Source organism: Varanus komodoensis, unplaced genomic scaffold (genome assembly GCF_004798865.1).
Source record: "Varanus komodoensis strain SLA01 unplaced genomic scaffold, ASM479886v1 scaffold29_1, whole genome shotgun sequence".
NCBI classification, from domain to species: Eukaryota; Metazoa; Chordata; class Lepidosauria; order Squamata; family Varanidae; genus Varanus; species Varanus komodoensis.
The window spans coordinates 9,695,985-9,767,048 of NW_025335759.1; the positions used below are offsets into that span (position 1 = coordinate 9,695,985).

Here is a 71,064-nt window from a genome sequence, read left to right on the forward strand (position 1 = left end):
GGTATTAGAGCTGATCTTCCACAGGCAGGTGGGTCAGTGGCAAAAGCCTCTTCTAAGCTTCGGCTGCATACGCTCCCCTGTAGCGGACTTCTCCCCAGTACCAGAAATCGGTGTGGATGGAGGGGGAACTCTAAAGGAGCATGGAAGAAGCGAGTTTTAATTCCTCCCCACCCCCATTGTAAATACATCTCTTCCCCATTCCTCTTCCTCACAAGCTTCCTTTTACCATTTTCCCTGTAAATAGATTACTTTTTTTTCTTAATGAAATGTTGCAATGATTGTCCTGAACCCTGTTTCCCTCTCCAAATCACTCTAGGATTGAGGGTTCCCCCTGGGGAGCCAGGGTGCAGCCTGTGGAAAAGCCCCCCCACCCCCCCGGTATCCATCCTCATCACTGCCCTCTTCTCCCTTCCAACATTGTGTGTTAGTTTCTTTCTTAGGTTTTTTGGCTGTGTACAGACATCCGGTTCAATAAATTATTGGCATGAACGGAAAGAATGGCATGGGGCTGCTTATTTTGCATACCGGACCCGTGGGGGGAGTAGGGCTCTGGCGAACGCAGGTGAGTCCAGACTGATGCTGATAGCCGTGGCAGGGAGGTCCGGCCACTTGCAGGGGTAAGTGGGAGGGGGACCCCTACAGGATAAGGCTTTTGTGTTCCCCGCTGTGTAAGCGCTCCAGCCATGATGGTCGAATCCTTTCCTTCCTTGGATCTCAGTTGTTTCCGTTCTCTGATCTGCGCAGCCATGGTTTTAATATTCAGGCTAAAAATGTGGTTCTGAAAACAGCCGTTTATGAAATGTACTATGCTAACTTCAGCCCCCACAGGTTTGTATGGTTTTAAAGATAATATAAGTCAAAGATGGGTGATATCTCCCCCATGATGATGGACTGCAATTCCTATTATCCTCAGCCAGTAGCAAATGATGATGAATGAGGGAACATTCTGTTCCAATTCCCTATCACTGACCTAGGTTGAATTTCGTTTCTATACTTGCCCCCTCTGGCAACAAGGGACTACTTCAAGGATCATGAGTTACCTAAATATAAAGGAATTCCAGATAGGGAGAGGTGTCTGAATGGCATGTAGGCAGGAAATTTGAGAACCTAGCCATACTTGATTGGAATGTGCATGTTCTAGTGTGTGGCTTTCCGTAAGTTCTGGATAAGCAAACGTGCTTATTGGTTATGCTTGAAGTAAGCCCTTGACTTGACACACAGAAGGCCTGTCTGTGTAACCTTAACTCCAAGTCCTGTTAATATTCGTTCCCCTGGGATAAAATCAGGCCTAGCCCTCAAGTTTGCATGCTCTCCCTTCAGAGAAAAACTGTCAAATTCTGTGTTTAAATGTGGGATCTCCCCAGGCCTTGAACAGCTAAAGTCTTAAGCAAGGATATCCCCACTTCAGATGACCATGGATGACTGTTATGGAGTGATTATTTAGTTCTGTCAGGGAGGTGAGCACACAAGTCCAGGGCATCTAATCTCTTCCTCAGTGGCAGCTCAGGGTCCAGAGAAGGGAACACCCAATTTGTCCACAGAACTGTGGATTATTTGATAATTTGGTATTTTCATTTGTATACCTCACCACAAAAAATGCTGTTCTGTGGAGAAAAAATTACCCAGAATATGACTATGTGATGTGTAATAATGCGGTTGATTTGCCTTAACCTGCTGTTAAGCATTGCAGCATGAGCTGAGGCCATAATAAAAAAGGTCTCCAAGGGGTCACAACACTGTCTTTTGGATCTTTTAAAAATGTGCCCACTGTAGATGCTGCAGACTCTAGAAGATGCAACTGTACTGTCTTAGTTTCTTAGAAAGATGTGTGGAAGGAAGTATTTTAATAAATGTGATCTACCTGTTGTTGAGTGGGCCAAGTGCACATGCTACCTAATTTCCTTCTGTGTTTCTGGACACTCATGGAACATGTAATGCAATTATGCAAAAAGTATGTGTGAGGCTTATTTTTTTAAAAAACTGTTTAAAGGGTGTAGCTGGCTCCACACCTACCTATAAGTAGCAGTGGTGGATTTCCTGGATTTTCTGTATAACGTGTGTGTGTGTGCATGCGCGCACGCGTGTATAAAAAAGACCAATCTAAATTGAGGGGAAGCCTCTCCTCAAAATAGTAGTTTTTTCATATGGTAAAGCTTATTCCTGGCTGTAAAGAACCCTGCTTTAAACCAGTAGATGTCAAATTGGTAGCATAGAAAAGGTATTTGTTTCACAAACAGTAACTTAGTTTTTTATGCACAAGTGTTCATTCCATCATCTGTAGACATCTTGACTAAATGAATCCCTAACTTGGATTAATCAGGAGATTCAGATCTGAAAACCTGGCTTTTCATGTCTTTTGAATAACTACTAACCTATATCTGACATCAAACTGACTATGAATGTATGTATGTATGTATGATGCAGGTTCTTAGAAGTCAGATATTTTTAAACGTGCATCAGCTTAGGATGCAGGTACGGAAGCACAAGTGCATCACAGCGACAAGGAGAAAATGAGTGTAGGGAAGTAGGCAACTTGGTGTCTTTGACACTATGCTAGAATTTCAGATGCATTTCTGGGAGGAAGTCTCTGATGCATGTAGCCCGTAATCCTGATCTGCTATGGTTAACAGCTCAGCCATTCATGATGTTCTAACCTCCCCCCCCACCCCCACTTCCTGGTTTGGCTTTCTTAATATACTTCTAGAGGCAAACACTCAGTAAAACTTATGCCTGCTACAGCACCCACAGAAGATACATTTGGCAAGTCCGCTGTTTCATAACAGTTGTGTAAGCAACCGCTTGATGATGCAGCAAATATAACTCCTTTCATGGGTTTTCTGGCCGAACCCTGTCTAACAATGCCTGCAGGAGTCACTGTTTGCTTTTCCTTTCTTTTGAAGGAAAAAGATTAAAAAGTTAAAAATTGATTAAAATATCACTTTAGGTGTGTGGAGTTCTCTTCATCACAAAGAAAAGATCTGGACTTGTCAGTCACATCCTAAAAGCAAAATCTGGGCATTATACTTCTACATGTTGCATTACAAAGGCAGATGTAACATACACAGCCTGTTCTGATAAGCTGTAGGAGCTGAAACAGGTTGCCTCTTTCAAAAACGCTTCCTTCTGTAAAATGATCAGAGACAGAGATATACAAAGGTCAGGCAACATGGCACCATCATGAAAGGAAAATGCTTTGCTTTCATTTTTCTATGATTAACAAGAAAAATGCCATCTATTTCCTGGGGAAAGGATGATAATTTAATAGACAAGTGAATGGGAGGAGGGAATGTTTAAGTATTGCGTGAGCTCCTGGACCTTACTAGTAGAGGCAGAACTGAAATAACAACTTAAAGAGAATAAAAGGATTGTTTGTTTTTTGTTTTTTTAATTTGCAGTAAGAGTGTGGTCATGGCAAAGATGGATGACCAAGCCCTATTCTGCAGCACCAACCCCTGCACAAAAGAGGCATTGTTATGAGAAACTCTCCAGATGAAGCACATGAGTTGGAGCGAGGCCCCAAAAACCCGAACAGGTTGAATCTGAGCACTGCATGATTAGTATACAGGCTCTGCCGCCAGCGCACGGAAAAATGGAGGCTGCGCTCCATCGGCATGGCGCACGTGGGCAAAGAGCACCTCAGGGCTGCTCAGGGCCTATACGAAGGCGTTAACCTGGATGTTGCCATCGAGTGCAGCTTGGTAGATCTCTATCGTCTCCACCAAAGGGAGAGGTTCGGCACTCTCGATTATAGCAATAGTCTCCCCCAGCTCAGTGCACATGATCATCTGAGTGGACTGGCCAGTGGCCACAAGAAAGCCAGGAGACGGCAGGGCATCCTGGCCACCGGCCGGCTCTGCATGTGTCTTGCGATGGCTGCGCAGGTTGGAGAGCGTCTTGAAGGTTTTGGGGCAGAGGGGACAGGGGTGGGGGCGCTCCCCCGTGTGGATGCGCCGGTGCTCCGCAAGATGCATGGACTGCACAAAGGCCTTGCCACAGTCTGGGCAGCGGTAGGGGCGCTCCCCAGTGTGCAGGCGCCTGTGCTCCCGCAGATGGGTAGCCTGGCGGAAGGCCTTGCCGCAGTCCAGGCAGGGGAAGGGGCGTTCGCCCGTGTGGATGCGCTGATGCAGCTGCAGTCCGGATGCTGCCACAAACGTCTTGGCGCAAAGAGAGCACTTGTGAGGACGCAGGCCAGCGTGGCGTTGCTGGTGCCGGCTCAGCCCACTGGAGCTGGTGAAGGCTTTCCCACAGAGTGGGCACGGGTAAGGACACTGGCCGGAATGTACCAGCTGGTGCAGTGCCAGCTTGGCCAGGGAGCCCATGTACTTGCCACAAGCCAGGCAGGGGTAAGACTGTGCCGTCAGCTGCTCACGACGCTTGGCACAGCGATGCTCCTGCAACTTGGAAGCCATCGCAAACAGCGCGCCACAGTCGGGGCAGCGGTGGGGTTCGTGCCCAGAATGGCTAAGCTGGTGCAATTCTAGGAGCCGGCGGCGCGGGAAGGATTTGTCGCAGTCTGGGCATGGGAAGGGCAAGCACCCTGTGTGCACAGTCCGGTGGAGGGCCAGCTGGTGGGCTCGGGAAAACGTCGCACCACAGTCTTTGCAAGAGTGGGGCCCTTCCCCGTTGGGTGCCATGTGCAAGAGGCGGTGCTGACGGAGGTTGGAAGACTGAGTGAAGCGCTTGTTACAAACCTGGCACTGGTAGGGACGTTCTCCTGTGTGTGTCACGTGGTGCCGTGCCAGATTAGCCTGGGAGACAAAGGTCTTGCCACACTCTGAGCACTGAAAAGGCCTTTCCCCAGTGTGTGTCCGCAGGTGGTTCCGCACATGCACGAGCTTCTTGAACTTTTTACCACAGGTGGGGCACTTGTGTTTGCGCTCCAGAACGTGAACTACCCGCTTGTGCCGCACCATCCGGATGTACGTGGAGAATGCCTTCCCACACTGAGGGCACAAGAACCCAGCACTGTGCACATCTCCCGAGGTCCCTGGTGAAGAAAAGGAGGGGACTGAGCCATTGACTACGGGTTCCCCGTTGTTGGGGGCCGGCTCGGGAGGCTGGCTGGCGGCAGGGTCCCCTGCTCCACGGGAAGGCGGAATCCCACTTTTGCCGGCATGTGTGCGTCGGTGGTAAAGGAACTTGGTCATATTGCTGAAAGTCTTGCCACAGTGGCAGCGGTGCAGAGGGTTTGCAGTATGGCTCTTGCGGTGCATGATCAAGGTCATCTCAGTGGAGAAGCCGAGCCCACAGTCCACACAGAGATAGAGGGCTTCACCTTTGTGGATGCGCATGTGCTGCTCGAGAGAGGCTGCCTTCTTAAAGATCTTATTGCAGTTCGGGCATTCATATGTGCCGTCCACGTGAACCCGCTGATGAGCCAACAACCGCTTGGCAGTGGTGAACCCACGCTGGCACTCGCCACAGAGGAACTCTTCACTGCTCGCCATGTGCTCCTGCTGATGCTGTTGCCGTGCCTCCAGTGTACCAAAATCCTGTTTACACTCACTACAAGAAAAGGACTGAGCAGGTGGGGCCGCTGCTGGGGCTTCTTCAAGGCACGACAGTGGGGATACGCGGGGACTGCAAGTCTCCTGGGTTGCTATCTCAGATGGCTCCCCACTCTCTTTCTCAATCTCAGTAAAATGTTCACCCTGGTGTTCCAGCAGTTCCTCAGGGGTTAGGAAGAGGCGGACACACTCTGAACACTCATAGGGATGCATAGGTGGAACTGGATGAGGCGATGATGCACGTAATGACTCCACTGGTGGTGAGGAGGTTGCCAGGGGCGCTTGTGGAACGGATGACTGGGATGGAAGCAATGGTGTTGGCTGTGGAGGTGGTGGACTGGACAGGTGGGAATCAGCTGATGCCTCTTTTTTCTGATGTGTCTGGCGGTGTGCCAACCATAGGCTAGTAGAAGGAAAGAGTTCATTACACTCGTTGCATTGGTAGCGGATCTGTCCAGTGGTAGTCGGTGGAGGTTGTGGTCGAGTTGGCACCTCCCTTGGATGCACTTCCTGGTGAGCTAACAGTTCATCAGGGGATGAAAGGACACATCCACACTCCAAGCACTGGTAGCGGTTGTCCTGCTGGTGTCCTGTGTCCACAGCTGCAGTAGCAGCTGTAGGCTCATAAGGTTCCCCTAGATGGCTCTGCTGATGGATCAGCACCCCTTCTAAAGTGTTGTAGAGAAGCCCACACTCTGAGCACATGAACTGATGCTGGAAGAACAAAGACGGAGCCAGGTCCTCTGCCATGATATCTGCAAGTTCACAACTGCAAGGGGAAAGATAGCAGATTACTTGATTGAAAGGACAGAATATGACAGAAAATGAAGGGCAGCAGAACATGGACCAACAGAATTAACAATTTGAGCCACATATTTATGGCATGTTTATATGAAAGGAATCACAGGCTTTTCGGAATATGCCAACATGTGATATGAAAATATGACAGGACAAGAAGAGAGGTTCTCTGTATTATAAGAAGGAAAAAAATGGGTATTTTTATTATGGTAATGAACCTAACCTCCTTGGAAGGATTGCTTCGAAGATACTGGGGAAAAGTCTTCATGAAATCCTAATAAAGAAGAGGTCTGCTATGCTTGACAGGACATCAAATAAGAACGATTCTATGGGGCGAAATCGGCTGTTGCCAACCCCAAAGCACCCTTCCTTGGCTTGCACGGCTGCTGCCAGCCTTGTTCCTCCCGCCCCCACACTGACACCCTTCCTCCTCCATGCACTTCCAGCACCACTGCTCTCCTAGAACGAACGGGGCAAGGGGCGTTCTTCTGCGCCGGGGAGGAGGGGTCTGCCGCCGGTCTGAGGCTGGGGGCTCCAACTCCCGCAGCTGCAGAAGCCCTCCACGGGGCTGCTGGCCCAGGGGAGCAGGGAGGGAGGCGTGCCTGCCGCTCCGAGGGGTGGGGGCAGAGAAGCGGAGAAGGACGAGGCCAGTGGCGGAAGGGGCCTCGGGCGGTGGGAGGAGCGCCACGCTTACCCGGCCCGCGGGCCCGGCCCGCTCCTGCTACCGCCGCTTTCTCTCCTCCTGCCTCGGCTCTCCTCATACGGGCCCGGCTCGGCCTAGGCTGCACCGCGCCCTCTCATTGGCTCCCCGCCGCCGCGGGGGAGCCAACCAGCGGCCTCGATACTGGGGGGCGGTTCGGCGCGAGCCGCCCGTGACGTCACGGCGGACCAGCCCCCGGGCGGGAGGGGCAGCAACAGCGGGCGAGCTGCGGCCACTCAGAGCCGGGCCTCGGGGAAGGGTGATTGGCGGGCTGCTCGCCCCGCCCAGCGGCGAGCAGAGATATGTGCCCGCCCCCGCTCGTCCGCCCCTGCTTACGCAATCAGCGCAGTCTCCTTGGTTCCTCCCGTCCGGTTTGCGTAAGCGCTGTAACCCTTTGTCTCCTCGATTCGAGTGAGAAGCAGCGGCGCTGCTCGGGGCTCACCCCGTAATTCGCATTTCGCGCGCGGATTTGGCGCCACGGCAGTACCGGCTGCGAACGGAATGGTCCGGGAAGTATCTGCATTTTTAGAGGGGCCAGGGAAACCTTTCCCCGCTTCTCCAATTTCCCCAACGGCCATGGCACCTGGTTTTCTTGTGGGATTTTTTTTTAATCCCCAGGAAGCTGCTGCCCCAGTTTCGTTGCGTCTTACAGGGACGCTTGCAAGAATATCCTCTGGGAAGGGTGACACGCTTCAGTGAGTCACGGGCACGTTCTATATAATTGCTTACTGTGTGTACACTCATAGAGCACTTAATGCAACGACGCAAAAGAGGGGTGTGCGGGTTTTGTTGTTGAACGGCTAAAAGCTTGCAGTTGCTTCCACACCCAGGTATGAGTAGCACTGCTGACTTCCCTGGATTGTGTGTGTAACTTTTTTAATATTAACACCAGGCTGAAATATTATGACATTAAGGGGGAAAAACCCAGCTGGCTTCAGTCATTACATTTTTTTTCATATGATAAAGCTAGTTTCCAGTTGTATCTTATCCTGTGTGGGTACTGTAAACGAACTGTTCCTTCAAACAGCAGGTATCAAGATAAGTAAAGGTAAAGGTTTCCCCTTGACATTAAGTCCAGTCATGCCTGACTCTAGGGGGCGCTGCTCATCTCCGTTTCCTGGCCGAGGGAGCCGGCAGACAGTCTCCGTGGTCATGTGGCCGGCAGGACTAAACACCGAAGTGCACGGAACACTGTTACCTGACCACTAAGTGGTACCTTTTTATCTACTCGCATTTGCATGCTTTCGAACTGCAAGGTTGGCAGGAGCTGGGATGGAGCAACGGAACTCGCTCTGTTGTGCAGATTCGAACCGGTGACCTTTCAATCTACCAGCCCAGCAGCACAGCGGATTAAACCACTGCACCACCTGCATCCCAAAGGTATCAAGATAGTAGCACAGAAAAGTCCTTTAATCTATCAGCATCATGAGGTGTAATTTAGTTAAATCCACCTGAAGCAACCAAGATGTTTGTCTATAACTGAAATCATTCATCATGATTGGCTGTGCTGACTAGGGCTGAGAAATGTAGGCCAAAACATCCGGGCGGGGGGGGGGGAGACAGGCATGCCCACCCCTGCTCTAGATGTTCCCTTGCACTATAATTTCTCTTCCTGCCCAGCTCAGTATCCTGATAGCAAAGGTCTAGCATGCCCACTATGTATATCAGCAAACAACTGATTTTTCTCCAAGTGTATTTAAAGTAGGGGACCAAATCCAATACCAACTCCTTACTAGGAATTCTATATAGCATAAATCAGGTTTCTAGGAGTCAGGTAAACATGCATGTTGGCTTAGGATGCAGGTGCAAGAGCACAAGTGCAACGCAGCACTGCAGCAAGGAGAAAATGAGTGTCGAGCAAATGTAGGCAAATACGGCCCGTGGAAATGGTGTGGACTTTCAGAAAATGGCCTGTTCACAGCCATAAAATTGCTGCCGCAAGTGGACACGGCTCGCTACACGAGTCTCATTTGTCAGAAAGTAAAATTGAAGGAGCCAGCAGTTTTTGCTTTACTTTTGAGGAATCCTAGTTGCTGGTAAGAAATGTGTCCCTGACAAGGAGGAGGGTGTTTGAGGCCAGTGCTTGCTCCTGGTGCAGGGACTACTAAGTTCAGGACCAGAAAAAACAGAGCAGTGCACCAAAACGTAGGCTGGAATTGTGTTCTGGCCTGCAGTAAAATAGTACCTTGGAAAGGATAGCTATATATTGTGTATATTTGTGATAACATGTTTATAGATCATGAACTAAAGCTTTATTCGCTCAGTAAGTTTATTGCCTTTCCCCTTTGTCTGGATAAACTGCAGCTACTAGAAAAGTTTTAAAGTTTCATCCTTTGGCTCCAAACTGAAATTAAATCTGACCTTCTTTGTACAGTAATGTAAACCCCTAGCATGATCAAAAGGGGAGCAAAGTGGAGTAGTAAGCTGGTGTACCAGGATTAGTTTTCCACTGGCATGCTTGGTTCTCCCAGCCATGTATCAGAATTCTAGGTCAGTTTCTAGAAGGAAGTCTCCTATGCATGTATCCAACATGACTTGTCTGCTAAATTTAACAAGCGAGTCTTTCATGCTATCCTAAAATAACCCTTTAGGCAGTCTTAATTTATCCCTAGAAATAACAACTCAATAAAACCACTGTCTACAGGCCCATTAGGAGATCCACATCTGCTGTTTCGTAACAGCTTTGGAAGCAGCCATTTGATGATGGAGTAAATATAACAACCTTGACACAAATTGGTTTTGTAGCTGAAGTTCATGTCTTCAGAAGTAACAGCTGCCTTTCCTCACCATGCTAATCTTTTCACTGGAAAATCCCTGAAAGATCTGGGCTTCTCTTTCTTGCCTATTGAAGGCATAAGGCAAATAGAAATTGATCAAAGTATCTCAGCACCTAAAATAGATGTGCGGGTTTCCTTCCACTACTAAAAAAAGCTAGGCTGGGCCTTCAGCTAGTCACATGCTAAAAACAAAATGGCAATTCAGCACTTTGCATCTTGCACTGAAAGATATGTAATGAACGTAGCCAGTTCGGATTATGCTACAGGGAGTGAAATAGGCTCGTTCCAGCACTACTTCTGTAAAGTTTTCAAAGACAGAGATAGGCCTATCATACCTAGACCATGACCCCAACAAGAAAAAAAAGGCTTTGCTTTCATGATTAACAGAAAAAAGACATAATTCTCCTGGGAATAAAAGAATAATTTAATAGACAAATCAATGACAGGAAGGAATGTTGAACCTAGGTTGAACTCAAGGAATCAAGCATGCCAGTGGAAAACTAATCCTGGTACACCAGCTTACTACACTACCAAGAGAGGCTGAACTGAAAGAACAGAACAATTTTTTAAAAATGCACTAAAGGTATGGTCATAGCAGTGATGGCAGTTTTAACTCCATTGCACAGCACCAACCCCTGCACAAAAATGGCATTGTTCTGAGAATGCATCTAGAGAACATGGATGCATTGAAGGTTGGCCCCAGTTGAAAAACTAAACAGACTGAATTCAGCTATGTACAATTGGTACACTGGCTTTGTTGGCATGAGAAAAGTGCTGGATTGATCCACAGAAGAAAGCTGCAGTTTGCCTCTGTTAACATGCCCTGAGCTCTTGGGAAAACAAGAGCTAAAGGTAGCTTGAATCCTATACAAAGCGAGCAACCCAGATGGCATAATCAAGAGAATCCTGGTAGATCTCTATCAATTCCACCAAGTTGGGAGGTGTAGCACTTGCAACAGTAGTAATAGTCTTTCCCAACTCAGTGCACCTCCTAATTTGGGTGGGCTGGCCAGTAGCCACAAGAAAGCCAGGTGGATGTAGCAACCCAACTATCAGCCTGTTCTGTATGAGTCTTGCTGTGGCTTTACAAGTCAGTGTCTTGGATGTTTTGGGAGAGAGGGAGGGGTGCTTCCAAGTATGCACAGTGAGCGAAGGGCCAATGGGTGGGCTGGGGAAATACCACACCACCGTCTTAGCAAGGTGACACCCCTTTCTATTAGGTGCCACATGCATGAAGCCATGTTAGGGATGGCTGGCAGAAAAGGCAAAGCACTTGTTAAAAATGGGCAGTCGCAGGGGCACTCCCTTGTGTGTTTCACAGGGTGACGGGGCAGATTAGCCTAGGACACAAACATCTCGCGACATTCTGACACTCTTTCATCACGCTGCATTTGCAGGTGTATTCGACCTGTTTTTTGAACTTTATGCTAAAGTTGGAATACTTGTACTTGCAAGCCAGAACGTGAACTTGCACCACACCATCCAGATGTAGGACGCCTTTCCATACTGAAGTGGAGGTGGAACCCAACACTGGGCATGTCTCCTAATGTCAATGGTTCAATCCCCTCCCTTTCTTAATTGCCATGGATAACAGGCTTCTCATCACTGAATGTTGGCACAGGAGGTTGGCTGGATGCATGGTCCCCATTCCATGAGAAGGAGGAATCCCATTTTCACCAGCTTGCGTGTGTCAGTGGTAAAGGAAATTGGTCATGTTCCTGGATGGCTTACCACAGTGGCAGCAATGCAGAAGGTTGGCAGTATGGCCCTTCCATGCATGATCAGGGTCATTTCAGTAGAGCAGCCAAGTCCACAGTCCATGCTTGATAGTGCTTCACCTTTGTACTTTGCACACTTGTATTTACCATCTGTGGGAACCTACTGGTGAGTCAAAAACCGTTTTGACTGTTGTGAAGCCATACTGGCATTTACCACGCAAAAACTCCTCACTGTTTCCCATGTGCTCCTGCTGATGTTGCTGCCATGTCTCCACTGTACCAAAAGTGTGCTAACCCACACTGCGACATAACAAGTGGGGCTACTGCTAGGGCTTCTTCAAGGCATGATTGCAGGGATACATAGGGAATGCAAGCCCCTTGGATTGCCATCTCAGTTCCCTACTCTCAATCTCAGTTAAGTGTTCACCCTGGTGTTCTAGCAATTCATCTGGGGTTAAGAGGAAACAGGCACACCCTCAGCACTCACAGGGATGCATAGGTGGAGCAGGTGGAAGAGATCATTGCGACAGAAGCAAGGCTGTTTAGGAAAATGGTGGGAATCAGCAGACCCCTCTAGTTTCTGGTGTGCTCGGCAGTCTGCCAACCATAGACGATTACATTAGTCCATTACACGCATTGCATTAGTGGCAAATCTGCACAATGGTAGCCGGTGCAGGATGCTGTCAATTACGTCCCTGGGATGCACTTCCTGGTGAGCTGACAGTTCATCAGGGGATGAAAGGACACATCCACACCCCAAGCACTGACAGCGGTTGTCCTGCTGGTGTCCCGGGTCCACAGCTGCGGTCCACAGCTCATAGAGTTCCCCCACATGGCTTTGCTGATGGATCAGCACCCCCTCTGAAGTGCTGTGGAGAAGCTCACCCTTCGAGCACATGCACTGCTGATGAAAGAACAAGGATGGAACCAGCTGCTCTGCCATGGTATCCGCAAGCTCACACCTGCAAGGAGATCACCAACTGACGTGGCAGGGAAAGGGGGGGGTGACATGATCCCAAGGGGGGAAACGGAGGCACGCAATTAATACACACAGAAGAGGAGGCCAGTGGCGGAAGGGGCCTCGGGCGGTGGGAGGAGCGCCACGCTTACCCGGCCTGCGGGCCCGGCCCGCTCCTGCTACCGCCGCTTTCTCTCCTCCTGCCTCGGCTCTCCTCCTACGGGACCGGCTCGGCCTAGGCTGCACCGCGCCCTCTCATTGGCTCCCCGCCGCCGCGGGGGAGCCAACCAGCGGCCTCGATACTGGGGGGCAGTTCGGCACGAGCCGCCCGTGACGTCACGGCGGACCAGCCCCCGGGCGGGAGGGGCAGCAACAGCGGGCGAGCTGCGGCCACTCAGAGCAGGGCCTCGGAGAAGGGTGATTGGCGGGCTGCTCGCCCCGCCCAGCGGCGAGCAGAGATCTGCGCCTGCCCCCCGCCCGCCCCTGCTTACGTAATCAGCACGTTCCCTCTGGTTTCTCCCGTACTATTTACATAAGCATTGTAACTGTTCGCGTCTTTAATAGGCAGGAGCCGGAAGGAAACTCTGCATTCATAGCGTAACGTGTCGTAACTTAGGACATGTTTAGCTCGCGAAATGTGTCAGAGAAGCACCGAGTCCCCGCGGAACGGAGTCCCCGCGGGATGTTGTTTTTCTCCGAAGAAGGCCGGGCGTAGAGCAGCCCCGCCCACACACGTGGGTCACGAGGACACCAGCCGGCCGTCCGCGTGAGCCGGGGAAGGGCGGCGCACGCGCCGTCGGCGGTTATTGCGTCACGGAGCTGGGCGGCGCATGCGCGGGAGGCTGTCTTGCGTCGCCGGGTGGGAGCAAAGAAGAAAATAAACAGCCCCGGACGCATGCGCAGTGGGGGAAGGGCGCGAGGTGGGGTTAAGTTGAGCGGCGACGCAGACGTGTCGAAGGTACCAGAAAGATCGAAACGGCGGTGCGGGCAGGTTGCTGTGACGGAGGGTCGGTAAGTGCTCTTGTTGAGGCCCGGTAAGAAAGGAGGCTGGCTTCCGGCTGGGGTAGAAAGAAGCAGCCCGTTCCGTGGTGGGCTTTGAGGGGAGGGGCGGCCAGGGAGCCGCTCCCCCTGAAGTGGCCGGTGGGGGAGGCTCCGCGCGAGGGGGCGGGGAGGGTCGCCGCTGAGCCCGGAGTGGAAATGTACGAGGAGGCGTCAAGGATCTACGAAGAGCGGGGGGGGGGCTTGTTTTCGCAGAGGAAATGCGATCCCGAACGCCGAAGGGTTGAGCTGGCGAAATACACGACGTGGGAGGGGGGCGAGAGCGACGTGGTGGGGAGGAAGAATGGGGGGAACGTCGGTTGCGCGAGGCGAAGAGGGATCTGCCCCCCCTCCCCTCCCCCCCCGCCGCGCGGGGTGGGAGGATCTGCAGGGGCGGGGCCGGCCTGACTGCCCTGGCGGAGGCTCTGGGAACGGGGAGGGGGGAGGGCTCTGCGCCGGGCTGGCCCGAGCCTCCGCACGGGGCTCGTCCGCCGCTCCGCTGGGGTGCGCCTGCCCTTGTGACAGGCGCCGGGCGGCGGGGGGGGGGGGCTGGGCTCCTGTGCGCGGGGGCCGAGCTGCTGCCCTCTCGCGGTGCCTTGGTGCCTTGCGCCTTGGGAGGAGGCGGCCGCTCGGCCATGAAACAGCATTTTGCCGTGCGAAGCGCAGCTCGCTGGAGGGAGCCTCTCCCTGCGGCTCTGCCGCCCCCACTTTGCTCTCGCTTCCCTGGCAAACAGCGGCAGGACAGGGTGTGACGCCCGAGGTTGGTCAGATGTTTGGTTGGTTAAGATACCTTAAGCATATCGTGCCATGCGGTGCGAAGAAGGGCAGCAGCTCGAGTTGTTGCTACGGTCTTAATGGTTGCCATTTTGTCTTTACAGATACCTGTGCAGCAGAGTTGCGCAATCTCTCGAAAAGGATTCTTCCTCTCAGCTGCTAAGCAATTTCTGTAGTTTTAATTCTTACAACTTGCACCACCTGCTGAGACATCTTTTTTGTCCCTCAGTATTCACAGTCCCTCAGATTTGTTCACACTCCCTAGTATATAACTGCTTCAGCCTTTTTAGGATCAGTGTATCTATATGGCTGAGATGAGGAGGCCACTATTTGCCCACATCTGGGAGGAGGAAGAATGCCTAGAGTACTATGGGATGATTTCCTTGCATCGAATGTTTGAGGTGATTGGCTCCCAGCTCACAGAGAATGATATGGAAGTGCTTTCTTTCCTTCTGGATGAGACACAGCCCTGGACCCACCCACTGGATCCTGCCCTTTGGGCTGTGGCAGCAACAGAGGAGGATGGTTCTGAGACCACCTCACCTGTCTTAGAGAGCTGGAAGAGGAAAAATCAGCACCGATGTAATTTGGCCAAAACTGATGGTAGTCTTGAGGTTGCTGCAGATAGGCAGCGGCCCAAGAATGGTGTCCAGCTGCTTCTGGAGCTAGAAAGGAGGGGGAAATGTGATGAAACCAACTTCGTGCAGTTGCTGCAGCTCCTGAGAGTGCTAACAAGGCATGATCTACTGCCATATGTCACCCTGAAAAGGCAGCGTACAGGTACTGATTATAGCAGCAAGTAAAGTATAATTAATTTTCTTTTTGACTTGATTTAGTAAAATTGAAAAAATCATCTTTAGTATTACTTAATCTTAACTTACATTTGAGCTCTTTCAGGCTTGTTCATTCAGGATTGTTAGCAATATGGGATAGGAGAACTGGGCTTAGATGTTGTTTAGCTTAAAACATTTACGTAAGTACTTTTGTAGACCTGATACCTGCTCCACTTTGACAGAGTGGTATTGTCCTCTTGTAGAATTATTCCAGGTTAATGCAGTACTTTATTTGACTTTAAACATTTTTAATTTTAGTTTCTCCTGAGAGATACACTTATGGACCATCTGTCCTGTCATCAGACCAACAAGTGGACAATTGTCTCAATTCAGCCTCTGCAGAACCTCATCACGATCAATGGGAGACAGGTGTGTGAGCTGTGTTGCTTAGAGATATGATTTAATCCCTTTTTCTTTACTTCATATAAATACATGCTTCACAGTATAGTTAAGAATGTTATACTGTGCTGCTAGTTTTCATGCCGCTTTTATATACTTGGCTATGTCTTGTCTTTCATATTAACAGATAACATTTTTATTTTTTTTTTTCAGGCAAAAGGTGGTAATAGTTTGTAAACAACTATGTATTCAAAATAATGAAATTAAGGGTTAAGAGCAGCATACCTTTTAATTACCAGGCTTCTATTGCACCAGATAATCATTTAGGTTTCTGCTTCCTCAGGCTCCAATTCCAGCAAAAGAAAGCGAGTAAGCAGAGGCCGAGCAAAGTCTACTGTTCCCCGCAGGCGCCGGGGAGCCAAAGCAGCTTCTGCTCCAAAGCAGGAGATCCAAACTCCCACCAAAGTGACCTGTGGTAGGTGTTTGCCATTCATGTGCTGTGTTCCTGGGGCTCCCTTGAGTTGAACCAATTTTTAAATAATGCCCATGAAACCACTCTAAACTGCTCATTAGCAACTTTGGTTTCTGGTAAAGGTCTGATCAGTCGTACATCCTCTCTTTGGCTGGAGCCAAAGGGGGCGAATAGGTTTGGTTGGGGGTAAAAAAGTACCACATGTCTAAGTGTAATGTAGGCTGGCCTGTTCTACTTGAGTGAACTTCTGTTTTGGCTTGCAATATAAAATGTAGTTTAAATCTGGTGGTAGGACTTGGTTGCAGTGCAGTGGGAGAGTGGGAATTTTGGCCCCCTCTCAGGGTGGGGAAGCTCTAATCTGTTCCTTGTTGTGTTGCCTTCAGTTCCCTGTGTGATCTGGTTGGTACCTATTTTCACTATTCTCCAAATGGACATGGCTTATTAATCAATAAATTTTATACTCTACTATGCATTAAAAAATTCACAGAACCTCTTACATAAAATAAAAGCTTTATGAATGAAGAAAAGAATGCCTTCAGATTACTAACCCCTAAGTGCTAATTGACAGGAGTATATGGTGGCTGTTATTTCTGTGCACCAATGTACTTGATATGCTGGTTTTGGAGAGAGACTGTCTTAGCTGCCCTGACATTTCCTGTGGTGAGTTGGAGAAGCATCAAGGCAGATAAATCTGACCTAGTTCTGTTCATCTTATCTGCCTTTTTCTTCTTTAGTAATTTCGCATTCAAAATAAGTTCAGTTCATGTTGAAACAATATGACCATTCATGATTACAATAAAAAGGAAAGAATTCTGTATTCATAATGACAAGATCTGAACATTTTTGCCATGCTATAGATAATACTTTGTGCGACAAAGTTAATTATGAAAGAGTAAAGGCTTATTTTAGGCTTCAGTGTATCTTTAGAAAGAACAATTCTTGGGCAGTCTGTGAGAAATATGCATGTGCTATGGTTGTTGTATTGAATAGTACTGTGGTGGTGAAGCTTGTGAATGATTGGTCCATACCTTAAGTTGTGGCCAAAATTGTATGTGCTCACCTGCTTACATGGCTGGAATATCTCATGGAAAGCCTTCTGGCCATCTTCCCATTGAAAGCATCAAGCCATTAGCAGCACTGTTGATATAGCTTGGTTTTATCTCTGACTTTCTAAATTAGTTCATTTTCCTGTCTTGGTCAGTCTTACCTGGATTGACCTGGATTTTGCCTAAATCTGTGGCTGCTCTCTGGATTGTGATTATCACTCATCTGAATAAATTACTTTCAGATTTCTGACTTGATTTCCAGCTCAATACTGAGTGTCTGTCTCTAAGACCAGCATATATCTCCTTCCTGTAACTCAGGGCTTCTTCAGATATTCATTTTCTATATGGAGGGAGGTTCTGTATGTGGAAACTGTGAAATCTGCATGTAGACTTGTCCCATGTGACAAACCACTCACAGTTTTTACAGTTTTCTTATCTGGAAGTGCTTTATCTTGCACATGTGTAAGATTTAAAGAGGACCCTACTCAGCAGGTGGGTGTCAAGGGCTGGTGTAGGATCCCTGCAAATGTGCTATTGTCTTTGTCAGTGCAATGCAAATGAAACAAAAGCGAATGCACAAAAACGCTTGTCTTACCATCTGACCAATTTACAGGCAATGGGTTCTAACGAAGAAGGTTCAAAAATAAAACAATGAGTGTCAAAACTGCAACTTCCAGGGTGCAGCTAAGGCTTCTGCCGGGTAGGTGCAAGGATCGAACTGTAAGCTCCATTCAACACTAGTTTGTTGCCTGTATACTTTGTATATTACCTTGCTTCACTGGGGCAGAACTTAAGGTTCGTGTAATCCAGGCAGCTGCTTCTGAAACAAGCTCTGCTTTTTATAACACTTCCAAACTGCACACCTAAACTTGGGAATCTGACACCCATCTCCCTTTCCTGTGTGCAACGTCCTGGGCTATATCAGCCTCCAAGAACTAAGCCTTAGTTACTGAAAAAGCATACAAACTCCCAATGATCTTTTTTTGTTGCTGCTTGATGTCTGCCAATTCTTTCTCAATCCACCATTTAAATTCCAGGTTACTAAGCAAAAGTTGATGATAAAGAGACTCTGTCTCTCTTGTGCACTCTTCTCACAGAATGGTCTCGCAAAGGTAAATGAATCCATGCACCCAAATTTCCAGCAGTTTTTTGTGAAAGCAAAACCGTGTTTAAATGTGTGCTGAGTTACCTATTTCTGGAGGAACAATGGGCAGCCTTTACCCTGCATGCGAGCCCCTCAAACCGCCAGTTTTTAAAGACCCATTGGCTAGTCTGATGCTCAGTGGGGATAGGGCTGCACCAGCAGCTCCTGGGATTGCGGAAGTGTGTGGAGCCACTCCAGACTGGCACCGCGGGGGGCTTGTACGGCGAACCTCCAGCAGGGTCTGATGAAAACAGGCCGGGGTGTTCCCCTTGTGGGACTGCTGTCAGGTGATGTCTTAAGTGCCAGTCTGCGGAAGGCATTGCTTAGCTAGCTAGGCAGGGAGCCAACAGCTCCCATATCAGGTGATCCCCTTGTGGATAAAGCTACTGCTGCAGATATCAGGCCACCCTAAGCTGCTATGGAATCCATCTTGGGCTCCTTTTAATCTTTTCCACTTGGGGCAGAAACTTGCCCTTAATTTCTTCACATGTCTTTCAGATATTTCCATCAGTTTTCTTTGGCAGTTTTTTCCTGACCAGTCAACATTTATCAGTGGTGGATGAGCTGCTAAGAGTTAATAGCCCCAAGATCATTCACTGTTTTCATCTCAAAATCTATTTGATATTGTTTCACTACTCCTCATCTAGTAAACTGTCAGTATGATGAATGTGACCCAGCATTGATCTGTCTGCCACTTGGTGGTCCTCAAGAATAAAGAAGAATATACATCTTGAGTCCTTGCAGTGTGAATTCCCAAGTGATATCTGGTATCTGCAGCAGTCTGTCAAGTTAACCTGGGTCCTTCACGCCATTTTGTGTTCTTTTGCCATATTGAATCTCAGAATGATTTCTTGATGTTACCATGTGCTAAAAGTCTTGAACCATGTTTCTCTCGGTCCACAGTTGAAATCCATCCCTGGAAAAGCATAAGTATTGGCCCAGGCAAGCGGGCCAAGTACCAGACACTGGTAAAAATACCCAAACTAAAAAGCAAAAACTTAAGTGTGGCCCTCATGGTTATTTCAGCTGCCTCTTCAATGCTTCTCCTATGTTAGAAGCGATCCTGCATCTGGACCCTGCAGCGCTCTTGTTAAACAAGTTGTGAGGGACAAAGCCTTGGACTCTGGGACTTGTTGCCTTCCGCACAGTGGAGGCATTTTTCCGCGGATAAATTGTCTGTAATGGGTTTTGCTGGCCTGTAAACATTAATTTGTGTGTCAAAGTGGGGATAGAGGACAGAATGTAGAAGATGGTGCAGAACTGAATCAGGGCAATATGCAGGTCCCAACTTTTTTATGAGAAGCTGGTAATTTAATTCTTGTTGGGTCCTCCGATTTTGGCTTGTAATCACTTAATTATGCTGGACACATGCTAAGGGGGTTGCATGGTTGACGAGGTGACAGGCCTCATTCTCTGAAACCATCCTACTTGAGTGGTCGTGGACTTGGGGGTTTCACCTTCAGTCTTATTATTGTGATTTAAACTTGGGAAACAATATTGGCTAAAGCCTCTGCAGTGTGGGGCTCCGTCATGCATATTGAAGTTGCCTGTACTTTCAAACAGCAACCACAGTGGGATAATTTCACAGGAACTGGGGCCTGAAGGTTGAGGTTTGGGTGGGTTGCGGTGTTGTTTGTGCTGCCTCAGCTAGTGCCACTTTGCCCATTTAGGTTAAGTGTCTCATTTAATGCAGCTGCTCAGGGCTTGCATTACTGCTGGCTTGGTAAAGTCATGGAATCAATTTCCACTCTCTACAAACCTGTTGTGCAGAAATCCTTTCCCCTCTATCTTTGCAGTTGACATGCTTCCTGCCAGTTTTGATACAAAACTGTTTATTCCCTGTAGCCTATACTTGAAGGCTTTTATCCTGTCCTGGGGGAGTAAGCACTTCCAGTCACTTTCCTGTAATGTAACTGTTGCACAAGGGATGCCAATGCGTTAATGCCAACTCATGACAGCTGCTATCATTAAGTATTCCAGAACACTGTTGATGTTGGAAAGCAGATAAGCTATTCTGTTCTGATGAAACCATGTGTCAAACCACGGATGCAAAAAGTCTGTATGTTAAGCTATGTACAGGACTAATAAAATGGAACCTATCAGCCACTGTGCGTATAGCCAGCTGTTGAGCGGGAGGCTGTGGTTGGGATATGGTAACAGTTTCCAGTGGGCCCAGCAGCTGAACTCCTTTAACATCTTGCCCCATCAAGGCAAGCAGGTGTTGGTGTCCGGAGTAATGGTGGGTGTCATGAAGGCTTCCAATATATCGAGCATTGACTTGTATGCAGATAGCACTGCTTCTAATAGAAACTCCTAGTTTTCTTACATGGACTGAAATAATGCCGTTTACTGGCTAATTTTCTGTGGAATTAAAAAAAAAACCCTTCAATAACAAATACCATGCAATTAGCTGCACAGCTCTGCTGTTGCCCATCTGGAAAGAAGTGTTCTATGTGTGCTGCTGATTGAGGGTTAGAGTAGCAGTTGGCTACCAAAAATCTGCCTTAGAACTACCTACCATGGGTGGGTGTGGGCTCCAGGCCGTGCAAAGTTGCTGGTAAAGGGCTGTGACTGCACTTTGAGTTAATGCTTCTACAGGTGATGACCACAAGACACAGAGAAATTAAAGCTGACGGCCTTGTTGAGCGTATGTAATATACCACCTGCCTCATTTTTTTTAACGTATCCTACTTTGTATATGTTCCATTTCTCCCTCCCTCTTGAACCTTTTAAACTTTCAGCTGCAGAGCTGATATTTTGGGCAATTGAACAAAATGAATCTGTCCTTCCACTTCCACTGTCCACAGTTACAGCTGAACTTCACTAATTTCTTGGGGCATCTTTAGCATGGTCGTAATCCTGTCTTGCAGCGACTCGGTCGTAAGATGGCTAGAACCTAATGCTGTTAAAGCTTGAGCTCTTAGGCAGACGGGTCCAACTGGTCGTCGGTGGTTAGCTTTAATTTAAGATCTCCTGCCTTCTCTCTCCAGACCATGACCCTTGATAAACCAAGGGTCCAAGTTGGTAAAGCCTTCATTCCTATTACTCACACAGCAATAACAGTTTAAATAAACTTGGAGACATTAATTCCAGCATTATGGATTGAAAGCAATTTGAAGACTTTTGAAGAATTTGCCATTGGCACAAACCATCAGGACTTGAGGAGATGGCTCTAAAAGTAGGCACAGAATAAGGGGGTGGGGAGGGTGCTAGGCACATAAGTTTCTTCTGATCCTTTGGGTGGGATTTGAAGCAGGATATACATGTTTGCCACTGAAGAGATGTTACATAGTGCAGTTAGTTGTGGAATATGGAGCTGGCTAGATGGGTATTAGCGAAGTTCAGCTGTAACTTCATGTCAAAGGTATATTTGAAAAATAAGAGTGTGAACACCCCTTGCTGGGACTGACCATCTCAAGGCACCTGATCATTTTGGGCAACCTGAGTGGCCTGGATCTTCAGCTTGGCTGGTCTTTTAAGTTCAGCACCTGTTCAGGGCTGTTGGACAGTCCAGCCCTGGAATATTGCTGCATGACTGTGTGTGTGTCTCCATGCTCTGTTTGTTACCCGCAGCTCTAATGCCGCTCTTTCTCTTTATCCCCCCTCCCTTTCTCTCTCTCTCTCTCTCTCTCTCTCTCTCTCCCCTCTGTGTGCCCTGATCAGACATCCGGCTCCGTGTTCGTGCAGAATACTGTGAGCATGAGCCTGTCTTACGTCAGAATGTGATGTCAAACAAGCAGAACCGACTGGAACGTCAGTTTGATGTATTTGGACAGTCCAACACCATCCTCAAATCCCGTGATCTGGGCTCAATCATCTGTGACATCAAGTTTTCAGAGTTGTCCTACCTTGATGCCTTCTGGAGTGATTATATGAATGGCTCACTGCTAGAGGCACTGAAGGGAGTCTTCATTACTGACTCTCTCAAAGAAGCTGTGGGTCAGGAGGCGATCCGGCTACTAGTCAACGTGGATGAGGATGACTATGAGGAGGGTCGACGTCTGTTGCTTGAGAGTGTTATTCCTCAAGTCTGGTAACTCCAGCCTTTAGGAAAGTTAAGGTACATTTCCTCTAGATTGACTCCTCATTTCTTAACAATCTCTCCTGTTTATCAGCTGCTGTCTTGTCCCAAAACCTTAGCAGAAGAGAAATGTGCAGGTATCACAAAAGACTTGGTTTGTGTTCTTCCTATCGGGTAACATGACCACTTTAAAAATTGCCGGACATTTTTCCATAAGGTGACTAGAACTGTTTTCACAGCTAATGCTAGATCATAGTGCTTTGACCGGCTTTTGTCCTAATGTGGCTTGTCCTGTTTCTCAGAAAATGCTTACTGCAGATCTTCCATTTATAGCCTAGGGATGGTTTATGTAGGGCCTGAAATTCACTCATGTTATCAATTTCAGCAAGGACGAATCCTTCAGTGGAATATTTTACTGAAATATTTTAATCTTAACTATATTTTATACAAATTAAAGCAGTATCATAAGGGAAACATAAAAAATGGAGTTCAAAATAGAGCTATAACAAAAAAGATCGCAGCTTTGCAGGTTGCAGCAGTTAAGCCTAATGACCTTCTGGAAAAGAACAGCCTTACCTGGTGCCAGAATGCAGACAGAGATGGTTATAGCTTAATACCTTGTTTAACACCATCTGTTTTCTCACAGGGCACTTCCATTTGTACTCCCTGATTACCACGGGGCTTATCCGCATTGGATGTATACTTCAGAAAAAAAGAGACTTTTGGAAAAGGAATCTTCTTCCTGTTGTGGGCTGGGCTGGATCTCAGCAACAAGGGGGCTTCGGGGAATCACAGTTGTGCTGCAGCTTGTCCTCGTGGTGGTCGAAGCATTGAAAGAGCAGCAGGGAACGGTCTTAATGGACACTCAGATGTAGCAGGGATTGGACGGAGGCACCATCTCGGTGTGGAGGCCTCTCATTCTGAAAAGAAAGGGACATCTTTTGGGAAGATAACTTTGTCCCACTGATGAAGTTTGAAGCCCTCCTGGCACAAGTTGGTGTATACATCGTGTGCACCAACTATTTGTGTTAATTTTTTCACCTCCTTTTTTGCAGAGGTGGGAGTTGACTCATTCTGCAGAGTTGCAGGCACCCTTTGAAATCTGGCAGTGCAGCATCTTGTGTTAATTATTCTTTTTTCTAAAAGAAAAGCCCGTAATTCCCCTCATATCTGATGCTGAGGGCAGATTTCTTCCCTTTAATTTAAGAATACAACCAAGCCCCATGCTGGGGAACTGATGACTATACAAGAGAACACTTGAGTCATTTTTCTAAGGACACTTTTCATTTCTGTGGCTATTTGTATATAGTGTAACTAATAGGGTTTAAAAAAAAAGGGGGTGAAGAAGCAGTTCAGGCAGCATCTCTGGATAGAGAAAACTGCTTAGCTGCAGTGGGGAGGGCCAGAGGCCAGAAACATGTAATTTAAAAAGTTGTATTTTTTTTACAAAAATGAGACTTTTTGACAAAATTCTTAATGTATTGTATTTGCAAATGACAATGACAATAAAGAAAAGAATTTGCAACTGCCTGGCTTCATGTTTAATTCTCAACATGATCAGAGCTGTAATACTAGCACAGGGTCCTTCCTCCCGCCCCCTGCTTCTGTTTGCATCCATTCAGGAAAGGCAGCTAAGCATGTGTCTCTCAAAAGGTAGAGCTGAATATCTTCTGATAGGCAGGTCCTGACCCTTCCCTGGCAGGTCCTTTGCAACCTGTTCTTCCTTCCTATTGGAGGCCTCATCTTGCTTATAATGCTGCTTCACAATTTGTGGGTGAGCATTTCACCCTATTCCCCACACCCAGTTGTATGTTTTGGAAAGGGACTAAAAACAACAGTAGAAGGGGCCATGAAGAGTATACTGGCACGTAGGTGAGCGCTGGAAGATTCCAGCATGCAAGGTTAGCTTGCCCCAGTGCTTTAGGAACTTGAGGTTCCCATCCAGGAACCAGCACATGGATGTTCTGCTCATTTCCTCTTGATTTATGGCAAATCACCTGAAGTCCCTGACATTTCCTGTATGTCCCTATTTCTTGCACACCAAACTGAGAAGAGATAAAAGGACCAACCTCAGCAGAGGATGCAGTTGTAGCTTAAGACCATTTTAGCAAAAGCCTACAAGTAGTTACACAAAGCTCCCCTCTTAAGGATGTCTAAGATGCTCTTGGTGCAACAGTGCCAGCTTTCCTTGCAGAGCTGTAGGTCCTGAGGGGTCAGACAGCCGGCAAAGGAGGGACGGAGTGCCGAGTCCGTGATCCACTAACCTTGAAATCATCTGTGGAGGACGGATCATCCATGGAGAAGGAAGCCTTGGGCTTGTGCTGGCTGGGGCGGAAGGTGAGCAAGGGGTGCCGCCCCATTTTTCTTTCGCCTTTCCCTGTCCACTACTAAGTTGGTTCCAATGGAAGGAACCATGGTGTAGTTTATCCCTTGTTTCAGTTGCTCGTCCAGGGAAGGCGCCAGTGTTTGATCTGGCGGGTCCAAAATGTGCACTTGGTACCTGCAGCCCTTTGAATAGCAGCTGCAGTAGCAGAAACCTTTGCTGCTGTGCCTGGGGAACTTTGCCCATGAGGCAGGAGGTCTGCAGATCGACTGTCTCGGGAAACCACAGTAGCCTGTCCCCGGGGCAGCAGGATGTGAGGAAAGCTGCTAAAAACGTATAAAAGATGATGAAGCTGGGAAGGAGTCCATGAGACCAGCATTTCTACCGTGGTGCACATGGGACCAATCTGCCCGTGGAGGCCTCTCTCGGCACCCTGCTTGATGATAATTTTGTTAAGAATTTTTTAAAGTGCTTGCTAATGCTTTTAATGGGGAGGTGACCATGCTACCAGTGAGATGCTGTCAACTCTGTCATCTTTTCTTGCTTTGTGCTTTGGAGGTCGCCCTGCCCCCTGTCTACCTTGTACCTGGATCCCAGGACAAGTTGCTTTGCTGTTTTCCTGCTGGGAAATGGAACATTTTGGTACTGGCCACCAAGGCAGAAATTTTATGAATTGGCAATGTGTACCCAGGGCAGCCATTTTGTGATAGCGCCTATGGCACCATCAAATTCTATGTGTACCCCACAGTCACAAAGAAGTTGGGAGAAGGCCAAGAGAGTGGCAGCCAAACATTGTTCTTGAGGAATGCATCCCATAGTTTGGGGGTCACACACAAGAAAGCCTTCCATGCTTGACTGGTTCTTCAGCAAATTGTATGGTCACAAGAAGGCTTCTGCAATTTTAATACCTGGACATGTTTGGAGCTGGAGTGGTGGTCCCTTAGCAGGGCAAGCAGGGCACAGTCCTATATATGTTTAGGCAGTAGACAGTCCTACAATTTCTAACGTTTCCTAACTAATATGGCTAGGTGGGAAATGCTGGGAGTTTCTTAGGGCTTTGGAGGTTGAAGCCAACACCTTGAATCGGGTCTGCAACGCAAGTGGCAACCATTGCAGGCCCTTCAGGATAGATAGATGTTTATTTATGTATTTTTATTTATTTAAAACATTTCTATGCCACCCCCATCGCAACAAAGCCTTGGGGCGGCTCACAAAGGATGGTCCCAATCCTACACGTTCTGCACCACCTGAAGCTTCCAGGGGTAAATCCCACGCCCAGCACATTCCAAAGGTCTAAACTTGATGTAGCCAAGTCAGCAAAACTGTTGCTAACTCAGACCAGTTCAGGAGCGTCATAATGAACACACCAAACTTGGTTGTGCAAACACATTCCTTGCTGTTGCCTCCTAAAGATCCAAAGATGGTGTAGGCTCAAGGAACCCTTCCAAACTATAGACCTGATCCCTCCAGAAGAGGCTGACTTATGGTCCCTACATCAGCCTTTCCGCTGTCTGACAATCTCTCCAGCTCATCTGGGTTTGACTTCATCTTGTTCATCCTCTTCAAGTCCGCTATTTAGCCCAAGCAGCTTTCGAGGGGTTCATTGGCTTCCTTGGAGATACCTGACAAAGAGCACCAAAGCTGGGTGTCTTCAGCATAGCAGTGGCACCTTGCACCAAAAGATCTCCGCAGGGCAAACATTAAACAGCGTGGAGGAGGGCAATATGGAGCCCTGTGAGATACTCCGGGCCAGTGGCCCTGAACAGTCATCCCTGTGTCCTCTTCTGGCCAGAGCACCCCACGGCCCAGTCCTGCTGTGTGGTCTGGAAGAAACACAATGACTGAAAGCCACGGAGTGTCAGGCTGTGGATCGTGGGGGAGATGCGTAAAGGCAGGGTTTGATATCTAAATGATGCAGCAAGATTTAAGTGTTGGCCTTCACAAAGGGGACAGAGAGAGAGAGAGATGTATTTATTTATTTGTAGTAGCTTTTTAGTTCAGTTTGCCAGCCCAAAAAGCTCCCAGAGTGGTTTGAGTTGATGAATTTCATTTCAGTCCAGTCCAAACGGCAGTCTTACTCTCAGGCTCACAAGTTAAAAAAACATGACACAAAAAAGGGAGAAGGGAAAGGAAGGGAGGGGAAGGAAACCAACCATGGCAGCATATTGCAAAGTGCAAGCTTTAGCATAACCATCAGCTGGGGAGAAGACAGTTCACATACCCTGATGGAATGGGTGCTGCTAGGTGACTGTTGAGAGGCGGCCAGAGGCTGCTGGTGTCTCTACGCAGCTTCTCCTCTCTCCCTCTGTTCTCCTGCCTCGCACCTGCAACCTTAGACCTCTTGCACTAACCCGTGGGCCCTCCAGGACACTTGTTGGTGCCTCTCACAAGGCCAAAGGTGATGGGTTTTGAACCAGTGGCTCCAGAAGGTGATCTGGGGACAATTTCCATCACTCAGCACCATTTCCCCCATAACATCATCCTGTCCTCCTCCTACCCAATTCTGGCAAAGTGTCTGCTCCCTCTGAAGCAGGTGTTAGTCAAGAGGAAGCCTGTCAACCGTGTGTTGCTGTTTGCCAGAGTGGCCACCAGGTGGCTCCACTAATCTATATGTTGACCCATTTCCTCAGGTCCTGAAATGAACGGTATTTTCCCAATCATGAATCAATAATGTGCAGCTGAGAAATAATGTGTAGGGGGGCGACTCCTCAGCATTCCCTGGATTGAGGAATATCTCCCTCCCCAGCACATTCCCTTATTCTATTGCAGTCCGATTTCAGAACTGCTCCTAAGTCGATGGAAAAGAGAGTTGGGCTCAAATTCGGTTCAAATTACTCAAAAGCAGGGGGCTAATGAATTTTGGAGGTTGCCAGAAGAAAAGCTGGCACTTTTCACTTCGTAAGCGTACTGGCATGGAACAAGGACTTGAAACAGGGGCTCTAATCCAGGGTGCCTAGCACTAATCACCTGTAAGGCAACTTGAATACAAGCAGTCCCAAAGTTACAAATGAGTTCCATTCTTGAGAAAATGGAACTTTAAGTCAATATAAGTAAGTTGGCTTATGCACAGTCAGCCCTCCACCTTTGTGGAGGTTAGGGGCACAGGACCTCCATGAAAGTGGAGAAACCACTGGACCAGGTTGGATGAAGCTTTGTCCCAAACCTCTTTGGCTGTTTGGTCCTCTCTTTCCCCAATTGAATGTTGATCATATGAACTGCAATGCTTCTGCAGAAAGCCTCAGCAATGTGAGGACCAGAAGGAAGCAACCTTCAGCACCTGGGAGAATATTTCCATCCTTGAGACATTGTCCTGGATGAAACCCTCAGGGTTTGCCATGGCTATTCACAAAAAGCAGAAGCATTAATGGGAAATTTGAAAGGAAACAGTTAGAGGTTCCCACTTTTCTTCAAAGCTATCTCTGATGGCTGTCAAAAAATTATAAAAATAGTTTTGAAATTAAGTTGGGGAGATCTCTACTGTCTTGACAGGGAGCAAGGGGGCACCCTTCGCTTAGGAGCATAGTCCTAAACTTATATTAAGAACAAGGCACCTCCAAGAAACATGATCAGTGATCACTGACAGATCTTAATGCAGAAGGCTCCGAGTCCTTCTGATGGCTCTGAGTCCACAGAACTGCATACCTGATCTAGTGCATAGAGGATCTCTTGTGTGGTTTGTCTTTCGGTTATTTCGCAGATGCGTATTTGCAAAAAGCCATGGGCCTCCGGGAGTTCCAAGGCAGCTCTCCCTTTACAGAGACACTTGCAGAGGGGTTAATATCTTGCGTGGATTGGCAAATCTTACATGGTGGCTTGCGCAGGACATGGTTTCTTGGAAGTAAGTTCTGTTGAATTTCAGTCGTGTTTATTTCTAAGTAAACATGGATGAGGATTGCGGAGGAAACTGCCGTTCCTTCTGCGAAGCGAAGCTCTTTCGAACAACATACTGATCTTTTTTGCCTTAATGTTAACCTTCTGATTAAGTGTTTTAATGACTGTTGCGGACTCAAGATCAGACACTGCATGACTTTTCTTTTTGGGTAAAAGCACCAGTACCTTCCTTTTCTCCTGATTTGGATCATGTTCGTGGCAAAGGGATTTTATTGAGGCAGAGTAACTGGCTGGCCCTGGGGACTACCAGCCTTGGCTTGTGAGGGCTGGGGCGTCATTTGCCGCTGAACCTCATGGAGCAAACTGTCTTGGGCCAACCCTGCAGGCCATGGCACCTCCTCTCTGTTTAGTTGCTGCTAAAAGGTTGCATTTTATCAGCATGCTTTATATTTATTATTATTACTACTACTACTACTACTATTATTATTTTGCATTTATATACCACCCTAGTAGCCCAGAGGGATCTCTGGGTGGTTTACAAACATTAAAACGACCAATCCTAAACAAATAAATAAATTGGCTATACCACGACAGTATAAAATACATAGTTAAAATGAGTTAATTAAATAAATAAATATAGCATTAAAATTAACTAACTTTAAAATATTGGTTAAATAAAAAGGTCTTGACCTGGCACCAAAAAGCGTATAATGACAGCACCAGGCAGACCTCTCTAGAACCTCTCTTATATATTCCTCATTGATTCTGCAGGAAGAATCTTATATGTTTAATATAAATACAATAGAATGTAGTTTATGGTGAAGTTGCAGCTTGAAACACATTCCGCAATATTTACTGTCCGGATCTGAACCCTAGCCTTCCCCAGCCTGTGTGAAACTACAAGTCCCATCATCTCTGCCAGCTATGCTTGTTGGGGATGATGGGTGTCATAGTTCCACTCATCTGGAGGGCACATAATCGGGCAAGGTGATATAAGTGGTTAGTGAGCGAGAAGAGGATGGAAGGAACATTAATGTTTCTATAACAAAAGGGTGTACAGACACCCACACCATTTTTAGGAAAAAGAATGATTCTCCCCCCCCCCCCCCCACACACACACACTCTGCACAATCTCTATCAAAACGTATGTGCACACAAGTCCCTCTCCCAACATCCTTCCTGGTGAACAGGGAGCAGCTGTATTGCACTGCTGGGCAGATGAAAAACACCTAGAACTCCGTGTCATGTGATTCACCTGGAAATCGCGCAGTGCGAGTGCGTGCACAGGTGTTGTAGCTGTGCCCCTTCCAGGGAGAGCCCCAGTGGGGCGGAGGGCAAGATGCGTCCCCACGACACACGTTCCACATCCAGGCACTGAGCTAGCCTGGCCGCTGCTGCTTATTTCAGCCCTCGCAACTGGGCAATGCCCCCCTGAAGGCAGCCGCTTGCTTAGGGGGTGCAGGGCAGGCCATGCCTCCCCCCACCATTCCTGTGCTCCAAGCCCCAGAGTTGCTCCTCACCCCAGCGGCATTTGCCCCCCGAGAGAGCCACTTCATGCTGCCTAACATCAGGGCCAGTTCTGCCTCTCTCCCCTCTGTTCTGGAACCCCCTTAGGGTGCAGTCTGTGTGTTCAGAGGCAGAACGGACCTGAAAGCTCCCAGCACCCCCCCCCCCCCCCCCCCACCAGCCATGTGGGCAGCTGCAGGGCTTTTTTCTGCCTAAGCAAACTGGCAGGGTCTGGAGCACACTGCCCTAGTCAGCGCAGGACTAGGGCCCTGACTGCCGGCAGCCCTCTGGCTCAACGAGCACCAGCTGGGAGACCGGGCTGAAGAGCTGCATAAGGGCAGGCGATTCTGCTTCAGCAATGTTCTCACTGGCTTGCTGCGGGGATCCCTGCTGCCTGCATTCCTGCTGGTGGACCAGCGTTGCCTCCTGACTTGCCGATCCTGGATCCTTCCTTGCTCTCAGGTACCAGTTCTGGCCTGTTCTGACTATGATCTTGCTCCCCAGCCAGCCTCTGCTCTGACTTCCTGGACTAGTCACTGGACTGGGGATTCGACTGGACTTATAACATGTTGCTTGGGTCCTGCTACTCTGTCCTTTCTCCACCTGCCAAGGCCCCAGAGCCGAATCCATGCATACGGTTGCACCTTTCCTCTCCTTTAGGGCTTCTGGGGTGATTGTTCCTCTGTTCCCCTTTGTGGCTTCAGCATATTTATTAGATTTTTATCCCGCCTTTTTTCTTTTTAAAGAACTCAGAGCAGCTCGCATCTTCCTCCTGCTCTCAGAGGATAGGCTGTTGGATGCCTAGGTGTTCACCTTTTATGGTTCTGCTCAACCCAAATTCTTCACATACCTGTTCACGTTGTGTGAATGCACATTCTGTGAAGGGTGCGAGAGCCAGATTCTGGGGGATGAGGAACCTGAGCTTAGCCATGGCTTGTAAAGCGGAGCCTTTACAGGAAGCTGTGGGCTTCTGTGGAAGATGGGAATCCTCTTTGGAAGAACTGAGAGTTCGTGGGAATCTCAGCTGCTGTTCTGTGGGGGCCTGTAGAGCTTTTTTGTGTGTGGGGGGGCACTTGGCATGCCTGGAAATTATCAGATGGCTTGTAGTGGAACATGGATCTTTCCTCCAAAAAGATAATGTAGCTGCATGCGTTTGGCAGGCAGTCTTCACATTCTCCACCAGCTACTTAGGGATGGTTGCAAAAACACGGGCCAGCTCCAGGTTTTGGAGAGCCCTTGGGCAAGGTGGCCCCCAGGGCCCCCTCCTGCAGCAAGTCCGCCTTCTAACCGCCACAGGCACCAGCTGCTCTCGCTCCTTCACTCTTCCTCACCGTTGCAACCACTTGCTTCATGGGAAGGCCGAGCAGCGTCCAGAAGCAGAAAGGGGCAGCACCTGCTCCTCTTCCTCAGAACCGCCCTGGTCTGCATCAGACCGAGAGGCAGGCAGTGAAGAGGAGGGCGGCTCGGGGGAGTTGTCTCGCCACCGGCCCCTCTGTGCTGTGCATTCTGGGCAGGTGTCCGACCAGGTGGTGCTTGATGCCAGACGTGGCGAGTGACGAGCGCTAGATGGATTCTCCATGGAGAGGTCATTTTCAAAAGTGCCAGTTGCCTCCCCTAAAAAGGACACACAAGCCAGCTTGGGGTCACCAATCTTGAGGTTTCTGCATGCACAGGCTTTGGGTAATGTCGGGCGTCTCCCCGGGATTTTATCTGAGCGTCGCAACCCTTTGCGGAGATTCTAAACCTGAGATTAGGGCCCGCCTGGCTCGCTTTGACGCAGATGCCTCTGCTCACTTTTGTGGAGTCTGTGGACAAGTGTGATGCTGCGTGACTGGAGGGGATGCTTCTGCGTCGGCCACTGCCGCTACAGGCCTGTCACAGTGGTAGGGGAGCTCTGCTCATTGCGCTGGGAACTCAGCTCTTCCTGGGCTCAGGTTAATGGTCTTCAGATGCTTTGGCCTACAACTCCCATCGCCCTGTACTATTGGCTATGCTGGCGAGGACTGATACCAACTCCTTAGCCCTGCCCTGTGGTTGCTGCACGCTATGCCCCCTTGCTGTCGCTTTATTGCTTCCCTTTCGGCTGACATGGCACAACAACGCACCTCATGCATCACAGTGGTAAGAGGCACCCTCTGACTCTTCCCCGCTTCCTTTTTCTGTGTGATACTGGGGCTTACCTGGATCATGTCCTGCTTTACCTGTCCAGGATGGGAATTTAATCTGGCCTAACTTCTTTCCAAACCATTCGTTTGCTTGTTAGTAATTTACACTTTGGAACCCTCGAGTGTGCAATGATGTACAATGTACACCAGCAAAATGTTCTTATGTGTCTCCCAGATTGCAGGGGGATTAAAAATGTTGAAGTTGACATTCTCAAGTCCTTTGGTAGGGGGCGCCACTGGACTTCATTGAAGTAGCTTGTTCACTCATTCTAAGACCACCTTGATTGTAATACACGGTGTTCTGCTTTCTGCTCTGCGAAATGGTGGCAGTGGAGGATATATGTAAAAACAGGCTGGAGTTCACAGCAACTGGTGGCCCTTGAGACAAAACCGGCTCCCTAAAGCCCAACTGGTTGCTCCCACACTCTTGTCTCTTTGTAGGCAATCGGCAGCTCTTGCTCTGGGTTTTCTTTGAAGGCCATTTTGTGTGGAGGGACTTTCCATTACCCTAAGCCAACGCTAATCTCAAAGCAGCCATTCAGCAGTAGTTGCTGAGCAGGGAGTGTCTGTGGTATTTGAAGGGCATCAGGGCTACTAGCTTCTATTCATTTCTGGGATGCAAGAGGGAAGTAGCTGGTTGTGGCTGAATGCCAGAATTAAAGATTGCTGAGTTGTCCCCTTTGTTCAGACAGGGGAAAGCCTCTAGGTTTAGACATGGGAGCAGAATAATTCCATGACGAGACTATTCCGCTTGTGCATTAACATAATTTTAACATCAATGGTATTCATCTGCAACATTTTTGCGCATTAGAAGCCAGCCCTTCCAGGCTCGCTGAATTTTCCCAGCAGATTCCCAGCATACAGGTTTTGAGTCCTGTGGCCTCTGCTTCGACTTGAGACACAGCATTGAGTTCAAGGAAACCATGGATTTAATATAAACAAACCACTCTCTTTTGTTACAAAGAATTGCAAACCAATCGCAGTCAATCTTTTTGCAACTCAGAATTCCTTTTTCCAGGTTGATGGGGCTGGTTTTCCATTAGGTCTCCCCCCCCCCCCCCGCATTTGCTGTTTGGCCAGTGGAAAGATGCACTTTTGGCTATTTCGCTCACCCCACCATGGTTCATGAGACGTGAGGCTGTCAGTGGTATGCTACAGAAGGCATAATCTGACACACCAACATACGAGGTTTTTGCTGGAATATATACATTAAAGAAAGAGAGGGAAAAGGAGTGGGCTGGTTTCTTAGAAGCACTAATTTTTTTTAGAACCACTTAAATGTTTTGAGGCCTTCCTTGTGTGACAAAATGGAAGGCAGAATGTTTGTGCAAAGTTAAATGAAAAGCAAAGTGAGAAACTGTTTCCGATGACATTGCTGCATGCTAGGCTGGTTGTGTACGAAAGAGCTGTCGGCCCTTGCCTTCTGCGGAAGCATGAATTGAAGCTTTATGGGTACATACAAAGGAGCAGCCCTTTCACCTGTGGGTTGGGAGGACCAGCACAGCAGACAGTGTGGTTGAATTCACACACACCCGTGTGCCCACACACACACACACACACACACACACACACACACACACACACACACACACACAGCACACATTTGTAAGCTATGGCTCTCAAATTAACTGAATAGTTAATTCATCCTGCTTTCCTAGTTTAAGATGATTGGAGGAGAGGTTTGCAATTTTGGGGGTTTTATGTTGCAGTAAAATGGTGCATTTCTTGGCTATGTTTCCAGGCTGTGATCCTGACTTGTGGCATAGAACATGCTTCTTGTCTCCCCCCACCCCCGGCTGCTGCCCGGAAACTAATAGAATCGGTATTTTTCCACTGAACAAAAATTCTGTGTGTTGTCCTTCAGTGGCTAGCATACCATGTAACACTAGAATAAAACACATTCTCTGAAATATCCGGAATCCTCCGTATGTATAACTTACAGAGCTTTTAATTGCTGTTTACATAACCTGTGAGTATAAAACAAACATGATTCTTCAGATATCTAAGGCAACAATTACCATTCCAGTTTCCTATTAGATACGTGCGACAGTTCCTAATTTTTCCTTTTTTGCTTCCTGAAATGCTTCCTCTGAGCACCTTGTTTCTCAATGAAATTTTCATGTGTGATTCCTTCAGTTCTCAAGATTAGTTTTTTGACAACTTTAATTTTTGCTTAGGCTGCTTCCAATTTTCATTTTGTATAGAACACTAAATTAATGAATGAAAATAAGGGCTGCCTGGAATAACTATTTTTTTAGTTTCAGTATGTACCAAAATCACATGTGGTGTGGATTCTATAAAATTATCGTTACAAGATTTTGGAAATATTATGTACACCTAATGTCTATTGTTCATAAAGAATCCAAAATTAGAACATTGTATTATGTTAGACTACTGATCTTAGCAACTTGAATAAGCAAGCAGTGATGTGTTCTTTAAAATGTTTAATTGTAAAATACTGACTACACACATAATGACAGCACTGTGGTGAATATTTTGTATATTATTCACTTTAACTATTTTGCAAATGAGAATTAATTCCTAGTTTTTCGGAGAACTTAATAGAAATGAACATGGCAATATATGTTGTGCAATGGAGCTGACCATCATTTACCTGATGCCTAAAAATTTCAATGCACAGGCAAAGTATCACAATCTAAAGCTACATACTACCTGCTTAGGTCTAATTCTTAATTTCCGTTGGTCACAAAAGCTTCAGAATGGTCATAAGCTTTAAAGAGTGAAATTATAGTTATAACTAAATTGTAACTACTTCTCCTATTTCTTAATTTTACATTGTAAATATATTTCACATAAAAAGGAATTTCATTGCACATTTTAAAAAAGTTAATTTAAAGTTAGATGGCTTACAATACATTTCAGCTGTATTTATGTACATTTATATACCTAAATGAATTTGGTAATTCATCTTAGCTATCCAGTGTTATAAAAATGCGGCCTTCATGTATGCAGATCATTTTGCATTTCAAGGATCAGTTTAAAATTTTCTTTCTTATTCTATTTTATGTAATACTCTATGTGATTTCTGTATGAATGCATATGAAAAATACTATGTATTTCGACTAGGCATTTAAAAACTGCTGAGTTTAAACCCATTCTATCTGATCTATAGCACAATGTTCTTAAATCTTTTACATATAATACTGAAAATTAATCAAACAACTTTAAATGTAACATAGAAACTTCTAAATTTTATACTGTTATATGTATAAAACCTGTCTTTAAATTATTAAGCACAATCTCTATTTTTCATTATGCAATTTGGTCACTCATTTTCTGCAAAAATACATTCACTTATGCAAAATATTTAACTAGTTTTACATATGATTTAAATATGTAGCAACATGGAGTATCTTATAGAATTTACTTTACAGATCAGTGCTTAACAATCTATAGCATTTGGTTCCTTTGCATATCATGTTATTTTTAATAACTTTTACATGGAACATTTTTGCATATTGAGCACAACATCCTTTATATTAAAGAAAATCGCAAAATTATCTGCCATTCAATATGAACGAATTATTTATTATATAGAGTCATTTTCCCTATGAGTGATATTCACTTTTTACTGACAGTATCTAAAGGTATTTAGTGTCGCTATTTTTGCAACTGGAATAATTAAGTCTTTTGTTGCATTTGAGAGAGAGCATTTTTACTCAGAATTTTAGTATTTGTAAGATATTAAACTGCTCAGATTATCCATAGTTATGACACATTCTTATTTTCTACATAATTTAAATTCTAAGTGCCATGCAAGAACTTAAAATTCAAGGGCATTATACTTCAGATGTGATTCATGTATTATGAAAGCTTTTAATATTACTACCAAAATTCCTAATGATTTTCAAGTGGTACTATGAATTACAAATATTCATTTTATATAATTAACTGTTTTGCATATTATAGTTTAGTGTATATGACTATCTTGTCTAGAATTTTGGTACATAAGCCTTTCACTTCTAAAATGTCCAATATTTAATAAACTGAAATTTACATATTTTATTATTTGTGCTCGCTATTCCTTTATTATTCCATTAATTGCTTTTAATTCTAAACATCCTCTTCACACAGCCTTTTATCATAATTTTACATTTCTTCTTCAGTATCTGTTGCATATATCTGTAGTCGATCATGCTAAGTGGAGTTTACTAAAGTGAAATCACCTTTTATTATAACTTTGCATATAATTTAAAAGAATACCTATTTTTTTAAAGTCTCACTTTCCAACTGTTGCCTTCACTTCCTCAAAATATTAATCAGATACATTCCACCTCCCAAGCTGTACAGTATATTTGCCCAGAAGGACCAATGTTCAATTCTGAATATGTATTATATAAAAGTGTTTCCATCACTTTACAGTGCCATTGTCCTGACTACCAGAACATGTCCCCTTTGTGAAAGACCAGATAGACCTGGTTAATGGAAATGGAAAATATTCTAAGTAGATGAAAGCAATGGATGCAGGGGAAACTTGCACATAGTTTCAGAGCATTAACACTCTTATACATAATCAGTAAAAGTATGAACTAGCAAGAGAATTTACAAAGACTGATTTTAGTGCAAACAAAGGTGTTTACACACACTTCACTGTGACACATGAATTGCATACTACTCACTCTCTCACATGAACACTCACAAAACCTTGTTACCCCAGAATCCTAAGTATGAAAATACAATCTTGCCCTCCTGTCTTGTTCTTTTAGTACCCCTTGTTTTCCTTCCATTCTTAAACCCCGGGGGGACCCACATCTTGTTTCTAGTATTCCTGGAACTTTCCCTGTAATCCCACCCCATGTTTTTTCACCCACCCCAAATCTTAGCTAATACTCTCTTGTATCCTAAAGTTTGCTAATACCTCTCTTATGCCTCAAGCTTTGATTCTTCCCTTCCCCACACTTTAAAGACATCAAATCCTAAGTCTCCCCCCTTTTCCCTATTGCCCCTTCCCCCATACTTTCCCCTCCACAGCCCAGTGAAGTCGTCTCTAGGCATTTTGTCCCCAATTCCCCTTCCAAACGCCCTCTCTTCCTTCCCTTTCCTCAGTAGTTTAATTTTGAAACTGCCTCCGCTTCCTAAAATTCGGGGGCTCCTCTTATTTCTGCCCTCTCCTCTGCTCCCCCCCTCCAATCAGGGCTCCCGTTCACGCGCGCCCCATCTCCATCCCCATCTGCTGTTGCTGCCCTGAGCATCTTTCATCCTGGTGCTGATGCTGATGCATCTTTCTCGTTGCCTGGGCAACCGTCGCCAGGAATGGGGAGGGGGGAATGATGGAGAGAATCCAGCGCGCGCTCTGGCTCGCGCTCTGACTGCTGCCGCCGCCGCCGCCGCCGCTTCTGCTGCTGCTGCTGCTTCCCCCTCAGCCCTTGTGTATCTGGGCTGCACCCATGCGCGCATGGAGGAGTCAGCTTGCGCCCACCGATGGAAGCAGAGGTAGGTGCAGTCTCTATGCAATCCCCCCCACCCCGCCTCCTCCTCCCTGTCTCCTTCCCTCTCTCTCCCATTTAAAAATCTTTAAAACTTTGCATATTAATATCTGCGCTTTGCATAAATCTCACCCGCTCTTTATTGATTGCAAAATGCTTAATGCAGCAGCTGCTCTATTGCACACACACAGACACACGCACACGCACAAGGCAGTCTATTCCTTTCTCTCTCTTCGTCTCTCAACACAGCAGCTGCAATTGTTCCTTCCAAGAGCTTTCTTTTTTCTCTCTCTGGCATTTTTTTTCGGTGGTGTCTGTGGCTCAACCTTTAAGGAAAGGGACAAAAAATTGCAAAGAGGGAAAAAATAACGGAGATATGCATATATAAAAATGCAATTTTAAAAACTAAATAAAACGCAAAAAAATACAGACGTGCTTTTAAAAGGCATTTTTATTCTTTGCAAAGAGGAGGTGTTTTTGCAATGGTAAAAATGGTATTTGCTGGCTGATCTTTTGCAAATGGCTTTGTGCATTGAGCGAAGGTGTTTTCTTTTTCTTAAAAATTGTTGCATGGACAAAACATAACATCAGAAGACGGGGAAAAGCTGTAGAGGATTTTCTATAATTGTCTCTCTGCTTTTGGTGGCGGTGGCTCGGCTTTTGATGCGCTGGCGATGGAAGAAAGAAGGGAGGGGAGAAAAGGAGGAATAGATAGAAGGAACCGGAGATGGGGTGGTAGTGTCTCCGGCATTTATGATTTTGCCAAGCGGGCATTTATGGCTCGTTAAATGGGTTTGCAATATTTGGATTCTCCCCCACCCTGAAGAGCGGGTCAGCAACTATGCATTATTGGGGGCTGCTCTAAATCCCCAGGACTGGCTGTTTTTATTGGGTTATGAGTGTGTATGTGGATTTCCTCTCTTAATAAACACAAGTTGCTTAATGGGGAAAAGAAGATGAAATTGTTTGGATTGTCCGGAGAGCCGGTGGGGAGGGAGCTGGGGGGAAGGTGCAATGGCCGAGGCAAGGAAGGGAGCTCGAGGCAACGAGAACTGGACTCTTCTTTTGTCCATGGAGGGGGTGGGGGTGGAGAAGAGCAGAAGGGAGGAAAGGATGTTATTAATAATTATTAGCAGCCCATGGCAGCTATTGTTGGGAGGGGAAGATATTACCGGGGTCTGGAAAGGCGCAGGGGAGCTGTGGGGCAGTGTGGGTGGGTGAAGAGGTCATGTACTGACCGGGCTGCGTTTGGGGGGGGGGGGGGGAAGGGGACCATATTAAGAGAAGGTGCGAAGAGGTTGAGAACGGGGTTTGAGGCAGGGGAGGAGAGGCAGGTAATGAAAGAGAAAGGGTAGCAAGAGGCAGGGGGGCTGGTACCCATTCGGTGGGGCAGTGAGATACGGGGGTAGTTAGGAGCAGCTGAATTGAGAGAGGCAGAATCTGGGGGGGGGGGGTGGTTCTGGGCTCGAAGGGGGGGGGGGGGGGAGAGCAGCCTACATCCCTCTAAGCATAGGAGGAAAAAGATACGGGGTGTGGCTTTACCTCCAGCCTTCCTGAACCCCAAATTCAGGCTCTCCTCCAAGCCAAACTGTCTGCTCTCTACATCTCCGCATACTCTGGTGCTATTCTTACCGCTTGAGTATTTGCATTAGAGAGTGCGAGATAAACAGAGTCAGTGAGTTGGGGAATGTGTGCTTCTGTTTTCCTATGCATGTGTCTCAGATCCTAGCTTCGCCTTGTTAAGTCTTTGTTGGTACTGGAATCTCCTGTTACTTGGAGTTCTTCAGGAGTCAAAGAAAGTACTAGCTGGACCTTGCTGAGGGGGGGAATACTGAGGGGTGTGTCTGTCATGGGTTGGCCATGATGGGATGTTACTATGGGGAAGTTGGGACCACTGTGTATATGCTGCAAAGGCCCCCTACTGAGCTGGTCCTGGCAGGTGGGCACCTGCGGTAGTAAAAGTTCCTACTGCTTGAGTATTTAGCACTGAACTTCCCTGGTTCGTGGTTAGTATGTTAATTTCAGAAAGTATAGTTTTAGCTGTATGTTGCTACATCACAACATTAGTATTGCATTTTTCTTACGGTGGCTGCAAGTCTACCTATAAGCATCGGGTGTAAATAATTCACCAGAAGTCTTTATCATAGATACTTTTGTGACTCAGGGACAAGTGGAAATTACTCTGGAGTAAACTCAGCACACCCTGGTTTGTGCAGAAGCCCCGAAGAAGGCTTAACCACCTGTTCCCTTAACTATTGTTGGGTGACAACAACCTTTCTCGTTAGATATCCAGGTCTTTGTGCAATTTGAGATTGTGTGTATGTGTCCCTGCAGATAGAGAAATTTCCCCCATGGGTATGTATGAATTCATCTGTTTGTCACCCAGGAGAGCAGACATTTTCCTGTAAGCAAACATTTCTCCCCCTGTTCCGTAAGAGCACATGTCTCTGTGTTGCCACGACAGTTGTGTGGGCCAGCGTAATTCCTGGAGTGCATTCAGAAGACTATGTGGTTTGAGTCCAGGTTGATTGATCTGGGAACATTTCCCTCTCCCTGGTTTGATCTTTACAAACAGGTCAGAGCTGTCTCTAGGTATACAAAGATTAAGTCAAATTCTGGTGGGGAAAATAGCTACCCTTTTAGCCCTCTTTTGCTGCTCTAATGTCATGTACAGAAATTCAAACACTTGTACTCCATATTAATCTGGAAGCACTAACGCTCCTTGGTTCACTAATATGGATTAGAATTCTCACTTCATCTATAATCATGGATTGAAAGGGTGGGAAAAACCCCATCCCTTTATCACTCTCATTGTGAGCAGAACAGTGTGATTAAAGGGCACTAAGGGGTAATTAATCTGCATTAAGTGATCTTGGGTATGTGCCCTGAGTGTGTACAAAAGGGTGCTTAAAGTGTATTAAGGGGTAGAAGTAATACATTATCTAGCCCACTTGTTGTACATGGCCTTGCACACGTTGATATCATTGGTTAGACCCCTCCTGTAACAAGGCCTTTAGCCACAAGGCGCTCCCAGATGCTGGTCCTCATTCCTGCCTAGACAGACTTTCCCCTACCTTCTAGGAACTGATCTTCCCTTCTGGTTGTAGGAGAAACATAATAGGAAATACTCCTTTTACCAGTCCTATAGATCGGCAAAGATGACTTCTTCAGCCTGGCACTGAGACGGGTAGAGAGGTTGGACTCCATGCTAGTTTACCAGGCTCTGCATGGTGGACTTCCCCCAAATAGCTCCAACTCATTTGCGGGTGGTAGATTTTCAGTTTGATGGCCATTTCTGCAAGGGGAACAGGAGATGCATAGTTCCAGTTTGGTGAGCTGGAATCAGACTGGTGGTTAGGACAGGAGTGCCTGGAAACCACATAGAAAAGAGCACAGTTTCATGTTGCCTGCATGTTAGTTGCTCCGGTGCAGAGTCTTACAGTCACTAATCTGGATTAGAATTCAAACTTTAAGCACTCATTGAAAAGGTGAGTGGGGAGGGGAGAATGATAGTATTTTCCAGTCATCCTCATGGTAAGTTTGACACGACGCTTGACAGATACTAGCAGGTGATAAATATTCTGTGTGGCGAGAACCTGAGCATAGAAGAGCGGCACGGAATTGGTGCACTTTTAAAAGCGTTCACATCGGAAGTGTTTTGTGTGCGTCCACCTCCTTGTGATTTCTTGTGACTTAGTGTGGCTCGTCCTTTTTTAATCGGTGCGCACTGCATGTAGGGTGGATGGGGCCTTGTATAGGGAAGTGCTCTGCTGTCGTTGCGTGTTCGGTGTGTGTGTGGGGCTTTCTGATGGGTGTGCATCTGCTGTTGTCAAGTGAGACCTCATTTCTCTGCAGTGACCTTTTTTATTGCTGCTTGCCGTGTGTGCATTTGTATGTGTGTGTCTCAGTAACCCTTTCAGTACTACTGGATGGAAGTCGTTTCCTCTATAGCTCACCCTGCTGGATAGGTCCAGTGTGGATGCTCTCGCAGGATCTGTGATTTCCCCAAAAGTCACGCTTGACACTTTGCTTCAGGGTTGTTTTCTCTTGGCCCCTTTCCCTGCCTGTCACAGGTGTACTTTCAGCCCCTCCGGCCTGCACAGAATACCGATCTGTCTCAGCTTGCCAGGATTTTGACCCTTGTACTGTTGCTCCCCTGCCCAACAATGAGACTTTTAATTATATATGCATATACTTAGGCTCCCTGTCTCTGACCGTACTTTTAAACATCCTTAAACGCTCTTCAGCCTCTTCCTTTGCTGCATTTAATGCATTGTCTTTTATTCCAAGTTCCTTTACTGTACTTTTCACCTTCAGTTTATTTCCCTTTTAAATGTATTTCTACCTTCGCCCTAATGTTTATTGGATTCCTTTTTCATCTTTTCTGTCCTCTATCACACATTTCCCCTTTGCCCACTTCAGCTCTTCCCTTCTCCTCTTCCCACACTCTGATAAAATCCCTCCAAATTCCATTTCCACTATTCCAATCCACTAGTTCCCTTTGTCCAAACAACCTTTTGCCCTTAAGCCTCCTACTTAAAATCATATTTCAATTGGAAAGGGAAGGTACCTCATTTTTCTTTTTCCTAAAATCCAGAATGTGAGATGTCATCGCACACTGATCCTTTTAAAAAAAGGGGAAAATGGTCTCCTTTTATTAAATCAGAAGCCAGCCTCTAATTTAGCTTTGGGGGTACCGTGCACCCTACTCCAAGTCATAAGGAGAATGACGCATTCGTGGGGAATACTGATCCACGGCCCTCCAGTGCTACGTGAGAGCAGCCATTTCCTGGTCAAGAAACTGACCGCCAGCTCCATCTCACCCGACAAAGCATCCAGGTCATTATTCCATGAATGTCACCTGGGGAGGGGAGGAAAGGGGTGGGGGGAGTAAGCAGCCATACCCTTCAGCCATCAAACACTGCATCCCCCCCTTTGCCCCACTTTGGTGTCAGTTTCAGTGGGAATTAGATGCTTCCCACCCCACCCCCAAACACCACCTTTACCATATTTTTCTCTGGGGGAGGCTGGTCAGAAGGCCAGTGATGTGGCTGGTATGAAGATCTATGGTGGAGGCAGAAAGGGAAAGCGTATTTGGAATCGGGGATCTCTGCTTTATCACAAGCAAAACAGCTCCACACTCCCAGCCCAAGAAGAATAGAAGGACCCGGGAAAGGAAGAAATCAGAGAAACAGGCGAATAAAAGAATTTGTTCCTTCGTTCACCTTGAGCCTCCTGAACAGTTCCTTTTTTAAAAGAAGGAATCAAAATTGCAGAATCTTTATAAATAGAAATGTAGAAGGAAAAGGATACAAAAGCAGCCACACAAGCGAAGAGCAGGCCCCAATAACAATTAGTTGAAATTCATGGTCATTCTTGTTACTGGTGTACAATTTGCCTATTGTTCTGTCTTTGTAATTGTGTGACTAAAGGTTCCATTTACAAATCAATGCATGTTAAATGGAGGCAATCAATTTAATTATCAGTCTTTTAAAAACATGATCTTCCCATTGAAGATTTATTTTCAGGTCTATACCTCCAACTGTAAATGTAATGATCTCTTTGCAAAGCTATAGGGATAGTTATAAATTACTCCTGTTAGAAAGTTTTTGAAATTTAGCTAGAAAAATATTGATTTGCTGTAAATATAGAGATACAGTAATCCATAAACGGCAGATTGATTTTAATTAGCAATATCAAGAACCTATAGTGCTGCACAATTTTGACCAGAACCTTTTGAAACTCTTGTTCTTTCTCTCTCTTCTCCTCTCCTATATATAAAACAATGAAAGATTTGTATTCCCTTATTTTGTCTAGCCTTATCAATGTTGTTTTTTAGATTTAAGCAAATCTATACACCTGTCCTAAATAACAGGTACCATGCCTGAGATCAACACATCTATATAAAAGATCAATGCTTCAATAATTATTTTTAAAAACCCTTAGCTGTACATATAATTCTACATTTTAAAGTGTCTTTTGTTTTGAGCGTCTGTAAATGGATCTATCAATAACAGAATCAGTCACTAAATACATTCATCCGTATCAATAATATCCGGTATCTATCTCTAGAATACTGTTCAATAAATATAAAGAGATCGATTTACAAACCTATAAATAATATACATCACTACGCTGTGTCCTTCATCTTCCATTACACCAAGAGCTCTTCAAAGCACTTATGTAGTGTAAAAGGACTATTGTGAAGCAGCCGATCGGGCCCACTGGCTGCATTTTTTAAAAGAAGCCCTAACCGGAATGAAGCACTAGGCCATAAATAATAGTTCTATTTCTAAATATGTTTGCATAGATTTGCATAGACTTTTTTAGATGCAAACAAATCACATAATTAAGAAAGTATTTCAGTTGGCTGTTGAATTGTGATATCACATGAATAATTTTGTAATTCCTTTCACTTTCCCTTTCATTGAATGTTCTGTCTATTGTCATCTGTTACATAAAGTACAGCCTATAATCAGTTATCCTTATTCCAGATAATACTTTCAGATACAATAAAGACAGGATATGGGGGTGGGGTTGGAGGTGTCTTAAATTTGATCAGCTAAATCAGCCCTTATCATTCCTGTTTGGCATATATATATATATATATATATATATAATTGTAATGGCTGGATATGTTTGTAAATATACAAATAAAGTAGAAGAATTGTTAAAATAGATAAAAAAGCTGTATACCATACAGTTTTTAAGAGAACTCTATGTCCTTTAAGGTATAATTTTCCCTTTCAATAGAATGTACTGCAATTTTTTTTCTTTTTTTGGGAGGCTGATACTACCAGTTTCTATCTCCATACTGGCATGAGTCTGATTTATTTGGAAATATGGGCACCTGCTAAATACCAGCTGTGCAAGGAGATCGAATTTTCTATAAAGAGGTCCAGGATCACTGTATATGTATACTTTAGCCCTCACATAGAATTTCAATTAAAAATGGCTTCAGCAGGTATAAATTATTAGTTTACTCTTCACTTAAAATCATAATAATCTTATCTGATCTGAATCTTAAAAGTTGGAATCACTCTCATTCCTATCTGATAAGGTGGGATAAAGGTACTAATTCTTGTACAGATTTGAACCATCAAGGTGGGAGGAAAATTTCTGATGGTTTTCAAGGTGGATTTGTACACCGCAGAGCCGGAGGGGACATTGGGGTGATCAGAAGATGGAAAGGGAGGTGGCATTAATCATCAGATTAATGATTGCAAGAGTCAGCGTTCCAGTTTAGTGGAAGAGTGACTGATTAGAAACTGGATCCCTGAGAGCCTTGTTTTAATTTTAATTATTTAGATAAATTTAAGGGACCCATACTTTTGGAGACTGGAATCTGCGGTGTCTGGAGGGAGATGCTGCAGGGCAACCCCACAACCGGTTCCTTTAGAGAGAGACCTGTCATTTGGGTCTTCATGATGGGCAGGCATCTAGTATGTTAAATTTCTCCACAGCTAGGAAGCCAGCCACATCCAGCTCCTTTCGCAGGGAGGAAACAACCTTCATGATTCCATTAATGCTCAGCATTGTTCAGAACTAGTGCAGGAATCAAACGGAATCGTTGCACCCTTACGCTGAGAAAAAATACTATGCTACAAGGTGTACATGTGTGTAATTGTTTTGGCAAAGACCCTATGCAGAATTCTCTCCTTAATTTGGACCTGTAAAACACTCTTCCCTTCAGCCTTTCTTTTTGACTGCAAAATCTTAAGACCAGAGGTGATTTTTTTGTTTTGTTTTACAATTCTGAGGCCTAACAACCATCAAATTGACATCTTGTGTGCAGTGAAGGCTGATCACTACTTTTGCCTAAATTGTGGTTCACTCACAGTGAATGTAGTCATGTGAATACTCCTCTGTGGGCCCTGATCACAGCTGGACACAACACTGTGCAACACATTTTTGTAAGATTTGCGGTGACGTGACCCATTCATCTTCCCACTACAATCCCGGCCAGACATAAAAATGGCCAGTTACACAATTCTTGGGTTGGGCAACTTGATCCACTGACTTGGCTGTGTTCCTGATGGTCTTGTTGACAAGTTGGAGTAAAAATACCTTGCATCAAAACCCATTTAAAATCTACCCACATAAGCAGGCCAGGTAAAGCAGAATTGTGGCAGTTTAGTTGCATTGTGGTTAATAGACTAGCTCAGCCTAAATCCAAGCACTTCAATTTAATTGGGTTCCTGAGTCATGCTAAAAAGACCCTGCTTTGCTTTGTTCGCACAGCAGCCTGTTGTATATCTACCTAGATCAGTGGGATTTTCTTTTTTTTGCACAATCTAGATTTAATGTTGCATTCCAAATCTGATTGCATAGATCACTTGGTGAACAGCAGTGAATTATATCCCAATGTAAAATCTAATCTCCCTGTAATTTTCTCCATATTCACTCTTCTTAATATGGACCAAATAACCTTATTTTATAATGATTTCAAAATGTATGCATGATCTTGGAAAGAAAAAAGCTTAATTTCACCTCTGAAAAAATTAATAGGTGTGCATGCACTTTATTCGGCATAGCATAGGAATGCCAGGCGAAAAATGGCTACAGTGTGGTGAATTAAAATATTTTGACCTATAACAAAATGAAACAATCTCTTTTTTAAATGCTTGTTCAGTTTTGCTTGTTGCAAAATGTTTTCTTGAAAAACAAATATGTACTATTATCACTGATAATATTTTCCATATTCCCACTTGCAAAATATTTTCCAATCATAAATATTGTATATGCATAATTAAAAAGGGTATAGCGGTTGATATTTTGGTTTAGGACTTGACTCTTTTTTCCTTTTCTGTCTCCCATTTTCTCTTAAAAGATTTCTTCCTTTTTGTTCAGTTGGGAAAAGAGAAGATGGATAATTAAGACTAGAAAGGAGAGGGGAGGGTGCTTTTAATTTTGAAAAAAAGAAGAAACTGCAAAGAACCAACTAAAACTCATCAGGCTCCTGCAACCTAAGCTTAATATCTTCTGAAACCCCCTCAGTTTTTTTAAAGCTACCTCTCTTTCTTATAAGGTATTTCTATGTGGTGGGACAGTGGTCTTGTATACTTGTTTCAACCTTTATTCTCCAGGTTAATTATGCCAATACTCTGCACAGAATAGTTATCAGCACTGTGTTTTTCTAATCTTTGCCATGGATTAGAGCCCACAAAGCTGTGTTTAGAGGGTCAAAAAAATTCTCTTTCACCACTGTTTAGCTATGCTAATTCTGGGTATGGCTCTGGTGAAAAGATTTTAGCAGTAGTTAGTGTTAAGTGGCCTTGAGTATATACCAATTTTAGCTGATGGCTTTCTGATTAAAGCTCATAATAATAATGATGTTGACTATTTAGGTGATGGTTTTCCAAAGTGCTTTGAAGCAAGAGGAGAGCGGATCTATTCTCAGGGAAGAGCTGGGAAGGGTGGCCAGAGCATCAGTGGGAAAACAAATGCCTAGCTCACTCAGTTTAGTGCAATTTTGTTGGTACATTTATGTCATTTATTCTGCTGAAAGTCAGGATGCCAAACCATAAAAAGAAGAATTTTCCCCACCCTTTGGGGTACCTGCTTAGGAGAAAGAATTGAAGACTGTAACCTGTCTTGCAGATTTTGAATGTAGAAATAAGTGGCAGTTACTCCAGGCTTCCTAATTGGATACTATCTTCTGTATACATTTCATTAGAACCAGCACAATTTGGAATTACTATTCTTTTGTAAAGATAATAGTTCCATATTACATTTTACTGTGTTGTTGTATTTTATAGATTTAGCTGTGTCCTGTAAGCTGCCCAGGCAGCGTTGGCTAATGCAATAAATAAATGAATATTTTAGGATCCATTTTTGGTTACATTAATTAAATGACTTTTCCTTTTTCTGGAATGTTACAGCTTAATTGTCTATAATGGATGGCCCTTGTTTCCGAAAATTACCCCTCTGAAGAGCAAAGATGAAGAGGAGTGGGTGAGACAGAATGGGCGAAAGACAAGCTCTTCTAAATCCAATGGCAGACTAAGATGCCACCAATCGGAATGTGTCTGGGATATGGGAAAGAGGGTTATAGGTAAAGGAATGTAGGCTTCAGTAAGGCATACAGGAGAAAAACGGTTTGTAGCAGTGGCATTCGGTGTTTATGTGAAGGAGAGTCTCTGGAAGATGGGGTGTGGGAGTCTGTGGTGATTACCCATTAACACATACATTAAGGATGTTCTGATTGTAGTGCCATTCTAGCCTTTATGTTCTGAGGGTGCACCAGGCTCCATTTAAAATCCTCGGTAGTCCCTTTATCACATGACAGGGAAACAGCAACCAGGTTTAGGGTTGCTACCTTTGTTTCTTTACAGAGGCAATGTGTCTTTAAAAGCTCCAGAGAGGCCGAAATTCACCTGGGGCAGGATCTGTTTCTGCATTATCATGTCAGAAAAAGATGTTTTTCTTGAATTTCTGCATGTTGCATTGCTGTTAGAGCTACTCAGAGGGAATAAAGACGGATGTTCCTAATTAAGAGGAAATTAAAAATAGGCTGGTAGACTGCACAGACCAAAAAAAGAAGAAAAAAAACCAAATCCTAAATGTTGTGTGTTTATATGGGATTGCTGTGTTAGATTATTAGGGCCTGGTGGTTAGTGTATTTCAGTAGGTTATCTGAGACTGCAAGCACAGAAAACTGTGTGTGGCAACACCATATGAAAGGTGTGTCGGGAAAGAACTCTGCTTTTGTTGTTAACCTAGACTTCCAAAACTTGTCCAGCCATGCGATGTAAGAGAGTCTCCCTTTCTTCCTCTGACTGAAGGTGCCTGCAGACATCCTTGTGTACTAACTGTGATGCTCATGCATCTTAGAACATTTTGCAGCTGAAAATTGGCATGTCTCTATGCTCCCCCCCAAAGGATCAGGTGCACATGAGTGTCTCTGCATTTGGATAAGGATGAGCGGGGCCAAGCTGTCATCCTCCTCCTCCGATGTGGCCGTGAAGAGTTCAGAAGCGTTCGCTTCCGGTTTTGGTTAATGGTAGTTCAGTGCTGGTCTCCACCACGGTTCCCACAAACACCGGTGCATTTTTAGTCACTGCTTGGTGTTTTCAAGAGGGGTTTTTTGTAATTAAAAAAACAGAAATAGCTGGGTTCTTTCTCTGAAATGATGTGCTGTCCTCCAATGTCATATATATTTGGGTCCAAAAGAGTGGTTTTGTATTTTGGAGCGCAGACCTCGCACCGCCCTTATTGTTTGGTTCTTGAGCAAGTTACTGTTCTTTCTGTCTCACCAGTTTGCCTTCTGGTAAATGGCTGTTTCGTGACTGGCCGTGCTAAGCACAGGGTGTCATAAGTCAGACGACTTGATGGCACATAACAAGGATTCTAAGCATGGCAGCCATTTTAGAAATGAACTTGTCCCTTCCTAGCAGCCATTTTGTGAGGGCACCCACGATATACCCCCAGAATTCCAAAGGTGCCCCCCCAGCCCCGAAGGGTTAAGGACCTCTGGTTTAATGCATTGTTTAAAGCTTAAAGTATGGCTAATGTTAATTTTGATTTGCTTAAACGAGTCAAATTCATGACCTCTGACTTGAAGATGGCTGTTTAAGGGATTGTCAGATTTGGACAACATCATAAACTGTGGTCAGTCTAAACTGGAAGTGAATGAATTTGGGCTACTTCCAGCTGTGCAAGAAAGGGAAGGGGCATGCTGATGTGTGCAGCTTCCTGTGACAAGCTCTTACAGTGGGTAGCTTAGGAACTTACTCTTTCTGAACTATGAGTTAGTATGATGCCCAGTTGCGTCCCTTGCAAAAGACTCTCTTCTAACAACTCCATACTGTATTTATCTGCTCTGCAATAGCTTCTCTTGCAGTGGTTCCCGAAGCAGGTACAGGGAAGTGGCTATAACAATCTCCTTTTTATAAAACTGATCAGTGGGATGCATGTTCTTGAAACAGATGTAGTTGAAGTTCTTACCAAGTAGTCACAGTTCAACATTTAAACATTTTAACTGTCTGCATAAGTAATGCCCAGGGAGTGGAATATGTGTGTACATGACCAACAATTGCTTAAAGGCATCCGTATAATCTTTCCCAAAATGAGGCCAATCTCTCATAAATAGGGTCTGTCTCCAATCGATGGATAGCTCATGTGGACTCTGTAGCATCCAGTTACAGAGAGAAAAATTGGTCCTCTTGGTTTCGGGGTGGAAGTGGATGTGTACCTGAACACTACACATACTACTAAGGATTCATACAAACTGTAGTGGGTTGTAACCACAGGTGAATGTGGTTTTCTGGGGAAAAATACTGTTGAACTGGTTTAAGTCTGCTTTGTATGTAATAAAAGTGAGGAAAACAGTATGAACTTCACTTAAAAAATGAACACCTCTGTTCCCAGATAATTTGCAGATATACCTGTTGCTAGAATATACTTCCCAGGATGGTCCTGTCCGTGGCAGATCGGAGGATAAAATTTTACTGAATTTCAGCTGCTGGGTTTGGTGCATTTTTTAAAGAGTACAGGGAACGCTTCTCCCATGTGGAGTTTTGCTTCAGGTATGACACTATCTCTGTGGACCCCTGAATTATAATTGTCTTGCTGAAGGTATACTAGCCTGCCCTAGCCTCATGCCCTTGAGATATGCTGGACTTCGAATTCCATCATCCCCTTCCAGCTGCCTGAGACAAGCAGAGTTGCAGTTAGTTTATTAGATTAATATTCTGCCTTTTTTCTTTTAAAGACCTCAAAGCGGCTTACAGCCTTCTCCTCCTCATACTCTCAGTCTTCTCCCCACAACAACAACCTTGTGAGGTAGGCTGGGCTGAGGGTCTGTGGCTGGCCCAAAATCACCCAGTTGACTCCAGGGCTGAGTGGGGACTAGAACTCACATGGTCTGAGTCCTGGTCCCCTGCTCTGGTGCTCTGGAGGGTTTAGCATCTCTGGAGGACCCTGTTGGGGAAGTCGGATATTTAACAGAAGGGTGTGGTTTTGGGAGGCAGTGCTCAGGGGAGGGTAGCCAGTCACTGACCTCTGTACATTTTGAACATGTCTGCTAAGGGCCTTCCACCCCTTTACCAGGAGCCTGGCTCCATGAGTTACCTGTTTAAAGATCTACGGAAACCCCTTGCTACATGAGCAGATAGATTAACACGTGTCAGGGACACCTTCTGGCTCGCATGTTTTAAAAACCACGCTGTACATTAACCTGCCATGTCAACGCATCCTAAGGGACTTGCCCAAGGTCACGCATGAAGCTTGTAGCGGAGAAAGGGAGCCAACCCAGTAGCCTGCTCTGTATTATCTTCGTTCTGTGTACCCCTTCAGGAAAGCCAAAGGGTCTTGAGGCTTGACCCTACAAACTTTTCAGGTGTGGGTTTCCCCTCATGCCAAAGCTGCCATGGACGTACAGCACACGGCTATACTTGCCTACTTAGAAGTAAGTCCCACTGAATTCACTGGGGCTTACGCACAGGTAAATGGGTACAAGATTGCCACTTCAGAGTACAGGAGAGGTGGGGGAATTCAGTCCAAATTTGGATTTTTTAAAGCAGTAATATATTCATATAGTTACTGTATTTCATCTCACCATTTGAGGTGGGGATACAGAACAACCTTCTGACGTAGCTTCTGATAAGAGATGTTGGCTGGTTCAGAGCCACCGATGAAGTTGTAGCTGAGCAGGGACCAGAACTTATCTTTTTCTGGTCCAGTGGTCCTGTAATAATGACTCTGCACCAGTATGTAAAGGATTGCTACATGGAACATAAACTTACGGTTTAGAAGCACCATGCTTTTCAGGTCTTCGGGAACTCCTTTGCACCCCAACTCCTCTGTAGTACAGATGTACCACAAAATCCTAGAACATGCCAAAGGGTTCTGGGTCATATTTCATGGCACAGTTTACATAGGCTGTTGGCTAGGCCTTTTCGAGACCTCACAGCCGTGTCACCCGGACTGATGGAATGACCTAGAACATACCCAGTGCTGTTCTGCAGCTGCATGCATCATGGGACCGTAGGGATGGGTGAACAATGTGCTTTTCAGCAATGCTTGTCTGCCGTTATTAATCTTTGCAGGAAGGGAACCCCTTAGAAGCCCTTGAGGAATCTCAGTGCTCTCTGCCTGGAAAACGTTTTCAAAACGCAGGTAATTTTGGTGAGCCTTCCCCAGTCTGGTGTGTCCTGCAGATGTGTTGGACTGCAACTCCTTCCTCAGCCAGCGGGAATTGTGGTCCAGAATCTGGAGGACGTCAGCTTGGGGGAGGTTGATGCAGCCAGTTGAAAAAAGCTCTCAGGTATTCAAAGTTTTGTTCATAGCTACCTCTCCATGCATCAGTCTCATATTAACATCAGCTGCATTCATGCAATTTTGCCTTGCTCTCATGTTGATCAGTTCATACAACTTCCTGTCTGTGGCATCAAGTTAAGGAGATTTTAAAATTACAGGTTTTTAAAACGGGCCATTCTAAAATTCAAAATCTGCCCAGGAGGACAAAGATAGTGATAAGATATGACTTAATATAATTTTAGTTATGTTTCTGTATACAGACAGGATTTCTCCCTCCATATTTTCAGTGTATGCCTATATGCTGAGTAACAATTCTAAACTGTACTAAAAATGGTAAGTATTGAACTGGGGGCTGAATGTGATTCTGGAATAATTATTTGAGAATTAAACAGTGCTAAGAGCAGTTGAGCGCATTGTACTCTAAAAGGCAAAGCAGGAATGATGAATAGTAATATTGATCTTTTTGTATGCCCCCTAGGAGGGTGTTATCAGGTCTTCTCGCTATTAAAAGCAAAAAACTTTTGTCCCTATATAGGTGGTAAATAAAGCCATAGCCACAAAGGGAAACCTTAATTTTCTGTGCTGCCCTGCATCTTGAGGAAGGGCTAGCTCAAAATCTGCCATATCACTAGCTCTGCTGAAAAAGCACACTGTGATTTTCAGACTTTATACCTTCAGGGACATCTGCCAAAAACCTTGCTGGGACATCTTGCGTGTTAAAGAAGATTGTGGGATGTTCATCCAGGGCCTGTTGGGCCCCAACTGTGCCCCGCATCAGCTGAGACTGTGTTAGAGGGCTTAGTATTCTTCTGCAAGGGTGGATCTAAATGGAAGATCAGTTGGGGCAGCTCTTGCATTCCATCAGTACCGGCTCTTTTACCGAGGAACCCCTGGTAAACTTCCAAAGAATGCCACCGTCTGCAAACCGCTGAATTAGGAGATCACTACAGTGTGGATGGTCCCTTTGAAAGTGAGTCACGCCTCTCCCTCTGCATCTGGCCTGCCACCAAAGCTAATTGTCACGTTTCCGGGGTCTCCCAACTGTCTTTTGTCTCTGGGTTGGCAACCAGACGTGCCCCCTTGTCATTTTATTTGGCTGCCACTCTGACCCCAGGTAAGGTTAGGATGATGTTGAGCCAGGTGATGCCAAGATGTGTCAGAGAGGTTTCTGTTTCAAGCACCAAGAAAGTGAAACTAATTCACAGAATTGGTTTGTCTAACATCTTTAGTCAAAAGGGTTTGTCTAGGATCCTTATTGGAGTTATTCTTCATATCTGTTGCAAGAAGCTCCACGTTCACCTTGCTTAGAACCGCATTATCACAGGCGTTTCCCTGGTATAGGTGTCGGCTTTCCTGGCTACAGCCGTTGATGTTGAGGTCGTTTCTACGATTGCATTTGTTCTCTTGGACAGAGAGCACAGTGGAGACTTTTTCCTTGCTTGTTTGCCTGCCTCTTGTTCGAACTTCCTCAAAGATGGCCATGGGAAGGAGGAGCTGTAGGTACCACTTCTACTTGTTCCTTCGCTCGCTGCCCCTCGAACAAGCAAGTGGCAGAAGGGACGGAGGAATGCCTTTCCCAAGGGCCCTCCAAAGACTGGAGCCAGCCTTGCTTTGGAGTAAACACAGCTGTTTTCACAGCTTGCAAAAGATTTCTATGCTGCAGAGATGTAAAGGTCACCAGCATTTTAACTTTTTAACCAGCACAGTTGCTGCGTTTATAGCAGTAGCCTGATGTGAAGACAAACAGGTGAACGAGCATCTTCTCTTGCATGCTGGAGTTCTGGGGTTCGAGTCCTCACCTCTCCAGGTAGGGCTAGGAAACCATCTGGCCCGAAAGCCGGTAGAGCGACTGCCAATCCGTGTGCGCAGAACTGGGCTCACAGATCAGTGGCTCAGCAAGCGGTGGCTAAAAGCATCCAGCTAGAATCCACTGGGGAAACTCAGACGCAAGACAGAAGACCAAGCAGTGGCTGCATCAGAGGGTCGTCGCGCTGGGGATGGAGCCCAGAAACACTCAGAGGCCTGAGTCATTGGGTGGCCATCTGCCCCCGCAGGTCCTGAGCACTTGCTGAAATAGAAGTATGGAGCCCTGAAGATTTTGGTGCATCTGATCTCCTTCGATTCACTGGGTTTTGGCCCACATGTGCTTCACCTCCTGTTCCCCTGAATATTTCAGCTTGAGGTTTTTTTCAGAAATCAGATGCTCTTTAGAGTTTTAGGAGGCTAAAGACTCTCTCTCTCTGTGCATATGCAGAGGGGTTTTTTTTTGGTCCTGTGGGCCTTAGTCCTTGCTCTTCTTGTACTTCCTCCCGTTAGTCCTCAGCATCTGGTACTTAGAGGCAAACTGCCTTGGCATATTGAGGTGATGCCATCAACGGATGCGTCCTCTGTGAATTTGTGCTCTTTAAAAGCGGTCTCTCTCAGTGGCCATCGCCGTATCTTGTGGCACTGAATCATGTGAGTTAAATATGCCCAGTGCAGGGAAGTATCTCTTTTGGCTTTCATTAATATGCCTTGCTAAATATCTGTGTATGTTTTCACTTTAAAATATATAAGAAAAGCCAGTGGAAAAGTTTGGCGACCTGACAAATATTCTCCATTCAGGGTCTGAAATCTGTATTTGAATCTTTTCTCATCTTTTTGGCTTTGGGTGTTGCAAAGCTGCTGTAAGCGATGTTGGGAAATTCTCACTGCTGGTGTACGCATGCGAGGACCGAAAGCCTGGTGAAATGAACAATTTGAACCTCTTGGGTCTGTATACCTTAGCAGTGGCCCGGTTTAGTCTGCACCACTCAGCGGCACTGCCAAAAATCCAGTGGGGGGATGGTTTGTGCCCTCACGGGGTGTGGCATGAAAGACATCTGTCACATCCTATGGAAGGAGAAAGCTGATTATACTGTCTGGGATTGGGATGCTTTGGATTAAGGCATGAGCCATGAATGGGAAGAACATAATGAAGAACTGGCCAATTTCTGGTGGGCCACCTATTTATTTATTTATTATACCTATAGCTGGAGAGGTAAGAAAGCTGCTCTGTGCTTCTCTCAGGCACACTTTAGAAATAACCAGAGGTACTTGCAGAAAAAGTGAGGAATAACTTCTTCCATCTCCAGAGTCAGTCCATGGCTCCAAAATAGCATTCTCTTTGCACGTCCTTTTTTGATGCTTTGCAGAACTGACTGCTAGAAAACCGGAATGTGGGGAGGGAACCCCAGCCATGGGGTGGGGTAAGGAGCTAGTGGTCCCACAAGCGGGGTAAGCCATGGAAGTTTGTGGGGTAGGTATGACTAACTGAACTATGGCTTTCAGACAATCTTGCACGGTGTTTTTTCTGAAACTGTTAAGCAAGGCCAGCCCAGACAGAATAGCACAGAAGCATTGCTTTCCTAGCTCCCTCCCACCCACCCCCCACTTAATGTCAGCTACCTTGCACTTTTGAAAGGCAGCATATAAATGTTTTAAATAAATAAGGATAAGGTGATGAAAAAAGAAAAGAAGAACATGGATGCGTACAGCAGCTTGGAATAAGGATCAACCTCCAACCAAATTGACTGGTAATAGAACTCGAGTGTTCAGAGCCTGCGGTGTTAAGTCAGAGAAGAACGGTGGGTTTTTTTTGGTGGTGGTGGTGGTGGTTGTGGTCTGCCTGAACAATGGAGATACAGGGGGAGGAATAAAGCCTTTCAGGACCAGGGCCTCATCCGTGCGCGTGAATCGGGATAGGTAGGAGCTCGGGCTATCCTGGCGACAATAGCCATCCGTCCTGATCAATAATACATAATGAACACCGCATCATTAAATAATTCATCGGCAGCAAATAATTTCTGTGCCCTGAGGAAGGGAAGAAAAGCCATCTCTTTAGTGCCCCACTGGGCCAGCCTTGTGGTTTGCAGTGATTAATTAGTTTTATTTCATAATTAGCCCCCATCCTACTGCCCCCAATAGAAGATTCCCTTGCAGAAACGCTAGCTTTGAAACCCTCAGGGGTTTGGCAGGAAGGAAAATAGAGCAATGCTTGCAGGATTGGGTCTGATGCGAACATTTTCTTTCTTTTTCATGCTTAATCCTTTTTTCTTTTTTCCCCCTTCTGTGTTCCCTGTTGTACATCTCTCTTGCTTGCCTGCCTTTTCTTAGCTTGCTTTAAAAATGCATACTTTTCCAGATTTCTCTTTCTTTTCGTATGGCCAGACAGCTTTTACTTAAAACAAGCCATGGATTTTGTCTGGGACATAGCACTGCATATGTTCCCGTCAAAACAGAAACAAACCCATTGACGAATCAGAACCTCTTTTTTAAAAGGACTCAAAGTTTTGACAGCTAGCTATCAAAACTGCTTTTCTGTGTAAGAAGGAGGCTGATACACTTTGACCCAAGCACCTAGAGGCTCCAGCAAAGGTTGTGGACTAATTGGGAGAAGAGGATGATGAGGATGTTGGCACAGGGTGGGACAAATCCCGGACACACCCTGTTCTTAGGCAAAGATCCCTTTTACCTTCAGATCCCCTTGACGGCTTTCCTTTTGATGGCTAGCAAGAGAAGCAGGAGCTGGTGGTGGGGGACTCATTTGTTCCCTTTCTGGACAATGTCCAGAAAGGATAACCTACGGCATGTTGGCAGTGCGGATGCCCTAGACGTCGTCCCAACGGAAGCATCAAATCCTGCACTTGAACCATTGCAACTAAAACCTGCTCCAACATAAAAGCACTTTTTGTGCAAATCATTTTGTGCAAAAAATGAAACGGGTTCTGTGAGCCAGTGACAGCCCTTCCGAGGTGCTATCTGGGCACTTTGAAGGGCTGTCAGTAGCTGTCAAAACGGGGATGGCGAGACCTGGTTGTGCAGCTCCTTTTGCAATCCCTGAAAAGAAGGGGGAAAGGAGGAAAAAGCTGAGGTGAGCTTGAAACTGGCTTGCAGTTGCGGCAGGTGGACGACTGGTTTCCTCATTCGTCCTCTGACATACCCACAGGTGTACCAAGAGAGGAAGAGGAGGGAGGAGGAAGAGGTGGTGGGGCTGAGAAGCCCATGGTAGACCAATCGTCTCTTCTTGTTTTGTCAGAAACCGCCATGTGTTAGCATAGCATGTATGCATGCACCGAGGGAAGTAATCATGAGCTCACTCAGCAATGCTTCCTTCCACCCAAAAGCCGAACAGAGAATCTTCCTTTGAACATTCCTCATGTGAGACAAATGAACAGACCAGAGTACCATGTTTTCTCTGGTGTAGCTTATTGCCTTTTATTTTTAAAACCTTGGAGGAGAATTCCTTGCCTGTTACAAAATAATGGAAAACTTTGTGGCCATACTGCATGTGTTTTTCGTTTCTCTTTTGTGTGTTATTGGTGACCAAATGCATTAGTCTGAAGAATGGCAAAAATCTTGTCTAGACAGATTTCATCCCAAGGACAGTGAGAATAATTGTGAAAAAGTTGTCAGACAACTCGCTGGATGGGAATTCATAAGAGGCCTTTTCTAAGGTATTTCCATCTTATCTCCTTTCCAAAAAGGCCTTCAATATTAGATCAGAGAGACCTGCGATAGTCAAGACTCACAAACCCTTCTCCCTGCTCTAACCACTCTTCTTGCTGCCTCTGCTCTTTCCCGGGGAGCAGAATCCTCTTGCTTTCATTCCACTTCTGCCCCCTCCGACACACACACACCAAGCCCAACCCTCTTACTCTCCTGATGCAGTTGGGCTGTAACTGGATTCTGCTAACTGGATTTCGGAAGCAAATTTTCACAGGTTCAGCAATTCTCGACTGGAAGTGGTGGGCTGCACAATTCTTCAGTCCCCCACCAGCCCCATGTGGATCCAGCAGCTTGCCAGTAATGGAAGGATGAGGGTGAAGGGTGATTCCTCTTTCTTCCCTTAAGGATATCTGGGGGCTTGATTGTGGGACTATTGCCCCCTTCCCGACCTTTTTGTCAATTCCTGATATTTAACTAAGAGTTGGGCCAGGGCTGGATGGTGCTAGGTATGGATAGAGCCCGGGCTCAAGGGGACAGAACCAACTCCCAGCATTTGCACATGCTGATTTACATATATTCTAAAACCTGCACTGTAAAAGTCCCTGTCTTTTAAATACATCCCTGTTTGTAAAAGGGGCATATATATATGGGCAAGTGAATGGAGGACACTTAATCTTGGGGAAAATGACAGGCAGAAAGATTCAAGGGGGTGGGGGAAGCAACGGGAGTTGAAGCACAGCTGATGGGGGGACTGTTCAGATGCAGCAAGCTGTCCCTGAACCGTGTTTTGCAGCAAGTGCCCAGGGAGAGCACCTTCTGGAGATTTGGGCTCCAAAGGAAAGATCTGAGGTTCTAACCCTACTGGCCCATCCCTTAAATACTTCTTCCGGTTGTCCTCTTCAGCAGCAGGTAGGTTGGAGAATGGAGCCTGGCACATGAAAGCAACAGCTGTAAATACACAAATGCACATCTGCAAATGTGTGTTCCTTATTTCTTCCCTTGCTCCCGAGACTGCTGGGGGCGCTTTGGCCCAGCTGCACCGATGCACACGTGATCGTGTCGGTGCACGTACACGTGCATTTTAGCCCGTCTCAAAGCAAGTTGAGAGCGTGTGTGAATGAGCACACTTCTCTGAGCGGCCATCTGTCCAGTTTCTGAAATGACTGCTGATGGAAGATGGCTGGACACGTGTTCAGGCCGAGTAGTGGCTCGAGGGCTGGGCTGGGCCTCAGGAGATCTGGGTTCTAATCCCAGTATGGCCATGAAGCTCCCTGGGAGACTTGGGACCCAGCACTGATCCTCAGCCTAGCCTACCCCATGAGTTTGTTGTGTGGATAAAAGAGAGAGGAAGAAGAATTTTGTAAGACCTAACCCTAAATGTAATAACGTTTTGGTTGCTATTTAGTTCCCCAGAGCTACTACAAATCTCCCATAAGTCTACATAAGATTTCTAGGCTTGCAGATGAATATGTGGTATTTTTAATACTTTATTAGTATTCTGACTCTCCTATAGGGGCATACAAAATATTCTTGCTGGATCTAGACTAGAAATGGTCTGCCAAATGGTGAAAACCTACAAACAAGGCATGAAGGTATTCCTGATTTTTTTATTCTGCATCCAGATAGGCCTTGGTCTCCCCTAGCAAGATGGTTTTCTCATCTCTATCCAAGAACTGTAATTTGAAATGTGGGTGCTCTCAAGTGTAAGTTGCATGAATCAGCTCCAGGTACATTCAGAGTTGTCCTGTTTTGTCTGTCCCCCTGTTTGGTTCACTAAAACTGGAGGCAGACAATTTTTACTTCATTTTCCAGAGAGTTGAAAAGAAGGATTGCTTCTCATGTGTATTTTCATCACTGGCAATCAGGTTTGGCAGGTTTTCCTATTGTTCAAAAACCCTGCCAAACCTGTTTGGCCAACAGCAATAGCTGGACACAAAAAAGTATGGGCACCCTGGGGAGGGAGGCGACTCTCAAATCATTTTGAATTCTGGAAAAAAACAGTGATTACCAGTCTCCAACTCAGAAAAAATTAACAGCAGAGGAGCAAAATTATGAACCCCATATATTTCCTATTCTGGAAGGGTGGGAATACATCGCCCTAATACTCTGCTCAGCTAAGGGTTTTATTGCTGCTCATTGTATTCTTTGGAACATGGATGAATTTCTCTGTTTTTGTGTTGGTGCCAGCCGGTCTGCGTTTCTCATGAGATGTATGTCTTTCTGCTTGTAGGCTGTGATGCTCTGTCTGTCTGGGTATCCCTGACTGTCTGCTGCCGATTTGGTTCCAGTTTTCTCCTCTCCCTCTTAGACCCGGGTATATTTTGCTGCTGGTGGAAGCACCAATCATGTCTTCAAGCCATTATTCCTCCTCTGCCCTTGTGACCTTTACCAGGATGGTTTCGAATTCATATTTATGGGGTCACAAGGTGGGGGTGGGGGGAGGAGGGGCATGCAGGCCAACACAATGGAAACTAGGGCAAACCTGACCCCCACAACACCCTATACATTACAAGCCATATGGACACCCAAACCAGTGCGCACAGTATACCGTTTGAAGCACAACACGCGCTCCTTCAGCACAATCTGGCTGCGCACAGTTGCACCTTTTCGTTCTAGTGTCGGAAGGCCCCAAATGGATTATTCCTGTGAGTTACACATGCGAGGAACACGATGGATTAAAACAGGTACCAGAATCGCTGCAGAGGCTGATGGCCTGGCACTGCCTTCCCTGCTCAGAAAACCCCAGCAGTGTGTGGAAAGCAGTTGTGCAGAGAGTGTGGCACACTGGCAGTGAAAAAGTATCAGGGGCTGCACTTGAGCCTGATCAAATCGTTCATATGTGAAGCCAGGATTTGGGTGCAGCTGTTTGGGTGGTACTGAATGGTTGTACCAGGATGGATTCCAAAGCAGGTGTAAGAGTGAGGCTAGGATCCCGGGATCTCATATTTGTGGCACGGCTGCTAACTAGTAGGAATATTTATGCTTTCTGGAAGTATAACTCTCAGATGCGTTTTAGGATGGGTTGCAGAAAGCCATTTGCGTAGGGCGAATCGAACACTATCTGCAGGTGACTCCTAGTAAAGAATTTGTACTTTTGTAAGGAGTTGGTACTTTTTCCTGAAGTTGTCAACTAGCAGAGATAGTTGAGAGAAGATGGGCTACTATGAATTTATTTGCAGGTTTGAGCTGCAAAAAAGGATGAGGATATGGGAAATAAAATCCAGGTGCTTTGGAGGCCAGGTGTAGGTTGCAATTGTAACCGGCAAGCACCCTGAAGCCAGTACTAAGACACAGGTAAGTTAAAATCAGTCATGGACTGACTGGAACATTCTGTCTATACCTATTCAGTGATTATATTTTGGAGGCAGTATTTGATGTTGCCCCTGTGCTAGTGGAAAACTAACCTTTCCTGCTGTTTTTGGAAGGAGCAAAAGTCTCATTTCCAGAACAGGGCTGGCCAGTGGAGTTTGCAGAAGGGAAGTCTCACTGACCCGGTCTGTTCTGGAAACGGACATTATGGCTCATTTCTAGTGTTGCAGTTTGAAACACAGTTCGTGTTATAAGTCCCATGAATGCAACAGAACTAGTGGAAACACGGAGGCAGGATGAGACCCTGCCCTGGTCGTCTCCTGTATATTACCTTTCTGCATCTCCTTGGAATTCACCACACTTAGGAGCCTTCCGGTGGTAGCTTCATTTCTATGGAACGCTCGAAGTTTAAAAGCCAGGCAGGTTCCAACACTGTGGTGTTTTGGGATGTTTTTCCTGCTGACCAGATGCTGTTTTGATGTATTGTTTCTATTCTTTGATCTTTCTGTTTACTCTTCTGGAGTATGTTTTGATATGGAGCAATAGACACATTTTTGGAAAAAAAACATGCAAATATAAGCATGCTATATAGCTAGTTGGGCTTTTCAAGACTTTTTTTTCTACAGGTTTAATTTTTTTTCAGCAAGTATTAAGTTTCAAAAACCAGTTTTAATCCTGAGGCTCCATTTCAATGAAATCTCAGGATATTCAGCCTTAAAACCAAGTGGTCCTCAGAATAAAATACCCCTTGGTTCTTTCAGAAGTTTCCCTGTGTCTTCAGCTAAGCTGTATAACCATGTGAGGATGCCATGTTCTCCTGGCTATGGCTGTAAGCAAGTCGACACACACTAAAGTCCTCAGAATTGCATCTTTCATTAAAAAGAGTTTCTAGACCTCAGGACCGAAGGTATAATATTTTAAATGGAAGAGAAATAGTAGCAAATTGAAAATTAGCAGGTATAATCCACTTCTGGTGACGTTTATAAGCTGAATTGAATTTTAGAGCAACACGTTTGGACGGGGAATGTTGTGAAGCGAGAGTATGGTGACCATAATACGCTGCAGTGCCGGAGCGGTACGGAAACGGTATGCAAGCATTATTAACGATGTGCCGGTAAAACAAGCACGTCGGTTGTGGGTTGCTTGCTTGTGGCATCTTCAGGAGTGAGCGAAGGACGAGGACCAGGTGGGGAGTCCCGGAGGCCGTCTTCCCTCGCACACGCCCGTTCCCACCCAGGCTTTCCCTGCACGGGGGACTTTTCCTCCACCTTCTACCCCACCGCCCTTGCCCTGGTTGCTGTCAATAGGTTAATTGCCCAGGGTCAGGGTTATTGGCAGTCTGATTAGTGCCCCTGTCAGCGCTGTACCAGGCTAATCTAGGCGGCCACAGCCCGGAAACACCAGTGCATTGATTTTTGGGGGATTCCCGGCGACCCCCGCGCTGACACATTGATCCGGCTCCCGGGAGTGAACTCTCTGTCAGCGCCTAGCTGCAGGCCAGCCTTTCTGTCCCAGCCACATCTCCTCTGCCACACTTAGGAGGGAAGCAGAGAGGAGAGGAGGCGTCGGCCTCGCTGTTGCTGTCGTCGGGGAATTACGCACGCCCAGTTTACAATCCCTTCCCGGTGCCAGGCTTCCCAGAGAAGGCGGGAAGTGCATAAGAAGAAGCGCGCTGGATCGAGCCCTTCCAGACCAGTGTTCTGCTCCCCGAGTGGCCAGCCAGCTGCCCGTGGGAGCCCACAAGCAGGGTATGGGCCACCCCAGTATACTGCCTCTGATACTGAAGGTATCAGGACGAGTATCTGTCTGTAGCCTTCTCCTCCATGAATTTATCCAGTCCCCTTTTAGCCATTCAGATTGGTGAGCATCACTACATCGTGTGGGAGGGAATTTCGTAGTTCAGCTTCCAGCTGTGTGATGTCGAAGTTCCTTTAATCTGCCCAGGAGCTCCTACCCATCAGTTTCAAAAGATGACTTCAAGGATTGGGATGATGAGAGAAGGTCTTCGTACCCATTTCCTCTGCATCATGCATCATATTCTGCACTTCTCCCATCTTTCCCCATTCTCACCTTTTTTAAAAGCTAAACAATCCCAGATACCGTAGCCTTTATTGTAGGGGAGTAACTGTAGCCCCTGATCATTTTCACTGCACTTTTCATACTTTTCCTAATTTTACAGTATCCTTTCTTAGGTGCAGTGAGCAGAACTATACACATTTTAAGTGCTGTTGCACTATGGATTTTTATAAAGGCAGTATGATATTGGTGGCTCTGTTTTCAATTTCTTCCCTAATTTTGCCTGGAGCTTGTCTTTTTCTCACTGGGTCAACCTTTTCCATGAACTTTCCACCAGACCCAAGGCCTCTTCTTGGTCAGTCACTGCTCGCTCAGTTCCTGTCAGCTTCTACTTAAAGTTGGGGGTTTTTTTGCCCCTGCATGTATTGCCTTATGCTTTCTTATGCTGAACTGCAGTTTCTATTTTGATGCACATTTTCCCAGTCTGGAGAAAACATTTTGAAACTCATCACAATCCCTTCTTGTTTTAACCATCTTAAATAGTTTGGTTACAATCTGCAAATTTGGCCTCTTCAGTGTTTGTTCCAGATCATTTATGAATAGGTTGAAAAGCAATGGCCCCAATATCCCATCCCTGAGAAAAATCCCCACTTATTCCCACTCTCTGCTTTGGTTTAATCCGTTACTTGATCGATGAAAGGACCTCCCCTCCCCTCCCCTCTTATTCCATGGCTGCTAACTTTGCTTAGGAGCCATGTGGAAGTCCAGGTACGTAAACAGTTTCTGCAGATTCACCCCATCCAGATGCTTATGACACCAAGAACTCTAAAAGGTTCGTGAGACAGGATGTTTCTTTGTGAGAGTCATGTTTATTTGTTCATTTATTATCTTCTCACCCTGTCCATCAGCCCAAACGTTGTCAGTTTTTCTCAGCAGCGCTTGGCCTACCCTTCCCTTTCATAAGCACAACTGGAGGCCAAGTATTAACATCTCAGCCCTGACTTCAACCCTTGGGTTTCATCCTGGAGCCTTCCTGCCTTTTCCCCACGAGATGGTCCCTGTCTCTTGAGGCCTGACATGCCAACCGTGTGCCTCATGGAGGAAAAAAGAGAAGAAACGAAACTAAAAATGTGCTCTCCTCCACGGGGCCCAGGATAGGCCAACTAGCAAACTAGGATGCCTCCCGCTACCTGGTGAGCTGGACCAGTCCTGTTCCGCAGCCGCTTCCCACATCCGTGCCGATCACGTCTTCCTAGCTGAGAGCAGAGTGCAGATTTCATGTGTAGAAGGTCCCAGGTTCAAACCCCAGGTGGGGCTGGAGAAACCCCGAAGACTGCTGCCCCCCAGTCACCTGACCCCGTGTAGGAGAAGCTTCCTTTATTCTCCTGAGAGCTTTGCATGGCTTGACTGGGTCCCGATCCGTCATTCAGCCCACTGGGTGGAGCCTTCTGGAGCTGCCAGGGTTGCTGCCCTTTCCTTGCCCTGCCCTGCTTCCATCTCAGTGGTTTTGAACGTGTGGCGGGGGTTGGGGAGCAGAGTGACGGTGGCGCATGTGCTTTGCAGTCCTCAGCGCAGACAGTGCTAGTCAGCCCTCCATGGAGCTGGGGTAACTGACCGCTGCTATCCTCAACTGAACACTTCTGGTCATTACTAGTAGGATTTGGCTTTACATTGGAAGAGAACCCCGAACCCTGGTTCTCTAAACCTCCAGAAGGCACTAAGAGGGAACTCGCGCTAAGAGCTCGGCGAGGAAAAACAAGGAAAACTGCTAGCTGAGCCCCTTCCCAAAGGGAAACAATGAGCTGAAGATGCTGGGATCCCCCGCATCAAACATGCTTCCTCTGGCTTTCCAAGTGCTTTAATGCCAGACTGGGGTTCCCCCTTCCCCCCCCGACTGCCCCCTGCCATCACTTACACAAATATTGACGCTAATGGCGTGTAGCGGGATGTAGAACATCCCAGACTTCTAATTGTTGTGACTGGGGATCGGCAGGCCGATTAAACGCCATTGATTTTCTCATACTAACCGCATTGATTTTTAAATTTCCTATTGATTCCTGCCCTAAATCTCTTTAAGCAAAGACTTCACTCCGCAGATGACATCGGCTGATTAGCAGGAACAACTGTGGGTATGCGCCATAGCCGGGGGTGTGAGGGCAAAGAGCAGGGGGGGCAATTTTTGTCAATTCTGGAGGGGCTGAGAATCAGGGCACCTGTACTCTGCATCACGGGGGCTTTGGTGGGTTATAGCAGGAACACCGTAAACTAAGAGCTTGGATTTTGGTGCTCCAGAAAAACATGGCCTGGCCGTAAGGTAGCTGTGCTGTGGACCCCGGGTGGAGCCCTTTGGAGCGCCAGCACACAGTGGGAAACGGAGCTAGTTTTTCATGCAACTCCATAGAAGTGCTTTGGCATCTTTCCCATGGAAAAAAATGCGCAGAGGATTTTTTTTCTCTGAATTCCATCCGTGAGTTTTGTCCAGGAAAGATCTTTAGCACTACATTTCGGTTTAATGTTTTCAAGGTTCTGTCCCGCAAGGTTCACGTGGAGTTTTACTTTTCAAAGTAAGGTTTTCCTGGTGCAAGGATAAACATGGTTTTGAAAGAGGCTTCTCCGTGGATCAGGGTTGGGTCACTCTGCTATGGCCTCTCAGTGTGGGTGTGACCATCTGTGAATTGTGTATAATTCACACATGCAAATGAAGGGAAGTTATTTTAAGAGCCAGCAGAGTTTTCTAGTTGCCAATTAGTGGGCAAAGCCATTTCTTGACTTTACTCGTCACCAGGCCCCTTCGAGCTGGGGGTCAGCCCTGCATGTTTGCCAGAAAGGTTCAGGACCTGTGGAATATACCTAGGAAGTAGGTTGCCCTGGTAACTGATCCTGTTAGGACCAGCCCCACCATCTTGTGCCCCTCAATGTGTCCAGGGATAATTTTAGGAGAGATGAGTGTAAGTCATCCAGATCTGCAGTTGAGAAAGAATAAGATTCACTGATACTTAACTGCACGCAAAAGCACCGTGTGTTTAAATATGAGTGTGACCTTGTCATGCATGGGGTGGAGGGTGGGGTATAGGGGAGGGTGCTGAGTCCTCTTCAGCACCCATTCTGCCTCCACGCAACCGCTTTCCCGGAGTCATTTCCCCTTTGGCTGGGCCTCGTAGCCAGAAGTACTTGCGGGGAGAGGCCATGTTGGGTAAATGGCCGGGAGAGGAGGAACCGAGCTCCACTGGACTCCTGCCCCTTTGCTCTGGAAACCATCCTCCACTCCTGATATGTCTATGGGAAAGAACAGAAGTAGAGTTGGAAGGGGCCTGTGCATCCGACCCCCTGCTCCGCTTCCGCATGTCAGCCCCTATCCCCAGCCCACACAGAGCTATGCAGGCCGGCCTGTTTGAGCTGGTCGATGCAGGTTTAGACATAAGAAGACATGTGCTGAGTCACCGATTTGTCTAGCCCGGTGTTGCCCACACTGACTGGCAGCAGCTCTCAGGTTCTGGAAGGTTTTTCCCAGCCTTACCTAGAGATGCTGGGGATTGAGCTTGAGTTTTCCTCCATGCAAAGCAGGTGTTCTGTGACGGAGTAGTTCTGCTGCCCATTAATGGGCAGATCATCTGAGGCAGAGAAGCTAAGCTGTAGGCTGGAAACAGCGTAAGTCAGCACCAGACCACATAGCTAGTACGGTTGGACAAGGAAGGAGCCATGAATTTTGTGAAGATGTCTTTTTTTCATTGCAAGAGAAGGAAGCTTACACTTTTATTTACTATTTTGTGGAACCTGAATATTTTCCCCACTCTTGTGTAGGTTATTCTTGTGCAAAGGAGACACTATTCTTTGTGGTAGGTTCAATAGTTTTTTCTGTCCCATTATTATATCTGAACAAAGAGGTCTTGCAGTGTTTTGAAGCATGTCAAAATCCTGCAGAACCTGTTTGACGTGGGGCAATCTAGCGTGAGTATTCCTGCCTCTTCAGCTCTCCGAAAACTGTTTCTGGCATGTCGTGGGTCCCTGGGCAGTTGACTCAAAGTGTGTGCCTTGTGGTACCATCTGAACCTGCTCTCTGCCTGCATCCGCCACCAGGAAACATGCTTGTTGAACATGCAAGAGAGAGTAATTTCTACACACAGAAGTCTTTCACCAGGCCCTAGCATTACAACGTATTTATTTTTATACTGTCCATCTGCCAAAGAGGCTCTTTGGGCAGTTTGCAACATTAAAAGATGCAACAAACCCGACCATAATCAGCAGTCAACAACATATAATAACAACAACATATAAATCAAACAAAAAGAATACTTAAAGTAAAATGGCAGCAATGAATCCACAGCCACTACAGTGAAATCAGTCCAGAGGTCAACAGTTGTACAAGATAAAATACAATGTAAAGGATGAAAATAAAAGTTAACTGTTAAAATGCTGGGTAAATAAAAAGGCTTTTATTTGTGCCTAAAGGAAGAAAGAGGTGCACCTCTTTGGGGAGTGTTTGTATGCACAGACACTGATGTGTGCAGCTCCTTGATATGTGCTGGAGTGGAGTTGCCGTCCTTGGTCTTTTTCTTCCAGCCAGCTCTGCCTTCTGACGCCTCCTCTTCTTTCCCCAGGTTCTGGACTGGACTGGAGTGAATGTACTACAGCTGCCACTTCTGCCTGAAAGGTCAGTGTTTTGCAAAGTCTGTTTCTAGGGCGTGTGATCGGGAGGGTGCCTGTTGAATACACACGCACACACACACACACACACACACCCCTTGCAAAGCAAAAAGGACTGGAGAAAGAGACATGGGAAGAGACACTAAAAAACACCTTTGGGTCCCTGGCTCAGTGTACTTCTGCCCCATGTGAGGGGGAAAGTTATGTGTTACATCAATCAGTTTGCTAAAAGGCCGACGGCCACTTTTTCTAAGGAAAAGCAGTGCCCGGGAGTGCAGGGCGTGATTTTGAGTGGACAGGTGTTCTGGTGGTTCAGGTATGGTTACAACCTTTCTCAGCCTGCCACTTCTGAACTCCATATTTTTCTACCCTAAACCAGTGACTCCCCCACCCTGCACCAAACTGTAGATGTGTCCGTGAGGATAATTATGATTCTTCTCACACCTTTGTTGCCTGTGTCAACAGGTAAAAAACATGTAGTTAAACCATAAATATTACCAATGTGGGATAGAATGCAGAAAGAAAATCACAATCATGTAACAGTGTAGAGATGATGCTCGTATTGCAGACTAATTTAGGGACAGATTCATTAAAGATGCTTCTCGAGAAGACTTGCTGTGCAATCGTTCGGTCTCAGCCACAAAATGTTACAGTCCCAATGAAAGTGGGTTTCAAGATAGAGGCCTCCTGTTGCGGACCATTAGAAGTCATCATGCAACTGTTCTGTCCGTTTTTCCTTATCAGATTTTCCACAGAAAGAGGGAAGAGGCAAGGAGTGCTGGGAAAATATAGAATGTTTACAAGTGGAAAACAACATTGTACAGCCCCCTGACAAATTCTGCGAATGAGCCAGGGCACTGGTGCAATGACAGTATCATCTGGAAGCACCAGTCTGTAATCCCGCATTTCTGACTGCTTCTTCTATCTTTTTTCTTACTACAAAAACTAATTTAGAAGGGGAAGAGAGTTGCAGATGACTTCTGATTGGAAAATCTAGGAACCATCCTAAGCACCTTAATTTGAGGTACATCACCGACGTAAACTATTCACTTCCTTTCTGTCTCCCTTGAGAACTGTCATTCTTTGAGGGTGCTGGAGATATCTGATGGGGGATTCTCAGTCCCCTCCACACAGCACAATTCATGGGATTCAGTGGAAGATGCCATAATGGATACAGGGGTATAAAACTGTGGATATGTCTGAAGTTTCTCATGTGAAAATATCAGAAGTATGTGCATGAGAATGAGAGGAAGGTACCGTACCGAAATATGGGTCTTGGGGTGTGCTGTATCAGAGCCCTGTGTGAAAACGGCATACACACCCAAGTCATCTGACTTCCACGACAACCTCTCCATATGCATTCTTCTCCTTAGGGGCTGCTTCTGGAGATGTATAAGTCATATGAGCCAACTTTCTGGCATAGTCATTAAGACTGACTGGGGAGATTATATGGCAGATTACATCTTCCAATGTAATTTCCTTCTAAGAGCAGTTGCTTTGGGCCCTGAATTTGACTGGGGCCGCAAGAGGAATAGGATTCTGTTTCTTTCCCTTGAACCATGGCCCAAATTCAAATCATCCGTCTCCCTGGAGCTGCTGTTAGTCACGCAATGGGCAGCTTTCTGCATATTTTCTCCTCTGCAGCAGTAATAATAGCTGGCGTGTGAGAGAGATGTGCGTTGGAGAATTGGCACCAGTGTAAGGAGATGGGGCAACTAGTCTCTCTTGCTCTGGCTCCTGCCTTGCCGCTTCTGTTAGCCACATATGTATATGCAGTTAGGCAATGAATTGACACAGCTCTAATGCAGCATCAGGTTTGGTCCTGAATGACTAATAACAGTGATCGAAATTGGGCTTTTGGTTTTAGAATAATGAGAGTTGAGGCATAAGGACATCGCAGGGTGCTTCCAAATGGGCTTTTGTGGAGTCGTTGGCCTGTCTCGTTTACTGAATTTTGTGGGAGTTCTAGACGTCGTCACCTACAACTTGTAGCCTTCCCATGTTTTCTTGCGGCTTCTTCCACCTTTTTCCCTCACCACAGAATTCCATTAAGGAAGAAAAGAAGGAATAGCAGCACAGTGCCTTCTCACGGGTAGTGCTAGAAGCTCTCCATCAGGGAGTGCCCAAAACCCAGCTGGGGAGCAGTACTTGGGAGTTTTAAGCTCAGCATCCAGGCTGCTGATATAACCCGTCCAGGCCAGCGGGTCAATGGCTCAACCAGGATGCCTCGTGCATGAATAGAAGGTAGACTGCTTATCATTCAGTGACTGGTCATGTGGACCAGGAAGCAGAATCGGATTGCTGCGGCTTTGGTACCATCTGGCTTGCTGTGCACACTGACGGGCCAGTGTGGCTCACAGGCGCCATGATGAGGTCTGAGGGAACCTGTTGACATACGTGGTCTTGACGGCGTGCTCCCAAGGAGCCTTAGTCTGCGTTCTCAGCACAACGGATGTCGGCAGTGGGATCAGCCATAGCTATAGGCTCTTGCAATGATGGCCGCAAAAACATGGGTGTTCGGAGCTACTCGGACATGTAAAATGTAGATGGTGGTGCTGAGCCCTGGAAGCCTTGGTAAGATGACTGTCCATAAAATGGAAATTAAAATACTCTTCTGGGGTTATTACTTATGAGGATGAAAAGGCTACAGGCTGGATCGAAACAGAGCCATGCAAGGGAGACTTGTGTGCTTGGGCAGTCGTTTGCTTTCTGGTCTCGCAGCCAAGCCACGTTCGAAGTGGAACAGTTGCTTCATCAGTGGAAACTGCTGTAGGGGTTGCATCTTCCTTCTCGACACACCTGTCCCTTCTTTCCCTACTGGCCAAAGAGTGTAAAGTATATTGAAAGTGCTCTATAAATAACATACGGACTCGATCACACTCTCTATATATTACTGTTTGATTCTGTGGCATGGGATTTTGCCATCTGCTTACACTGTGGCATTCTGCTGATAGTTCAAATAGAAGAGCAGGGATCGGGAACAGATCTTTATATAGTTGAGCAAAATGTCTATACTTACTCAGTTTCCACAGAGTGGCAGGGAAAATGGATTTCATCTATGAGATCCTCCATTTGTCTCTAATCCATGACTAGTTGGAACGTGGCTACATATCTGATTCTTGTCTGTGTATGCTCTGATTCTCTTAATGGGGCCCATTGATTTTGCGATACTTTGAAATAAGTGACAGTCTCTGGTTACTTTTTTGGGGAATGAAATTGCATTTATTGTTCCACTGAACATTTTGTGTGTTTGAAGCAGCAAACCATACAGTTTTCATTGTGTTAAGGACACTGATCACGGCAGTAGAATTTCCCTGCCTGTCGCCAACCCTCGGCTCAGCTGTGGGCCCCAGGAGAGAAAGGTGGGAAGATTCAGGATGACGTTTTGCCAAAAACTGTACAGGATCATTCCAAAGGCCGAATGATCTCAATGCCCATGTGTGGAATAAAGCAGAGCAGAACACAAAGACTCTGCCCTCTATTGATCAAGGGTTACCCAAGATGTGTATTCTTCCATATCTTACGTAAAGACCACGACCATGTCTGAGCATCTTTGCTGGTCCCCTACTGAAGCCATTCTTTTGCAAAATATCTCCACTTCCCTGTCTTTTCTTCTATAGGACATGAGGTAAAAAAGCTTTATATCTTTAAAGTAACATACCTAGAACCCTCACCATCCATAGTCACTGAAGAATATCCCAGTAAGTGCTGGCAGCGACAAAGGAAGTCAGCCTTACATTCTTTTCTCCTTGTTGCTCTGGTTCCCTCTTTAAATTTTATTTTACCTTCTAAAGGAGAAGAGTCATTTCTGATTACAATTTTCTGGGAAAAATATTACTGCCTCCTCCCAGATTTTTCTCGCTGTTGTGTCTAAGTTGTCAAACCACATCTTTAAACCAAAAAGAACCATCGTGATTTTAGTACAGGCTGGAATGAAGAATAGGAACAAAAATATCAGTTCCAGATTTATCTA

General features: G+C 45.9%; 3 protein-coding genes across 4 annotated transcripts in view; 2 read left to right on the plus strand and 1 right to left on the minus strand.

Moving 5' to 3' along the window:
* Positions 1 to 495, plus strand: part of GSK3A (glycogen synthase kinase 3 alpha) — a 13,481-nt gene extending 12,986 nt beyond the window's left edge. Inside the window, exon 11 of the mRNA XM_044435081.1 lies at positions 1 to 495. This exon is cut by the window's left edge and continues 943 nt beyond it. The gene's annotated coding sequence lies outside the window, so the exon portion shown is untranslated.
* A 2,870-nt stretch (positions 496 to 3,365) lies between these two features.
* On the minus strand, positions 3,366 to 7,091 carry LOC123025922 (zinc finger protein 574-like). 2 transcript variants are annotated; one of them, XM_044435068.1, is made up of 2 exons: positions 7,000 to 7,091; positions 3,366 to 6,276 (listed from the first exon to the last, which is right to left on the minus strand). In XM_044435068.1, the coding sequence occupies exon 2, from the start codon at positions 6,255 to 6,257 to the stop codon at positions 3,654 to 3,656; it is 2,604 nt and encodes an 867-aa protein (XP_044291003.1). In that variant the 5' UTR covers positions 6,258 to 6,276; positions 7,000 to 7,091; the 3' UTR covers positions 3,366 to 3,653. The 2 variants fall into 2 exon arrangements, with proteins under 2 accessions (XP_044291003.1, XP_044291004.1); XM_044435069.1 differs by lacking the exon at positions 7,000 to 7,091 and adding an exon at positions 6,529 to 6,589.
* Positions 7,092 to 13,325: 6,234 nt separating this feature from the next.
* DEDD2 (death effector domain containing 2) lies at positions 13,326 to 23,650 on the plus strand. Its single transcript, XM_044435083.1, has 6 exons — positions 13,326 to 13,469; positions 14,375 to 15,050; positions 15,362 to 15,472; positions 15,786 to 15,917; positions 21,768 to 22,164; positions 22,772 to 23,650. The coding sequence occupies exons 2-5, from the start codon at positions 14,576 to 14,578 to the stop codon at positions 22,139 to 22,141; spliced, it is 1,092 nt and encodes a 363-aa protein (XP_044291018.1). The 5' UTR covers positions 13,326 to 13,469; positions 14,375 to 14,575; the 3' UTR covers positions 22,142 to 22,164; positions 22,772 to 23,650.
* The last annotated feature ends 47,414 nt before the right edge of the window (positions 23,651 to 71,064 follow it).

Bases quoted from the DNA above. Each gene is read 5' to 3' on its own strand.
- LOC123025922 (XM_044435068.1), bottom strand. From the start codon at position 6,257: ATGGCAGAGGACCTGGCTCCGTCTTTGTTCTTCCAGCATCAGTTCATG.
- DEDD2 (XM_044435083.1), top strand. From the start codon at position 14,576: ATGGCTGAGATGAGGAGGCCACTATTTGCCCACATCTGGGAGGAGGAA. The intron at 15,051-15,361 runs GTACTGATTATA...TTTTAATTTTAG, and splicing joins CCTGAAAAGGCAGCGTACAG to TTTCTCCTGAGAGATACACT. The intron at 15,473-15,785 runs GTGTGTGAGCTG...CTGCTTCCTCAG, and splicing joins TCACGATCAATGGGAGACAG to GCTCCAATTCCAGCAAAAGA.